General features: G+C 42.1%; 3 protein-coding genes across 4 annotated transcripts; 2 read left to right on the top strand and 1 right to left on the bottom strand.

Moving 5' to 3' along the window:
* Positions 1-1,959: 1,959 nt before the first annotated feature.
* LOC307032528 (glycerol-3-phosphate dehydrogenase 1-like protein) lies at positions 1,960-8,439 on the bottom strand. The gene is made up of 8 exons (XM_079670569.1): positions 8,286-8,439; positions 7,214-7,391; positions 6,409-6,549; positions 5,711-5,849; positions 3,979-4,091; positions 3,664-3,897; positions 2,546-2,652; positions 1,960-2,454 (listed from the first exon to the last, which is right to left on the bottom strand). The coding sequence occupies exons 1-8, from the start codon at positions 8,324-8,326 to the stop codon at positions 2,358-2,360; spliced, it is 1,050 nt and encodes a 349-aa protein (XP_079526695.1). The 5' UTR covers positions 8,327-8,439; the 3' UTR covers positions 1,960-2,357.
* Positions 8,440-9,014: 575 nt separating this feature from the next.
* LOC307032526 (oxysterol-binding protein-related protein 11-like) lies at positions 9,015-34,392 on the top strand. Its single transcript, XM_079670565.1, has 13 exons — positions 9,015-9,533; positions 9,837-9,905; positions 10,183-10,358; positions 10,566-10,645; positions 11,246-11,431; positions 13,487-13,685; positions 14,427-14,569; positions 15,276-15,416; positions 16,502-16,943; positions 18,718-18,904; positions 18,976-19,158; positions 22,272-22,425; positions 31,545-34,392. The coding sequence occupies exons 1-13, from the start codon at positions 9,418-9,420 to the stop codon at positions 31,599-31,601; spliced, it is 2,133 nt and encodes a 710-aa protein (XP_079526691.1). The 5' UTR covers positions 9,015-9,417; the 3' UTR covers positions 31,602-34,392.
* Positions 34,393-42,033: 7,641 nt separating this feature from the next.
* LOC307034120 (uncharacterized protein) lies at positions 42,034-44,421 on the top strand. Of its 2 annotated transcripts, XM_079672870.1 has the most exons (3): positions 42,034-42,120; positions 42,650-42,767; positions 42,939-44,421. In XM_079672870.1, the coding sequence occupies exons 1-3, from the start codon at positions 42,041-42,043 to the stop codon at positions 43,515-43,517; spliced, it is 777 nt and encodes a 258-aa protein (XP_079528996.1). In that variant the 5' UTR covers positions 42,034-42,040; the 3' UTR covers positions 43,518-44,421. The 2 variants fall into 2 exon arrangements, with proteins under 2 accessions (XP_079528996.1, XP_079528995.1); XM_079672869.1 differs by lacking the exon at positions 42,034-42,120 and having other exon boundaries at positions 42,133-42,767; positions 42,939-44,340.
* The last annotated feature ends 27,668 nt before the right edge of the window (positions 44,422-72,089 follow it).

Raw genomic sequence — 72,089 nt, forward strand, 5'->3', positions numbered from 1 at the left:
ACGAGAGTTAGAACGACGTCTCTTCTCGATGTTCCCGCGATCTTCCCGCGTCCCGCCCACCCCGACCCTTTCCGATTACAGCCGAGCCGCTCCGATTACAACGAGAGTTAGAACGAGAACGTGACGTCATATTTACATTAGACGGATCCTTTCTAGCCATAACCCCTTTGTAGCCATAACCACAGTAAGGGGAATACTTACTTCCGGGTGTACAATTCTCCGTTATCCAATGGGAATGGACGCTCACATTGCCTTTAAGGGCAGCCGACACAAACGAATGCCGTGCTTCCATGAGCGTCAAATCCCGCAGCAGATGGGAATACATTGCAATCAGTTGAAAGCTATTTGCGTCCCTTTATGAAGCTGAAGGAGCCTAGGAGCGTCACAACTGCACGCCACGGGACCCTGACCAAACGTCGCTCCTGGACGATTATGGAGTGAGAGTGTGTTGGAAAGACTGGTATCAAGTTTCCATAACAAAGAATTGCAAGGCGAAGAAAGTATAACTTTTTACACGCATGGCAAAAAGAACACTGAAAAAACTGAAACGTTGTATTGGGTTAGGTATATAATAACAGAGGTGGCAAAAGTACACACATACTTTACTTAAGGAGAAGTACAGATACTCGTGTTTAAAAATACTCTGGTAAAAGTAGAAGTATTGACTAAACTTATTTACTCAAGTGAAAGTAAAAAATATGGGTTTCGAAATGTATTTAAGTAAAAAGTTTTCATTGGTCCCTCTTCTTTAGAGAAGATCAGGAAATGATGGATTCACGGATCGTGTTCAAATTAATAGGCACGCAATGACTCTAAATAATAATGATCACGCCACCAAACACACATTAAAACTAAAGTAACCAGCCTGTTTGGAAAATGTAAGAAGTTGAAAGTACAGGTGTTAAAAATGTAAGAAGTCAAAGTAAAAAGTCGTCAGAAAAATAAGTAGTGGAGTAACGTACTGATACCAGAAACATGTACTTAAGTACAGTATCAAAGTATCTGTACTAACTACACTACTTCCCACCTCTGTATAATAATATTAAGTTGAATCTATATATATATATAGCTTCACTGTAGTGCAGCTTTAAGGTAATGAAGAAGATCTATGCTGTTTTGTGATTACCCTTCACTGTCCTAAGGGTCTCACACTGAAAAACTTAGTGTGTGTGTGTGTGTGTGTGTGTGTGTGTGTGTGTGTGGGGGGGGGGGGGGGGCAGAGTCGGGGGGTACCGACATACAAGTTACCGTGGCGATTAAGCTCCTCTTTCGATGGGCTGTCTCTTTGAAACAGAAGATCTGGGATTGTGTCAAACCACCACAAGGCTCTCGGCTCGATCAAAACCACCGATGACAGTTTGCTGTTCGGAGATGAGAATCTGCAAAGGACAACGACCTGTGGACCCCCGTTGTCCCATGGGAACTCGTGGAAGGCCCCTTCTCCTAAAACTGGTGCCTCCTCCATCACCCCCCCCCCCCTCCCCCTCATTGAACCCTTTGATGTCCTGGGAAAGTAAAGCATCACATGAAGAAGGAACTTAATGTCCATGTTTGAAATATACTTTTGATTTGAACTCAGAGTGTGATAAGAAAGATTCAGACATACAGGCAGATAGAGGCAGACACTATCAAAGGTTTCACCGTCTGACCTGTAACTTGGTTTTGATGGAAGACAAAGACGCCGTTTGTTCTTTAATCTGCTTTCTCATACCGAGTTACTGAGGTCCCTCGTGGGAATCAGCTTCAGAACGACTGTGATCTAACACACAACTCAATCACAGAGCTGCAAAAACAGGGGTAGTTCTGGGTAAAGGTTCCCATTTAGTCTGGACACACTGGAAATACAATGAGAGCATCTTCTTTATCCAATAATGCAGAGCACTTGTGAGACAAAACATTTAATTTGACAACGTGTCACAGCTGGACCAATGTTGGTTCTGAAATGACAACAGCTTGCAATTTCTCCCAAATTCATTTTTATTGAGAAAACAACTCCAAATGGTTACAGAAAACATCTATACCCTGAGATTCAATTTGTAAACTAACTGTTATGTAGTGAAAAGTTAGTATACAAAATCCTGATTTTGTTTTTGGTTAGAACCGATAGTGTAGTGGTCAGCCTTCAAAAAGGAGCTCTGTATTTCATTACCTGACACTTCCAGCCACATGAATAACTGAAAACATTTTATAAAATGACATTCAAATGTGATTTTTAAGCTTTAAAATTGTCCAACAATAAAAAAATGTTTTCAAAAAGTGCCATTGGTTGTATTCCCTTGCTCTATTGTGCATTTCATTGGATGAATCTCTTCCGCCCTCCAGTGGTTTTGAGTTGCTATTGCAGTTGTGCTGACCCATCACATGTGTTCTGGATGGTTCTGCAGACAGGTGATGAACTCTTTCACCTCTTTGCCCTCAAAGCAGATCAGGTACACTGCAGAGAACAATGGAAACCTGTAGAAGAAAAACACACATTAAGCCTAGGCATCATTTTATAGGACGTAAAGGCTATGCGACAGTTTTTAAAGAAGTCAAATGGACTCACTTGTCAACCATGTCCTTCTTCTTTAGGACCTTGTAGACCTCGGCAGATGTTTGCGGGCCCTGAAGTTTCTGCCCGTTCAGCATTTCTGCCTCCAGCTCAACAATAGACTGTAGAAAAAGACGTGAGTTTTAATGTTTTTTCCTTATAATATCATATATATAATAGCATATATCGTATGCTGTTGTTAGAATCATAATCAGAAACAGGTTTATTACCAGGTACACGTAAGAGGAATTTGACTTGATGTCAGGATGTATACATACAAGTAAAACAAAACTGTAGAACACAGATAGAAAACTATTTTAAGAAAACTATGATAACATTAAAAAAGAATACAAAATATAGCAGAATTGACATAGAACTAGAATGGAGTAAAATATGTGCAGTAATAATAAAAAAAACTGATATTGTGTACATTGTGTGCATTAATGTAATGGAGTACACCAAGCTTTTGGGCTACATCCAGTATTTGAGTGTATACAAGTAGATCAAGACAAGAGATCTCACCCATTATAACATACTTAAATACTATACATACAGTATTATACATTTAAAATAACTGATGCAACTTTAACTGATTGCACCTATTTTCAAGCATTCCTAGTGGGACTAACTGAATTAATAATAATAATAATCTTTATTTGTATAGCACCTTTCAAACAACAAGTGCAGTTCAAGGTGCTTCACATAGACATTTCACAGAAAATTGATATCACTCAGAATTAAGATACCAGAAAAATACATAAAAACAAACAAAAAACAGCATAGAGTAGACATAAAAAATATCTTTAGATTAAAGGTACAATGATGACATTTTGCATTAAAAGGAGGATAGTGCAAATTCAACACACAATCAGGTGACAGGTTAAAATGAAAGTGCAGCAGAGAGCAGGAGTTTGCTTCCTAAAATGCTAAATATTACAAATGTGTTTTTTTTAAAGACTTCCACCGAGCTGGCTTCCCTGATGTCTACAGGTATTTTGTTCCATAGCTTTGGGGCATAGTTAATGAAAGCTGCCTTAAATTGAACAAATTGATCTTTTTCTGAAATGGTGAATACAGTTACCAGCCTATAATGGTGTCCAGTTTTCTGGAGTTCTTAAAGTAATGGGACTGACCTTGGACGTGCGGACAAAGGCCTCCGCCACTTTGCGGTTCCGTCCCCCGTAGCAGGTGGTGATGAGGTCGGCCACGCCGCAGCTTTCCAGGAAAGTGTCGGAGCTCACCGGGCCTTTGCAGAAGATCTCTGCGAAGGCCACCATCTCCATCAGACCCAGCCGGATCACCGCCGCCTTGGTATTGTCGCCGAAACCCAGCCCGTCGCAAAATCCAGCTCCTACTGCCACGATATTCTGCAAGATTTTTGGATTAACACGTTAAGAGAGGATAACAAATGTGGAACCTCTTTTAATAATAAGGAATATCTACCTTACCTTCAGAGCTCCACACAGCTCCACTGTGTCACTCGCCTTCACCACAGTGATGCGGAAGTTGGGAGTCTGAAGCAGCTCTTTGAAGATGTGGCCGTTTGCTTCATTTCTTGCCCCTGCGTTAAAAAGTGTATCAAAAGGAGGAACACAATGAGAAGAAAGAACACTCATTATGCAAAATCCACTTTTTCATGTCTCTTCTACATCAACATGTGTCCCCTCCAGTGTTGGGCAAGTTGCTTTTAAAAAGTAACTAGTAATAGTTATAGTTACTGCTCTCAAAAAGTAACTTGTTACTTTATTAGTAACTAAATTATAAAAGTAACTAGTAACAAGTTACTTTACTTTAAAAATAATAACAATCAAAATACAAGTTTTTGTGTTGTTTTTTGCTGACTAGTTCTGTGAAGGCAACAGACTTGACCGTTGCGATGGGCAGCATGTCCTCAACAACATACCTCGCAATCAATCTGTTTAGTTGACTCTGAGTGACATGGCGATTTGAAAGAATCGTTTTTTGGCTGTTCAGATGGTATTGCTCCATCTCCATTGCCGGTGGTTGAGACTGTGGGGTCTTTGGCGACTAGTTTTATAGCCCCATGTACATTACTTAGGTGCTTCAGGAGATTGGCATTGCTGTTATTCGTTGTGGACAATGCTTTCTGTCCTGCACACAGTTTACATTTGACCGTAATATTTGTTGCGTCCTTTATCCCCACAAATTGAAAATAGTGGTTATATTTCCAAGTTGCAAATGCGCTGCTGCTCTCACTGATACTTGCCTCTGCCATTGTCTGTGTGTGTGCTGGTGGTGGGCGTTGCCGTGTGTGTGTGTGTTAGCATTAGCAAGTGTTCGTGTGGGTGTGTATTTTCCCCATAAGGCAAGACCCGCCCAACTCTGTCTCTGATTGGCTTACCCTGAAATGTTACCCCGCGTTAACCAATCATCACTCCTCTCTGGTTACTTTCACTTTTCCATGGTGCTGTGAGAGAACATCGCTGTATTCGCCTGTAAGTTACATCCGCAGGGAGATTCGGTTCAGTTCCATCACATAATGTAACGCAGTAACGCACCCATTTAAATCACAGTAACTATAACGGCGTTACTTAATGGGAATAGGTAACTAGTAATGCTATTAGTTACCGCAAAAAGTAGATGCGTTACAGTAACGCGTTAGTCTCAACACTGGTCCCCTCTGTGTAAAGAGATTCTGAAAGCTTCAGGAAAAAAGACCACCTCTCTTTTTGTCCTGATCCATTTATATAAAAATCTGTCTGAAAATGAGTTGATCAGATTTTGGCCACTTTATGATGTCATAACGATTTTTTGGATTGTATAACCATTAGCCAATCATCAACCAAGGTAACCCCCACCCCACCTTATCACCTGAATCTCATCCTAGAGCACCATTGTGTTCTTTTTAACCAAATATCTCTCAGAGGGACGTGGGGAGGGGCTCCTTATTTTTCATCTAAAGTAACAGACAGAGAATCAGCACTTTTGAAACAGGGCTGAAACAGAGGGGATTATGGGATGCTGTAATGATTTGATTGGTATTTCAAGCCAAACACTTCAGAGACATGTTTGTATATATCTAAGACCTATAATATATTGAAGAAAAACAGTATAATAGGGGACCTTTAAACAGGGAAGTAACGCTGTATTTTTCTCCTTATCTGACCACCACACATCATCCAGGCCGATCTTTTTGGCAGCTGAATAGACAAAACGTACCGATGGTGGTTTCACAGAACTTCTCATCTGCGACCTCGCTGGCTATGTTGGCCCCCATAAGGACGCTGACCTCTATCTCCAGTTTCTCTCGGATGATGTCAGAGATGAGCTTAAGTCCATCTGGTCCCTCATCGATACCCTGGGAGACAATAACCAATTAGAAACGGCTTTGGTTAACTTTCAATTCTTTGGGTTAACTTTCAATTCTCACTGGTGTCATTGTCCATGTGTTACTGTATTTTTTCTGTTTTGCTTTTATTTGACATTTTTAAATTGTTTTATTTTAACCTATTTTAATTTCTTGTCAGCTTTACTTCAAGGGAATTCCATTAGGGTCACTGCTGATGTTTTATCTTGTTCTCTATTTATTTGTATGTTGTTGTAATGTTTTCTTCTTGTTCTGTAAAGCACTGCTTTGTGCATGAAAGGTGTTAATCAAATAAAGTGTATTATTATTATTATTATTATTATTATTATTTAGAAACAGCTTCTGTCCTTGACTTAGTGTCATAAACTCTGTCCTGGAAAGGGTTTAAGTTATGGATACTTTAGGGTTTGATTGCGATAAATCAGTGCGTTGCTCAACTTCTACATCCCATGATGTCGTGGCCACAAAAACAATAAGTCAGCTGACACTATTTCCCTGTTTCGATTTTTTTTTTATGTGAGGAAATCTGACATGAAGAAGTGGATCTTACTTTGATGAGCGATATCCCGATGGTTCCCTCCGAGATGTGGGGTTTGATCTGATCACACAGCTTGCTGATGAACTGGTGAGGGATTACAAAGATCAGGATCTTCGCTCCTTTGACGGCTTCTGAGATGTCTGGAACAGCGACCTAGCAAGGAAATAAATCATCCCTTAATAGTGTCAGATCATTGAGTATCAACAACGTAGACTCACCTTATTCAAGTCTGGCTTTGCTATTTTTTTTCGTTAATAAATGTATTTTATACCAGATTGGTCCCTTGAATGGCACCGTCTTGGGTCCCATATCATTTTCTCGTTATACTAACTATTATTTATACATTTCACAGCAAAAGAAAACTGGTTAAAAACATCCATAATGATAACAAAAATATAAAATAGTTCTTTATAAGAATGAAATACAAAACTGATTTAGAAATACGACGAGAAGAATTTGTACAAAAAAAACATACTCTTATCGGCCCCTTGGAAAATATCCATATGACGCCACAAATAAACCACACACACACAACAGTAAACGCAAGATACACAACACCATAAAGAAAGCCTAATAAACAGATCAATAACTATTCTCTTTTGAAAAGATGCCTTTGCTCACCCTGCTTCTCTCTCACAGGTCAAATCTATGTGAAACTCAAGGAAACTCTTACAGTTTGCAACAATGACAAAGAAATAAACGTGATAACATGCATATGGGTCGGACTTAAGTAATCTTATACAATCCAAGTATGTTTCAAGACTGCAGTGAATTGATTATCCGTAGATACTGCTGTTCCCTAAATTGGAGAACTTACCACATTCCTGGGCAGCGTGTGACCTGGTAGATATTTGACATTTTGGTGATCGGTATTAATGATCTCTGTTAGCTTCCTCCCATCGATCATCTCTTCATAAACCCACATGTTCACCATTGGGTCGAACCGGTTGGAGGCTTTGACATTATGCCCGATTATTTTGGCAATGGAAGAGCCCCTGGAGGGAGTTAAGGACAAAAGTAGACAATTAGGGGAAAACTATAGAATTAACCGGAGAAAAAGGTCTCATTCAATTCAAACTACACTTTTACTGCGTCAAACACTTTTGAAATTCAGGTCAGAAAGTAAACATTTCCCATAAATATAAGGGATGTGATTTGCAATAAATGAATAGAGGACAAAAAAACACGTTAGTTTCAACAAATAAATGTATAATAGTAATACATATATATTTAAATAAAACTGTAAATACAATAACATAAGGATGCATTAATTTAAAAAAATCAAACAATTTAAAATACATTTTCTTAAAACAGAGATTAGCACTTCCTATTTTATAACCATGCAGACAACACCTACTTAAATTAATGAAGGTTGTGCATTTTTCTATTGTTAACCTTTTTATTTCAACATATCTTTATTTCAGTTTTATTTAAAGTATTTATTTATCAGATCCTGTATTTATGAATGCATTTCTTTATTAAGTCATGCAGTCCTCCCTATTGAACACATGCGCACTTAAAAAAGGCGAAATAAAATGGCGTCACGTGTGCATTTAGGGCTAAAACTTTGATCAAGTATCTAAAGGTGATTATGTGTCAGGCAGCAGACAGAATAATCGTATCTGAGCTAACATGGAGCAGCTTGTAGCTTTATCCTGGAGGGCGGCAAGAAGATGCTGTCTGCAGACTGGATCATCAACAGCTGGATTTTAACTTTCGCATTTTTATTGAGATGTATAAAAGCGTAATACATTAGACTTAGGCGTTTTGATGCTATTGCTCTGAATCTGCTAAATATTCATCCGAGTTCAGTTACGCGATTGCTAGCAGTACATTCAATGAATGGTATATCTGTGGAAGAGGCATTTAATATACAGATGTTAATTTACCAGTTTCCAGATCCCACGATGCACACTTTCTTTGCAGGCATTATTGCGAAAATGCGAATCCTATTGCTGGTTGAAGCGATGCTTTTGTTTATTCCTGGTATAATAACTTCCTCATACGCCCTGCTATAAATGTCTATCACCCCTCCCCCACCTCACCACGGCTACACCTCTTTTTCCCTCACAACCATAATACCATATAATGCAAACTAACAGTTATAGCTATTTTAACGCTTTATTCTTAATTTTTCCACGTTATAGTTCAGCCTACCTAAGCATGCATTATATGGATGCAGTAAGTGTATAAAGGACAACCTAACGTAGCCTATATTCATAATGCATCTTGATGTTTTTACCGGTCATTTATTATTAAGTATTAGTAATGACTGGACATATGGGAACCTGCCCATCACATCTCCAATTACACTTCCGGTCAAGCTACCTTTCAAAACGGCGTTTATTGATTTATTAAACATATGTAAAACTACTACCTAAGTTATGCTGAGGAAGAACATTTTATAGTATTATAACCATTCTCCTGCAACTAGTTAACTCCTCAAATCACTCATTTAATTGGTCGGAAACCAAAGTAATACAATTGAAGGAAATTATATATATTTTTGTACTGAAATCTCTGAGTTAATATCCTTTTATTTATTTGCTCGTTTTTAAATTTAATTTATGATGTAATTGTCCTTCAATATTCTCATGATATACTCTTCTTGAGTCTTAAATAACTGTTGCACTTGTATGCGCTGTTTTTGTTTACCTGAATGTTTTGTACTCTTGTCAATAAAGAAAAAAAATCGATACACGGAAGCTCGCGCTGTAGTCACATGACTGCTTTCCTGCCAGGCAGTAAATATCAGGCGAGCTAGCATACACAGGCTCACTGACTACTCCCTGAATTAGCGCAATTGAAAATGTTTTATCTTTCGTTTTTCAACTTACCCAGTTAACAGCGTCTGTCGGGTGTGTGGAGGTGTTAATAAGCGATGAACTGGCTGTTTGTGTTATAAGGTTTTACTTAATTCAATCTGTAGTGACTTAGTGTAGCTAGCTTAGCTAGCTTCCCAGGTTAGCTTAACGCTACAAGCTGAGTTAGCGTCTGAAGGGGGCTTCGTTGCTTGTGATTATGCAAGGGGAAACTACGGCTATACGAATTACGGAAAATGAAGGAAAGCTGGATGTATTACCCCAGAGCAGGACCCCAAGCTCCGGGAGAGCAAGTGCCAAAAGCTGGCAGTATAGGTGGGTGTCTGTTTATCCTGTCATACCTTCTGATTTAAGGCGTATTTTCTATCGAGCAAGTTTGTAATAATACACAATGTTCAGTTAATTATCATGTGTTTTCACTTTGCAATGTGGGGCCGATTTGCTCTTAAATTAATGATTAGGAATTAAATGTGCTTTCTAATCTGACAGGTAGCAGTGAAATCAGATTGCCCTTTGAGCAAACCTGTCAACGCTGTGTGATTAATGTGTGCATGCACCTATGGGTGTGTCCAAGTATCTGAAGTGTCCATTGTCTCCTTTTTGCTTGATAACCTCCAGTGACCACATGGAGAATATCGATGGCTACTTGATGAAATACACCAACCTTGTAACAGGGTGGCAATACAGGTGAGTTTTATATCTGTTTTAATATGACACCAAACTAAACAGTATGTTGTCCCAAGAATAAGAAGACACAACCACTTTCAGCCAAATTCCTTCCTGTAATCCAATCCGCCAATCTGGATGTACGTGGACTGAAATTGTCTTTGTGTACCAGTTGTACAGTTTTTCATGCATACAAGTGTATCTGAAAGTATTTAATAGAGAAAACAAGCAAAAATCATTGATGTTGACAAAACTGCATTGTTTCACTACTGAAATAGCGTTAAAATCACAAATGCAGGTTCTTCGTCTTAAACAATGAGGTGGGCTTGCTGGAGTACTTTGTCAATGAGCAGTCAAGACCCCAGAAGCCCCGGGGTATGCTCCCCCTGGCAGGGGCCGTCATCTCCCCCAGCGATGAGGACTCGCATACCTTCACCGTCAACGCCATCAGCGGGGAGCAGTACAAACTCAGGGGTGGGTACCTAATGCACATTTAACTGTCTTATGTCTGATCGTTGCTAATTATTTTACGTCTTACTGTCATCACCATCCATCATACAGTATTGATCTGGATGTTTTCCATTAGCTGCTCCTAGATGCAGAAGCACGCTGAAATTGATGCTGAGTAAGATGCATCGCAGAGTAACGTTAACATGGTTTGGCTTTTTGTGTGTCTCTCAGCCACCGATGCCAAAGAGAGACAGCATTGGGTGAGCCGTCTGCAGATCTGCACCCAGCACCACACAGAGGCCATGGGGAAGGTAAGATCGTGTGCAAATAATAAAAGAGGAGGCACACAAATACATGTAGATTGTATTTAAATGACTGGGGACTGTATTTAGAATAGATGTCAGTCAATACAACAGTGTATAATATCAATTTAAGGTTTGGATAAACATAACAATTTCAGGATGTGAGCTGGACATTCTTCAGTTTCATGTTTTACTTCCTCAAATGCAATGAAGCAATTGAGCAAAGCGAGATATACAAAAAGAACTAACCCTAAAATGCAATTGGTGTGTGTCAGCACAGTAATAACTCATTTTGAGATATATTGATCTACCATTAAACGTGAAACTTTCTCCGGTATTTCTAAATCCAACGGGCCAATCAAATGGCTCAATCCAATCAAAGATGCATACATTATTGCCAACCTGGTTTGAAAGCGAATATCTCATCCTTTGGTCTCCTGATTCCAGTAGGTGTTTTGGGAATGTCTATCACAGGCAAACCAATCAGAGCCGTAGGGCTAAATTACACTAGAACTAAAAACACAGAATTCTTTAAGCAGTGGTTAGAAATATTCAGGAGCTGAATGAATTTGGTTTTAAATGATCAGATGAACAATTTGCCTTGCACAGACTAACCCCCCGCCCAAGTCCCGGAGCTACTCTATGGCGTCTCAGGGCAGCGGCAGCTCACCGATGTCCGTGCGGCGGCCCAGCCAAAACCCCGCGTTGTTGTTCAGCTGGCAGGCCACCAAGGGCTCGTCGCTGTACTCCAGCAAGAGGTCTCTGCTGCCGGACCACCTGATGGAGGCCCGAGAGGTACTGCTGCCACACTCAGTCTCCTACTACTGTTAACATTTAATATTAATAATATCATCCTAAATCTGCGATTATTTCGAGTTGTAATCACAATGTTAATTTCATTAAAGTATCTAACATTTGAATCTATTTGATATGAAATGTCTATTCTATGCTAATTTTATGTTTCTCTTTACTGGTAACTTTATTCTATGTGATGTCAATTATCCAATCCTTCCAATCCAACTTTATTTATATAGCACATTTAAAAAAAAAAAAGAGTTGACCAAGTGCTGTACATCAATACATATATAAAAAAGCAGCATAAATACATTTAGACAAAACCGATAGGACAAAAATAAACTAATATAAAAGCACGAGACAATAAAACCATACTTATAGCCACAGACTGAAAACCCTCATATACGATGTAAAAACATTTTAAAACACAACAAAATAGAAAACCCCAATTTAGAAAACACAGACTGATACCTCTTATACGTGGTCTCCAAAAGCATGGGAGAACAAGTAGGTTTTTAAACGAGATTTAAAAACAGGCAAAGTGGGAGCAAGTCTGATCAATTATCTGTGTCAATTCTCTACTGCAAGGCACTTTGGACTCTTGTATGAAAAGTGCTATACAAATAAAGCTTATTATGCTTTGAGACATCAGGACCAGCACATAAACTGTATTTTTGCTAAATGTATCACACATATGCTTTTCAACTATGTGCTTCATGTTTACTTTGCTTCCAAACGTTGAATATCAGTTTCCTTGACTACCAATCATTTGTATCATATTCGTCCCTGAAACATATCAATACATCCATATTCCTCCCATGGTCGACAAGATATTTAGTGGTTAATTTAAACTAATTACAGTAGGATTTAGTTGCTTCAGATGTATTTAGTGTCTCTCGTGTTCCCTTTGACCCATTTGTATGATGGTCATTGTCCACAAGAGGGTGCTGTTGTTTCTAATAATAATTTTTAGTTAGAGGAAAAAAGAAGATGTGTAAGGGGACATTGGCACAAGTTTTTAATTTTAAAGTGCACAGATTAAAAAAGGAAAACAATTTTTAAAAGTACCTGCACAGATATATTATATATATATATATATATATATATATATATATATATATATGTATCAGGGTTTCCGTTAGCCGGTAATTACCGGTTTTTAGCTGGTAAAATGTATTAAAAACCGGTAAATTCAAAACCTGCCGGTCAAAATGTCTGGTAATAATTAAGGGTGCTCCGATCGATCGGCCGCCGGTCATTATCGGCCAATATTCACTCTTAATAGTTTGATCTGTGCTCTCTATAAAGGCCAATCAGCAGAGCTGGATCTGATCGATATGGACATAAACGTGAGTAAACCCTAACCGGACGCGAGAGAGAGATCAGATCAGCTGCTGAGTCAGACCGAGTCACCCAGCTCTGCATGATCACCTGAAGCTCCGCCCACTGTTTAGCGCGCTGCATGAGAAACTGATGGGCTGTCAGGAGAGAGAGGGAGGGAGAGAGGAAAAGAGAGGATCCGTTTCTCCCGTGTTATTATTCAAAGTCAATTTAAACTTTTGAATAATGTACTTTATCTACTACAAGTAGTTTGTTTGAATGTAATAATGATGTTGTTTGTTGTTTGTGGAATCATTTATTGAAAAATGAATCAGAATTTTTCGATCTATTACGATTTATAAACTGAAGCAATATAAAAATGAGCCCCATGAACTGAGTTTAAACATCGGCATATCCGGTCATAGTCCGGTAATTACCTGCTAACGGAAACTCTGCTACACAACTCTTATTAATATTATTGAAACATGACCGGTAAGCTTCAAATTTGTCCGGTAAAATTAATTCTGTCCGGACATTTGACCGGCGAGAAAAAATCCTAGCGGAAAGTCTGATATATATATATATATATATATATATATATATATATATATATATATATATATATATATATATATATAGCCCCATGAACTGAGTTTAAACATCGGCATCGGCATATATATATATATATATATATTCACCCTGAATAACTAAACAACCCTCATCATCCGCCTCCAGATGATGACCCAGGCGCAGGGCCAGCACAGAGATGTGATCCAGACCATCGAGGGTCTGCCTGCGACCCCCGGGTTCTCACCTCTAGACCAGGATCTGCTGATGCTCAAGGCCACCTCCATGGCGACCATGAACTGCCTCAACGAGTGCCTGCACATCCTGCACCTGCAGCAGGTGGCCAGACTGAGAGGCTCCCTGGGAGGTGAGTGGAGGGGGAGTGGGAGGAGGGGGGTTATACATTGTGTGATGGTTCTGTTCCTGTTTTGTCTTTGAATCCATCATTGAGAACAACGTAATGTATGCATAGCAAGAGTGTTTCTGCTATTTCACCAAGCAGAAGTGTCTCTTTCTTCCAAATAAAGCTGCCCCTGTGCTGCCTGACGACAAATCTTAGCCTTGAACATGCAGCCCTGCTTCCAATCTAACAGTTTGCCAGACAGTGGAATTATTTTGCATTATTGATAGGGAGCTGTACCTATTCTTACCACCTGTCTCGGAGGTAATGAGATCTCAGATGGTTAAAACGTCTATCGGCAACACTTTGTTGACAGAAAACAGTTCTTTATCTGTTTCATATTCAAAAACATACATTCTAGGGTATTGTTTTGCTGAAGTATCAACACTTTCCAGATTTTAAAATGAGGCAAATGGTCTGGTTGTAGCCAATCAGAGGCAAGGGATGTTTCCATGGTAGGGGCCGAAAGTACCTGATACCTGGCCTGTCGGGGGGGGGGTTAGGTTACACCCTGTTGGTGTAGGGCTGCCGCTTAAGGAAGAGCCATCTGTCCAGTCAGCAGCCAGGCATCCAGGCAGCCGTGGGGTGTTTATGTGGCGATTGTAGAGCTACGCCTGTGTGCCAGTGTCAGGGAGACTTGCAAAGGGAGGGGGGGGGGGATAGCACCACGAGTACCACGAGTACCTCTAAAACGGCCTCCCATGTCAGGACCCACCATCGAGTGGCTGGAGCCCAAGCTGCCCGACATCCTGAAGAACGGCAGCTCTCTGGACAGCTTCACCGCGGGGGAGGGCCAGCTGGAGGGGGGCGGCCTGGAGCTCAGCAGCCCAGACTCCTGCAGCTTCTCTGGGGTAAGGACATGACACCCTCTCCCCTAAGAAGTTGAACTGACTTCAGTTATTTCCCCTTTAGGCTTTCTGAGTTTTTTTAAAGGTGTCCTATCATGTCTTTTATACATAAATGTGTCCCCGGTGTGTCACGGAACTCACAAAGTGTCAGAAAATAAAACCCTCTCTCTTTTCCTTCGTACCCAAATCTCTAAAAACGGGGAGTACAACGGAGCTGATCCAGATTTGCTGCCGATATGACGTAATATCTGAAATGTGGGCGGGCTTTACGCCCACGGCCCTATCAGAAACGTTGCTATCAGAAACAATGCCCGACGTGTTTTGGACCTAATATTGTCTTTGTTTACATTAGCAAGCATCGCTAACACTCAGAGCTAACCTTTACTGGAGAGAGCATGTGTCAAAAAGCAGGGGGAAAAAGAAGAAAGGAACTCACCTTGTGGTAAACACGCAAGATACAAAGCATTTGAGCTTCATACTGTTTCAGAGATAATCCTTGATGTGTATTTTGAGCAAAACACATCATAGACATGTTTTTCATATTTGTATATATCTGAGACCCATAATATATGCCTAAAAATAGCATGATAGGAGATCTTTAAGTGACGTCTCCCATGTCATAAACACACTAACTTATTATCAACCTCTGCTGAGACATTCGTGTAGGTTGTTGCTTCAATCAAACCCCCCCCCCCCTTCTGTGTCTCAGGAACAGGAGGACATTGACGCAGAGGATGAGGCGGAGGACTCTTTCACGGATAAGGAGGAGGACCTGGGTGCTGTGGAGGAGGAGCGCAGCGTCATCCTACACCTGCTGTCCCAGCTGAAGCTTGGCATGGACCTCACAAGGGTAGGTCCAGTTCCATGTAGCTCCGAGAGGCTAAACAACCCCCCTTCCAACACATCTTGACAAAACAAGACTAATGGGATATGTTATCATGTTTTATATGGTATAACAGATAGTAAGTGACATTTCTATAGACTAGTCCAGAAAAATAATGTTGGTTACGCCCTACTATTTAGCTGAAGTCAGTTAAAATGTAAAGCTTCAAAAAGCATTTAGTTTATCTGAATTCGTTGTAGCAAAATGTAGGTTCGTAGTAGCCCAAAATAAATACATTCAAGTCATGTTTGTGTTTCAATATTCTGATACTTTGATTTGTAATGACCTGTCAGGCTGAAGTAAGCACTTCCTGCTTTGTAATTACTGCTCCTGGACACTCTGACACTCTATCTTCCAGGGTCGGTTTGTTCTAGTATTTGGATAGCCTCCTCTTGGGTTTCAGATTTATCGCAGTTATCTGGTGAAATCATGGCTCAGGTGGACATCTAGCAGACGCTGTGACCTCAGGGTCATGTCGAGTGTACGTCAGCCGCTCAATTTACCCATGGTGAATGATCTGATAACGCACCAAATGGAAAAGAAAATAGCATCCAAGCACTACCTAAGATTTACGAAGACAACCAGGGGAAAATAGCGTTGGCAAGGAATCCTGTTAACAGACAGAGATGCAAGCATGTTGACATTAAGTATCATTTTCTGAGGTCAACTGTGGAAGAGGGAGAAACAAGTTTGGTTTATTGTCCAACTAACCAGATGGTGGCAGATGTGATGACAACCAGCACCAAAGTTTATGTTTGGAGAGTAATCATTTCTGTAAGGTAGAGAACCTTATCATATTTTTTTGTTTAAAGACCACAAATGTGATATCAAGTGCGGGTGTTAACATTCATCTAGATGTGGTATCAATTTGAGTTTTGTTGTGCATGGCTGACAGCCAATAACATGTAAGGTTAAAGTGCATGTATAAATAAAGCCACGCCTCCAATGTGAGGGTCCGTTGAACGAAGTACTGCTGTCTCAGACGCCATATTTTCCTCTGCTACACTTGATTGTTTTATCGGGTGCTAACAAATACATTTCTCTCCTCCCAGGTGGTCCTCCCCACCTTCATCCTGGAGAAGCGCTCTCTCCTGGAGATGTACGCTGACTTCATGTCCCACCCTGACCTGTTTGTGACCATCACCGACGGCAACAGCCCGGAGGACCGCATGGTGCGCTTCGTAGAGTATTACCTCACCTCCTTCCACGAGGGCCGCAAGGGGGCCATCGCCAAGAAGCCCTACAACCCCATCATCGGGGAGAGCTTCCACTGTTCCTGGAGGGTCCCCAGGGAGCCCTCACAGGGGGGGGCCGACCCCGCCACCCCTCAGGAACCCTACCAAGTGCGCTTTGTGGCTGAGCAGGTGTCCCACCACCCCCCTGTGTCTGGCTTCTACGCTGAGTGCCAGGAGAGGCGGATGTGTGTGAACACGCACGTGTGGACAAAGAGCAAGTTCATGGGGATGTCCATCGGGGTGTCCATGATAGGGGAAGGTAAGCCAGCACTATCTCATGAGATCACCCAGAAATAAAGAGCCTGGCTCACATTCTATGGATGTGCTCGACTAGTCAAATAAAGTTTGTACCCTCGCCAGAAGTCAAATAAATACTAGTCTTTAAAGGCCCAGTGAAGTGCATGTTTTTGCACCAAAATGAAATGGCAGTTTCATTCCTTACATATCATTGTGCCTGTTCATGGCTAAAATAATTTTTAATAATTCATAATTAATGAATTAATGAATTATTAATTTTGCCGTCTGAGCCTAACAGAAGTTGCAGACGATAGTGGCTGTGACGTCACAAGATGTACCCAGTTGCGATTGTAAACATGGCGGAGACTCTGGAAAGTGATACTAGTGTGAGAGAAATTATTGATTTGGACAGCTTTTCGGACAGGATAGATGAGGAAAGTGATCAATCTGGTGCACTTTGAGGGCAACATTAAGAGATTTACGGATACAGCTCTCAACACTCATATGAAACATATATTTCAATAATCAAAAAACATTGGAAGGATTTCTTAACCTATTTTATACAACTAATATTACATAGATGGAAATATTTGTTTACATAGATGACCAAACCCACTGAGATAACTTAGGCTACAGTTTACCTCCCTGAGCTGACGTTATCTCTCTCAGTCCCACAGGAGAGCACTCTCCCTCTCCTTATTGTTGAAACAGCTAATCTCCGTTAGCTCCGAGCTAGCACCAGATGCTAACAACAACCCTGTAACTCTGTCAGTCTCTCTTTCTCTCTCTCTCGAATCGACCACTGGCCTTTATTTATCATGATCAATCAAATAATCTACGAAACAATGACACCAGCCAGGCTCACCTTCATCTTTTGGGAACAGAAACATCGCCACTTCGGCAGACTTGACATTACTACAGCCAGCGGCAATGCATCGTTTCCCCTGTGTTTTTCATCCCTCTTTCTTCACTGTCGCCTCCATTGTCAGGTTTTCTCGATTGGAAATCACTTCCAGTCGACTCCGACACACTTTCCAGGAAAATACTAGCTCAAAAACGTTGAGAAATTCGACTTTGAAAAAGAGAAAAAACGAACGGTGGTGAATGTAAACAGTGCAGCGGCGTCCATCTCGTGACGTCACGCAGTAGATCGCAAGCCACGCCCACGAAGGCGAAGGTCGACTGCAGATTTCCCCGGAAAATTCAAAACTCGTCAAATTTGTTGCTATTCCAACATTTTTTAATATGGGTTCCAATGGACAATTTTGGTCATTACTATACGTATTAGCATAACAGATCATGCACAGGTGCACACTTCACTGGGCCTTTAAACTCTTATTAAAAAAACAGCTATTAAATAACTTGATACACTGAAATGCCTTCCTTGTCAAAGAATCTGTCGACTACAATTGTTAATGCTAATTTCAAATGGTGGTTATAATATATTAGGCCTTTCTCCAACTCATATAATTTTGTCAAATAACTGATTTGTTGATTTTATTTTTTGCACAAAGAATCTTTGCAAAAGCACCACTTACTTTCTTGTATTCAACTGAGGTTACTTGGAAATAAGTCAGACAGGCAAAAAAAAACGAATCGACTAAAGAAATAATAGAATTATAAATTAATCTTAAATGTATTCTTCGCTAAGTAATATATGAACCTCAAGAATAAAGTATCCTAACAGATAGGACTCTGGTAGAGATGAATTATGGCCAACAGAATGGATGGTAATGAACAAATTAGTTAAGGAATGAGTTGTTTCTTGATTTAGTTTGTATCTGTTATCCTCCCAGGTTGTCTGTATTTGCTCGAGCACGATGAAGAGTACACCTTCACGCTGCCTTGTGCCTACGCCCGCTCCATCCTCACTGTCCCCTGGGTGGAGCTGGGCGGCAAAGTCAACATCAACTGCGCCAAGTCGGGGTACTCTGCAATCATCACCTTCCAGACCAAACCCTTTTATGGCGGCAAATTACACAAGTGAGTTCCTCCTGGGGTTTCTTCTTACAACTCCTGGTGTCCCTGTGTCTAATTGTCCCGTCTGAACACAGGGTAACGGCGGAGGTGAAGCACAACACCACCAACGCGGTGGTGTGTCGTGTGCAGGGCGAGTGGAACGGAGCTCTGGAGTTCAGCTACACCAGCGGAGAGACCAAGACGCTGGACGTCACCAAGCTGCCCGTCACCAAGAAGAGCGTCCGGCCCGTGGAGAAGCAGGGGCCCACTGAGTCCAGGTCAGAAAAAAGAGGGTGGATTTGTTGCGTTTTAACATTTAAACATAACTAGCAGCTGTTTTAAAGAGTACCTGAGCTCCCTTTATATTACTAGAACAATAATGTCATTGTTAGCTAATGAATGTTTCCATGCCGAACGATGGTAAAGTAAAGTACTGATACCAGAAGAATTTTCTTAAGTACAGCAACAAACTTCCCACCTCTAACAGTAAGAAGTATAAATCCAGACTACAGCTTATTGTGTAAAACACTCAACAGATAGATATCATCATAAAACTCCCCGGGTAAATACGCAAATACAGCAGTAACTTCTAACATTTGTGCTAAACTTTCAGGAACATAAATGCGTGGTTGATGTATCAGAATTAGGGTTTTTCATAGAAGGAACTACAGATTTCCATACATTGGAAAATACTTTTAATAACAGCCAGTGAAAAAAAAAGATTCCATGTAAAAATAGTTATTTAAATGCTTTAAAAATCAGGCTATGAATATGGCCTCTTAAGACTGTAAAATATATATATACATATATACAGGGCTGCACATAACTGGTGCGCAGGTGCGCATGCGCACCTCCGCCAAAAAAGGAGCACCGTGTCATTTGAAAAAAGGTGCATTTGCGTACCAACATTGAGAGAGAGGGAGAGAGAGAAGGGAGAAAAGAGAGGAGAGAGAGAGAGAGAAAGATATTTGGGAGTTGCATATTAACTGAGGGCCGGCCCGTAGCACTGGCGTTATAGATGTTCGCTTAGGGCGCAAGACCTGGGGAGGCACTGCGTTGGCAGTTCTGGGAGGGAAAACACATTTTTGACCGTTGGGGCTCATCCTAATTTTCGGCCTTGATGTAACAATATTCATAATTAAGTCAATGTAACACCCTTTTCACCCCGGTTACACGTTTCATTTGCCCTGTACGATGGGCGCTGTAGGTGATGAAAATGGGGGATGTTGGCTTATCTGGCGCCCGCAGCTCACAGCCAAAATGCGAGTGAGCGAGGGAGAGAGGGAGGGTGCACCGGTACCGGCTCTGTTGTTATTAGAATCTGGTGCTAGCTGCTCTAACGGTTATAAGAAGAAGATGTTTCTACAATAATGTAGAGGGAAAGTCCTCTCTGACTGAGAGGCTGATAACTACAGCTCAGTGAGGTAAAGGACTCTGAGTTTTTAGATAGTTCACTTTAGTCTAAGTCAGTGGTCACCAACCTTTTTAAGCCCAAGATCACCGACCGCGGCCTAGGTGAAAGGCGAGATCTACCTATTGCAGAATTGAGTGCAAAAGACGGCCCAGACAGTGCTTCAAATTTGAGGCCTTTTATATAGGCTAATTACATCTGAATTACTGTTACAATGAAGGCTCCATAATCAGCTCACGGCATATAAGCAGGGGTAAAGTGCTATCGGGGGGCGGAACTCACCTCCTCTAGGGGGTCTTCACCTCCTCTGAAGATTTTTTTTTAAATATTGAAGTTGAAAGCAACAATCTGGTGGACTTTGAGAGCAACATGAAGAGATATATGGATACCTCTATCAGCACCCATATGAAACAGAACTGTAAACAGATTTTCTTTTTCTTTATGGATATTTTACAAATCACTCCCCTTTTAAACTGTATTCTTGTTTTACTGCCATATAGTAGGCTATTTCATACCTGTTTTTTATTTATTCTCTTATTGTTTGTATAACTATAATGATCATATGAAGGTGTGCCGCGGAAATAATCTTTTGAATAATTTGTGACAAAACCTTTCTAATCTAAACACTCAAGAGTCCAGTTTAGCTCACCTGAGCCCCTCAGTCTGACAGGAGAGGACTCTCCTCCAGCTTTTTGTGGAAACAGCTCCTTATGTCCGTTAGTGCAGCTAGCTAACCAGATGCTAACATCACGGTCCCCGCTAGCACTGGTCCCTCTCTCTCCCTCACTCCCTCACTCCCTCTCTCTCTCTCTCTCTCCCTCTCTATCACACTAAATGCGCTATTGCCACACACACACAGAGCCGAGCTTGAATGACACAAGCACACGTGTATTTCCATGCAACTCTCTGATTGGTCTGGTGTCATGCCTCTGTTGCGTTCACTGAACACGGGAAATTACAGTCCTGCCGTCGTCTCTTGTGTCATGATGAGGTTCACGTAAAGCACGGTAAATGTATTATATTATTGAGGTGTCTCAAATATACGTCAATCAAGTGGCACCTGCTAACGGGGTGGTGGATGATAGGTTTACATATAAAAACGTATTTTTCAAACATTATTATTTTAATTTTATTTTTCTTTCTGTTACTTTTTTTTTAACGGTCCGCGATCTACCCGCACCACACTCGCGATCGACCGGTCAATCGCGATCGACTGGTTGGCGACCACTGGTCTAAGTTATCTCAGTGGGTCTCAAACGGTTTGGTCACAATTTATGTAAACACATATTTCCAAGGCACTCCTTTATAATTATTGGTATAAACAGGTTTGCAATCATTTCAATGTATACTATAGGACAGCAACCAAAAATATCCTTTAAAACTGGAGAGATAAAAATGCATAAATAAATGTTAAGGCAAAATAAGATATGAATGAACAACAGAAATAAAATAAGTTACATTCATTTGTTATTGGCTATGGTAGGTTATTGGTTATGTTCACATACTTATTTGATTACATCCACTTGTCTAAGATGACAACAGAGACTTTCGACCCAAAACCAGCTGTTGAATTGTGGATGCAAGCAGCTAATGGCAGACTCAACCAGAGAGAAAGAAGTAGGCCTACATCATCAGCTACCATGTCTGAAAGAGAGGAATGTGTGTTCAGTGCCGTGTGTCTGGCAAATAAAGACCCCCTCAAAAGTTACGGTTTATTTCATTTTAAGGATGAGCACCAAGCAACATCTCCAGGTGCTCCTTTGAGAACCAGGCAAAAAGTTATTTGCACCCCTGTATATATACTTATTACTTGTAATGTATTTCTTACAATAAGATAATTATTTTGTGTGACAACTTTTCTAAAACTTTATGTAACTTTGGTGACAAATCTACAGAAAAAATACATTTTAATTTTTTTATTTTGAACACGTTATGCAAGCACTTTCTTCTCACTCATTTTAACGGTTTCACTGCCTCCAGGCGTCTCTGGCAGCACGTGACAAAGTCTTTAAGGCTGAAGGACATCGAGAATGCCACAGAGCATAAGAGGATCCTGGAGGAGAGGCAGAGGACGGAGGAGAGACACCGCGCTGAGACGGAGACAGCATGGAGGACCAGATACTTTGACAGAGAGGTGAGCAGGAGACACTAAATACATAAATCACCTTCAGCATCATTTCTGTCTCCAACTGGTCAATTGTCCAAGAATCAGCATCACTCAGCGCAGGAAGTTTGGTTATTATTTATGTATTCATCTCCCAAAATAGATTCAGTATTTTCTTCTTTGTCGTCTGCAAATCTGAATTTTTAACTCAACCCCTAAATAAATGATAAGATGAATGACTATTGGATTAAACAATCATGCTAGCTAGCTGCAGAAAATGAAGAGCTTAGGCGATAAGATAAGAAGTACTTTGAAGCAGCATAAAAGGACATGGCATTGTACATTACAAATCAAAAGACTAGGAATAAACACTCCAAAATGTAAACATATTGCTGTTTTGGAGAGTTTTAATATGTATTCTGATAAATGTACTTAAATAAAAATGTAGTCAGTAACCTAATCCAAATAACACAATATAGCTCCCATTACTTTTGCTTAACCTTAAAGTAAAAAGGCTGAAATGTTACCATTATTTTGTGTGTAAAGCAGAAAAAGGAAACACAATCAATTTATTGACACTTTAGCAGACGTTATCACATTGCCCCGGTTTGACCTTTATTATGTTTGCTGGTTTACTAGGAATTGGGTTTTGTTTTTAGGATGCATCTCGCCAAAGAATAATAATAAAAATGAACTTGAAAGGGCTAATCATTGTTACTAATCTAGTCTGCTTTACAAACTAAATGATGTCCAATTACACCCAGTAAAAGCTCCTAATGTAAGAGGCGTTATTCTTTATTTTGAAATGTATTAAACAATTTTAGTCTTATTTTGACTAAATGTATCTGTAATCTGATAACGCCGGGTTACGTATTGTAACCCTTGTTATATTAACACAGGCGGAGCCCTCTACTGGACTCTATTTGTACTACCTTATCATGCAAGCATTCACCTACTGAGATTTCTATAGACGTAGCCGGCCCCGGGGCGGGCCTACCTGAATGCGCGCGCATCTCACTTCCGTATAAAAGGAGGCCTCGCCTCCTGACCATCATCCTACACCACTCTTCAGCGAGCGGTATAGGACAGACAGTGCCCCAGAGTAGAGGGCTGTGTTAATATAACAAGGGTTACAATAAGTAACCTGGCGTTATGTCTCTCACAGGCTCGATGTCGTCCAGCACACCGTTCCACCTCACTGTCCCTGACCGGCTTTAGCAGCCGCTGCGCCTCACTCACCTCCCCCTCGGTTGTGACCGTGGAGAGGTCTGGGCTGCGGCTGACCGAGCACACTCTGCCGCTCACCTCGCAAAAAAGTGTACCCGAAAAACAGTGCTGAGGGCTCCCCCCGTCCGCCTATAGGCAAACAGAGAAAGTCTGCAGCCCTATATGGGTTCACTATGCACCCTCTCTGCTGAGTCCCTAAGGAGCACGGGGAGGGCACAATTAGCCCCCATGTCCACACTCAGACACTGACTCCGTGCAGAGTGTGTACAGACTATAGTCTGGAGGGCTCTCCCCCTCCTGCCCCCAGGCAGGCGGGTGGAGCCCTCCAGCCCTTTAATGGCCCAGGGTCCAGCTCTACATAACATGCTAAAGCGCGCACCGGGCAGAGGAGGTGTAATTTAGCTTCCCTGGCCCCCCCATGGGGTGGAAGACTAAAACCCCCCCAACTGAATAGCCCTCGACCTGAACGCACTCCTTTGGCTCTTGGGCACAAAGGAGGGGTTCGGTCTGAGTGTCGCCCCGCTCCGGTCACCCCGAATCAGAGCTCGGGTGCACCGACAATATTTGGAGTACAAAAACAATCCTGATATCATTAGAAAGCTAGGAATCTCCTCTTTCCAACAGTGTACACAACTCAAAATGTGTCTTCGGGTCAATGCGACTGATTTCGATGGAGCAGGTCACTTTGCATTAAGTAAAATAAAGCAGGCAGACATAAAAGGAACAATATGTAAATTTTAACCCAATCACACCATTCAAATGTATCCATGTAAATTACAGCCAATAAAAAAAGTTTTAGATTTGTTTATTTAGTGGGAATGCTGTTAACAGCATTCCAACTAACTGTTCTTCTACGGACGAAAAGTTTATTATTATTCCGCCGAATTATTTTGCCGCGCTTCTCCTCCCGCATTGAACATCGCAGAAACTCCGTTCAAACATCAAAACGTTCAGCTTGGTCGGGAATCGATGGCTATTACTTCTCATTCATAACTTTCATAATTCCAGAGATACATCCCATAATACATCCCATTTTTAACATTGAAGTCAATGGAGGAAATCTTACGACTTCAACAAATCTTCAAGCGACTTCAACTGCTAACTGTTCATTCATACTTTCACTCAGAAACCTCATTCCAACTTTAAAATGTTACACATCTTTCTTACATTATTCGTTTAAAACAACTTTTAAATCTGATTCTTACTTTTAGAGATATTAAACATTGTTCAGACCTTGTTTTAGAGGTTTTCTTCACATTTTAACATTAACTAGAGTGTGTGATGTCACAGCTAGAGTGGAGGACAGCTTGAAATTCGCATTCATATATTTTTTTTAAACTGCCATAATTCCCAAACCCTACATTCCTGAGACATAATTTATTATGACAAACGTAGGAAAACATCTCGTAGCTTGAAAAATGATAAATAATTAAGCAAAAATAATTAAACAAAGTGCCTCTTGAGGGCACGAAGTGACAAAAACGTTCAACATGTCTCCATTAAAGCCCATTGTAATTTCAGGCAGATATTTCCTCACAGCAGCAGCCGCACACCTTTTAGTTAAACTGCCAAAAAGGCCACATTATTAACCCGAAAGTACACAAAAATTACACTTCAGGTACTCAACTTCCTTGACATGCTTCACGTTTTGAAATTTCACAGATATCTGTTATTGTTCTTCCACAAAACGTTCACATGTAAGAGGTTCATCTCTCATTCAGAACAATGAACCCTTTGAGGTCTAGGCACCTCGTTAGCTCAACTATAAACACCTGTGCAATGGAACACGATGATGTCATCGCTCCAACTGACATGCTCAGAGCAGCAGACTTCAGATAGCAGTGTGCCAACAGTCCAGCTGTGAAGACATCTACGGGACAGTTTTGAGATTTCTTCAAATGCCGTTGCCATGGCAACACAATGCTCGCCTTGAAACACGGTTTTCTCATAACTTAAGTGAAAATACTCCAAACAGCCCAGAACTTCACAGGTTTGGTAACAATGCAACCATCAACGCATATAAGCGTAGTATGAGGTGTCATCAAATGCCGTTGCCATGGCGACGGACCACTCGCCATGAAACACAATGTGGCTGTAAGTCCCATCGACACGGTCCAATTGTCCCCCTATCTTCACTTGTATATCACCGGTCCATTCTCAACAGCTCTACGCCAATTCTGAGATCTCACCATATGCCGTTTCCATGGAAACGCATCCCTCACCATAAAACATGATGTCGCTATAACTCCTATGAAAAGTTTCTAAAAGTGCTCAAACTTCACATGTGTGCTAACAGTCCAGCCGTGAAGACATCTAAGGGACAGTTGAGATTTCTTCAAATGCCGTTGCCATGGTAACACAATGCTCACCATGAAACACGGCTTTCAAAAAACTTCAGTGAAAATACTCCAAACTGCCCAAAACTTCACAGGTTTGGTAACGATGCAGCCATCAATGCATCTAAGCGTATTATGGGTGTCGTCAAATGCCGTTGCCATGGCGACAGATCATTCGCCATCAAGTTAGTTCAGAAGTTTGCAGTTCAAATATTCTGCTGCTTTTTCAAGCCTTTTTACTTTATTTTCTTCTCTCATCACACATTCAAGCCCCCTGTGTTCATGTATAATTTCAATCTAAATTCTTCACTTTCTTCTTACACATTACATTTCAGCATAGCAGTTTAGCGTCACATTTTCAGCATAAAGCATTCCCACTAGCAATTTCTTCAGGAATTGCATTCTCTAGTTTGTTACGTTGTTTACTTTATTTGTTACGTTGTTCTGTGTGTGTCAGCCAGTCCTGAACGGGTCTGATTTTCAAGACCCGCTCCCGCCCCACACCCGCGACGTGCAATACCGAACCCGCCCCGCTACCCGCACATATTGCCAATTAGTTTCGCAACCCGACCCGACCCGTCGGCACAAGATCCACAAACTGACCCGAACCCGCATATCCTATGAGCAGTGAAAACATTCAATTATTAACACGCAGTTAGATATTTGGCTCAAAAAGCGTGGGATGTTGGTTATTTTCTCCATCTAGGATGACACCCAAAGCCTCCCAGACCTCGGATTTCGCTCTTGAGGAAGTGTTATTGAAAAGGCTGTATTCTCCGCTAGAGAGCTTCACCTCAGCCATTTCGAATGTGGCGCGCTCAGCAGCAGATTGATGCGCTGCAGAGGTTATGATTATAAGCGGTCCCGAGGGGGAGAGGTCTGAGGATTTAAAATTAAATTAAATTATATTAAATTAATTCAAATTAAATTATATAATTATTATTTTAATATATTTATTATGCAACACCCGCAACCCGACCCGCATCTTCTTTGTTTTACCAAGAACCGAACCCGGATTTTTTTTGTTGGAAAAAATACCCTACCCGTGAATCACTCTTTTTGCGGGTCACCCGGGCATGAACAGTTGTCTCTGACTGTACGATGGGTATCAGCTGATTATGTTGTCCATGAAGACTTCATAGGAATGTATGACTGTCCTAAGACTGACGCAGAATCAATAACCCATTGATAAATTGCGATGTTAACAACCTCATGATAACCTCATATGTTTTTAACTTAGGATCATACCTGTGTTTAGTCTAGAAAAAGGTAAAGTTGTGTATATTTACAGACTGTTGCAAAAACTAAGAAGCTTATAAACATCAGGTTTAAAACTAAAAGAGCTTTACAAAAAAGTAACACAAGAAAAAGAGGTTTGGAGTTTTATTTGAGTTATTAATTTACATTTTTTGTCAAAGAGATGCTGATTTGAAACCGTTGTTACATACAGTTACGATATTTCCTGTTTCTGCCGGAGAGAGAGGAGTTTGTCCCAAAGCTTGCTGCTGTATTTACTCCCTCCATCTGACAGGAGGGAGCCTCGTGTGTCACTCCACGGAGTTCACTCCGTCACGGAGGGGGAGTGTGTAGGGGTAGGGTGTAGGGCGTGGTTTGGGATTGGGCCATACACACGCCCTTTTTTGGCCCCCCCACTTCTAAAATGAATCCGGCGCGCCTGGTTGCAGTAGAAAATTCCACTGTAGCGCCGCGGCCGCCGCCACTGTGGGCTAAGCCCCGAATGTTTTCAGGTCCAGGCAACGCCCCTGCTCTCTGGTGACCCGTTCAGCCACAAAACCCCCCGTTAAGGGAAGTTTTGCCCATAGAGGGTAGACACAGATAGGGCCGATGTTTTACCGAGGTCCCTGAACGCACCGCCGCTCGCTCTTGTGTGAGCGCGCGCTCCACCATAATGCTGTTTTCACCACTACGGTAAACAGCATTAATCAGAGTCCTTATAGGCGTAGTGTGTTCTACTGAGGTCCCTGAACTATGGGCATAGACATGGCCGGCCCGTAGCACTGGCGTTATAGATGTTCGCCTAGGGCGCCAGACCTGGGGAGGCACTGCGCTGGTAGAAAAACATTTTTGACCGTTGGTGTTCATCCAGATTTTCGGCCTTGATGTAACAACATTCATAATTAAGTAAATGTAACACCTTTTTTTGACCCCGGTTACACTTTTCATTTGTCCTGTACGATGGGCGCTGTAAATTGTGCAAATGGGGGACGTTGGCTTATCTGGCGCCCGCAGCTCACAGCCAAAGTGCGAGTGAGCTTGGGAGCGAATGAGGGAGGGAGAGAGGGAGGGTGCACCGGTACCGGCGCTGTTGTTATTAGAATCTGGTGCTAGCTGCTCTAACGGATATTAGAAGAAGACGTTTCTACAATAATGTGGAGGGAGAGTCCTCTCCAGTCAGACTGAGAGGCTAATAACTACAGCTCAGTGAGGTAAAGGACTCTGAGTGTTTAGATAGTTAACTTTAGTCTAAGTTATCTCAGTGGGTCTCAAACGGTTTGGTCACAATTTATGTAAACAAATATTTCCAAGGCACTCCTTTATAATTATTGGGATAAAACAGGTTTGAAATCATTTCAATGTATACTATAGGACAGTAAACCAAAAATATTGTTTTAAACTGGAGAGATTTAAAAAAATGCACGAATAAATACATGTTAATAGGTCAAATAAGATATGAATGAACAACAAAAATGAAATAAGTTACATTTATTTGTTCTTGGCTATGGTAGGTTATTGGTTATGTTCACATACTTATTTGATTAATAAAATGTAAACCAATCTTTTTCATATGGGTGTTTAGAGTGGTACCCCCTAGATCTAGTAGTAATTCTGCTTAAAGTGCACCAGATTGAAGCATTTTACTTTAAAGGTCATATGTCATGGCCATTTCCACTGATCATAATTCCATTGTTGAGGTATACTTAAATAGAAAAATACTGTGCAATTTTCCAAACTCACATTGGTTTCACATACAGCATCTCTGTAAAGTATGTGTATTCAGCAGTATTCACTTTCTCCACTAAACGGCTCACTGCAGCTTTGTGCCCAGCTTTTCTGTTTTGGAGTTTTATTCGCTACAGGGTGTACTTTGAGGGTTTTGACTCTGCACACCGTTTACATGCAGAAAAACCTTCATAACCCTCAAGGGGACAGGTAATAACCGGAAAAGCATGACATGTGAGCTTTAAAATGTTAAAAAAATCTTCCCGGGGGGGCATACCTCCGGACCCCCCTAGAGGATGTGACGTCCACCCCCCATTCTATTGTGTATTCTTTGGATACTCTATTGATCTTTATCTTTTCTATTGTACGATTCTCTGGCTGGGGCGCCAACTAAAATCTCGCCTAGGGCTACAAATTGTCTAGAGCCGGCCCTGGGCATAGATATGTCTCATAATTATTTGTGTTAACATAAAAATAATTTGTGTAAATATTTGATTTGTAAATGTAAAACACCATCCACAAATGCATTTAAAAGATTTGCAAACTCACAAATAAATTTGCAAGTGTAAAACGGATCTGCAAATACGCTAAATATTTTTGACAGATAAAAAAAAAAAAGATCTGTGAATATCTCTAACATTTACAACTTTCGATCAGGCATTTGTGAATCCATTTTGTATTTGTCGACCAAAAATGCGCTTGCGGATCTCAAATCTCTGCTTGTGGATCTTAAATCTCTGCTCGTGGATCTCACATTTCTGCTTGTGGATCGTCTTTTTACACGCACGGAATTTTGAGACGTATTTTCCGCCGGTCTCGGCTAAAATCTACTCGTGTCACTCGGTTATTTTTCGGATACCAAGTGATGGCCTGCTGATGATGACATTTCCGCATGATTTCAAAGTAAGAGCATGATGGTTTGTTGAAGAAAGAGTTTTCTCTGGGCTGCTTCGCTGCCAGCTGCTCCCCCCGGGATCCGAAAGTGGCGTATAGCCTGTACTTCAACATCAACGAAAGTGCTCGATATATGCTATATTGAACCAATAAACTAACACAAACTAACTGTATCACTATAACATGATGATGATGATGGTGATAAAGAATGCATCTAACGTTCCGCTGTTCATTATAATAAAAAAATAAAACAGAGCATTAAACAAACCATCATGCTGTTACTTTGAAATAATACGGAAATGTCGTCATCAGCAGGCCATCACGTGGTTTCCGAAAATAACCAAGTGACACGAGTAGATTTTAGCCGGCGGAAAATATGTCTCAATATTCCGTGTGTGTAAAAAGACGATCCACAAGCAGAAATGTGAGATCCACGAGCAGAGATTTAAGATCCACAAGCAGAGATTTGAGATCCGCAAGCGCATTTTTGGTCGACAAATACAAAATGGATTCACAAATGCCTGATCGAAAGTTGTAAATGTTAGAGATATTCACAGATCTTTTTTTTATCTGTGAAAATATGTAGCGTATTTGCAGATCCTTTTTACACTTGTACATTTATTTGTGAGTTTGCAAATCTTTTAAATGCATTTGTGGATGGTGTTTTACATTTACAAATCACATATTTACACACACATTATTTTTATGTTCACAGAAATAATTGTGAGACATATCTATGCCCATACTGAACGCACCGCCACGCGCTCTTGTGTGAGTGCGGGCTCCGCCATTATGCAGCCCCCGTCACAAGGCCCGCCACAATACTGTCTCTTTGAAACGGACATTATGGGGAAAAGTGGAATTGTGGAGAGAGATGACTCTTACTCTGGGCTAAATGCAATCGTTTTTACTGAATGCATTTTTCCACACACACATCACTCCAGAACTAGTTTACAAACGTAAACCACCGTTCTCCTGCGGAGGTTCCTGAACGCACCGCGGCCACTCTTATGAGGGCCGCGCGCCCACGTATTAACCCTGTATTTCCCATTCAACGGTGAAATGCATTAATCGGAGCTATTATACCAGGCAAGGTGTGTTTTCTGACAACAGCACGCCAGCGTCTCTTGAACCCGCACAGTACTTTGACAGCACTCGGTTTATTCCATTCACGTGCACACGCCCACCTGCTGGCTCCCTATACTGGGGTTTACAACAGGGGGCTGGGAGTGTAGGACAGTGTTTCTTCCTCTGGGGATGGGCAAGAAGCAGCCACGCTGCGATTCCTCCTTATCCCGTGAGCATGAGATCGATCGAAAAAGCCCTTCCGTAAACACGGGGCATCCAGGGACATCACACGGCAGGCAGCGGCGGCGGCCTGTGATGAAGCCAGGGCACAAAGGACAGGCCCGGGTCTCTACTTCCTGGAGGTATGATAACTCTTTCTTCTTCTTTCAAATGTCAGATAGTTTTCAGTGTCACTTCCGCTCGCTGAAGAGTAAAGGATGATGGTCAGGAGGCGAGGCCTCCTTTTATATGGAAGTGAGATGCGCGTGCATTCAGGTAGGCCCGCCCCGGGGCCGGCTACGTCTATACAAATCTCAGTCGGTGAATGCTTGCATGATAAAGTAGTACCCATAAAGTCCAGTAGAGAGCGGAGCCTGTGAGAGATATAACTTTGTTTCCTGTAACTGGTACATAAATAATAATATATATCTTCTTCTCCTCCAGGGTGAAGGCTGGGTCTACCACAAACCACTTTGGAAAAACTCTGCATTCAAAACCTAGGTTCTTCAGTCTGTATCTTGGATGTTGATATTGTAGATTAAAGAATGTGTGTGAGTGTGTGTGTGTATGAGTGTCTGCACTGACCAACAGATGAATGCAACAGAAGGACAGTAAAGACAGCATGGAAGCTTCTGGATTCTCATGATTTTCAGGACAAGCTCTTCTACTCCTGATCTGCTGTTTTTTTATAATCCAATGTCAATGGAAACATACTCTTGTACAGATAACGTTTCTCTATTTCCAAGGCCTTAACATAGTCTGTTTTCTGCTGGTTCTTTTTATTTTTTCAAGCTTTGGTATCACACTTTAAAAGTACTTCCTTTACTATAACAAGATATCCAACATAACAAAAACTAATTGGAATACTGCCTGGTAAATGTAATGCTGTGAAATGTTGTAATTGAGTGTACTGGAATGTAGAGGAATATTTGATCGCTATTTAAACGTACTTAACATCCACGACTAAATGAGCATTCAGACATTTTTAGGTACTACCTTTGAGAGTTTAACAGTTAAAAGCTTCTTAATCTGGATTGTGGCGTGTAGTATCATTACATTTGATTTACTGTGACTACCAACCCATTAAATGTCATTAAACTGATGCAGTGTTGCGTAATCCACACAATAATGGTACATTTATAAGTTACTCCTGTGCGCAAATAAGAAATGTTAAATGTGAAGTTAGTTCAAACACATCACTAACACTTTTTCAGAGCCTTTTACCCCCAATAACTGTCGAACATACTGAAAACATAAATCACTTTCATTCAGTATATTTTCATGCGCACAATCTAGTCTAGTCCAATAAATAGTCCAGCACTTTTCCTCCAGTCTTTATGCTAAGCTAAGCTACCTGTAGCTTCATATTGAAGGGAGTGGTATCGATATTCTTATCCAACTCTCTGCGAGAATTAAGAAACAGTCTTTCCAACTCCAATTTCCGTCTCTAAGCATTGGGATGTTTAAGACAAGACTAAGAATGCATTTTACAACAGGATCAGGTACTCCATGTGACGAGTAAACTGAGCTTCATGGGTAAAATTGGTTGCCTTTTTATCGTGATTATGATTCAATGAGTTCACACTACAATTTCTTCAATTTGGTTTCAAACTGGTAAAGATGTGCATATAATGATATTGGTATATTGACTAATGCAATGCTTGAATGGCTGACAAATAACCACATTTTAAATAATGATTGATCACATGTGAATGCAACTCAATATTCCTCCCCCCCAATGATTCATCTCTTTCTCCTTGTCTAGTCCTGTGCTTTTGCAGTATGGAATCAGGTTTGTGCCATTAACATCAAGCAAAACTAAGAGTTTAACCTGTTAAACCGGGTACTTTTTTTTTCACGACACTGTGTCTCAGGGGATCTTAATATTTAAGAACCTATTAATGTGTTATACCAGATTAACGGGAATAATCTCAGCTAACTGATGATACAAACCATTTTTACCAAAACATAAGTCTCATAAGAAGCATCTAAATGACCCCTGAGCGAAAAATGCTAACCTATTACTGCACCGATTATCACTCCTAGCTCCCTTATTACTTATCCTTGGTGCACATCCAACACATTGTTTATGATCGCAAGGAGACACAGAATCTAACGGTGCCCACCTCAACACTGAAAGATACAAACTCGCGACGTTATCAACAAAAACGTACATCAAAACATGTGGCGCTAGGTAGCCGACAACGCTAACATGGCTTACCTTCGTCTTTGTCTGGTCGAAACTGGTTTTCAATGGCATTAAAAACGATAAAAAACGATATTTTAGTTAATCCATAGGTTAATATCCAATGTGACTGCGTCCCCTTTGAAATGTTCTGATAATCCATAAGCAATAAAACAGCTTTTCCGCTGCTTTTTATCACAGCAGGGATATTTTTCCCCTCTGCTGCAAGCTAGAATGCGCAGAGACGCCACCTTTTTTTTCTAACATGAGTGTGCGCGGGACAATTTCCTTTGGATTCTATTGGCTCTAACGGTCAAAAAGAGATGTCACATGTCAAAACCGAACAAGGGGGGCTAGAGATGGAAAATCCACCCAAATGGCCCCAGAAGAGGTTTTCTTTTTGCTAAATCTGTCTAAAAAGGTCAAATATCACTTGTTTTGCATCGATCTTGATACAGGGTACTTATTATATGTTGTACTTTGGATTCCTAAAGCTTTTACTCTACTAACCCATCATCCAAGGTTAGCCTAACAGGTTAAGAGAAAAAAAAAAAAAACTCAGTCACGCAAAATAAATGTAATCTGAAAAATAAATCTATAATTTGCAGACAAATAATTTGTGAAATCATCAAAACTATTTTGTCTTTTTTATAACATGTATTTTTGTTTGCAGTTCTCTGCTTGATCTTAATGGCACAAACCTGATTCCATACTATTAGGGCTGTACAATGATTTAAGATATATGTTTGACAAAAAAGGAGAAAAAAAGCCGTAAAAAAAATATTTTATGAGAATGAAGACATATGAGAACAAGTATAGCCTGATAATTGAAAATTTGTTTTTTTCTGGGACATCAAAGCGAAAATGTTAGGTCCGGAATGTCACTAGGCACATTTACTCAAGCAGTTTCACGTGTACTTAATAAAGTAATATTCTTTCATATTTCCATTCTCTGCTGCTTTACTAGTTCTAGATTTCAGAGGGATATAAGAAGATCAAAAGTCATGTCCATGTACAATGAAAGAAGAATAGATAATGGATTTACTGTCTTCAGTCAATACAAAAAAGCCTAAGTAAAAATAAATAAGTACAGCAAACTCACCACAACACCAATCCAGTACAGAGTCTTATTTTATGAATGCAAACAGTCTGCTGTCCTCCACTGTTCACCATCCATCAACAGTCTATTTACAGAGAGAAGATGACAACACAATCTGCTGCTGTTGTTGTTGTTGTGCAACAGACTGAAGACACTTTCTCATTTCACCAATTATCCTCGAGACTTAGTCCTGCCCACAGGACATGCGAGTGGAGGAGCCGAGGAGAGAGGAGGGGAAGCAGCAGGCGGTTAGAGAAATGAGAACTCCTCTCCTCTGAGCGGTCATTTTAAAGAGACGTCCATTAATGATGACAGGAGGCACAGCAGCCCTCTGTCTGATGGACAGATGTGTTCATGACCACTTATATATTTACTTTAATTCATTGACAGTGCGGTATAATGAGGCAATAACAGGCTACAGATGCGGACACACACACACACACACACACACATATATATATATATATATACATATATACAATTTCAGAATCAAACAGAGCACTCTCATAATAACGTAACACTATCAGAGACTGGATATATCCCCTCTCCCCTCTCTGGTCGCTGCAATGAGGAAAATAAATGACGGGCCAAAAGTTTTATTTACAAGTATTAAAAGTAAGCAGAGGACACCGGTAGAGGACCAACTGAGACCTGTCTGTCCGCTGCATCTACGCACACACTGTACCACACACCTACACACTGTACCACACACACACACACACACACACACACACACACACACACACACACACACACACACACACACACACACACACACACACGCACCTACAGCTCCTAAAACATATAATCAGACTACAGCCGTTGTGTATTTTATTATGTGAAGCACTAAAGGGTTTTAGAAAAATATCGACTCTTTGTTCGTAGATATCTACTAAACTAAAGCAAATAAAGAGAGTAGGCCTGTTATACTGAGTGATATACTGTATTATACACACTGCTCTGCTTTCTGCACGGACCTCACAGCTGTTCTCACTGTAAACATCGCATCGCGATGAAAGCAGTTAATAAAATAATATCCAGGGGATGCATGCAGACAGAGCTTTCATTGGCTGAGATAAGTCTGGCCGTGCGTCACGACTCTTTGAAACATCTCTGTTCCCGGAAATGCATCAACGAAAGAGCCGTGGAGGACCCATCAGTGTATCCTCGGTTATAGCTCCTCCAGAGAGCCTCCTCGACGCTCGATCCTCGGTCCTCGGTCCTCGAAGTGCATTTAGAGAAATTAGATGTCCTTCAACATGGCGCGCTGAAATTCATTTCCGGGTCACTACCGGAGGGTCGAGGAGGGGGAATTGATTAAAATAAGAAAGGGCCACTGTGACACCTGTTGGTTTAGGACATTTTATTTAATGGCTTCAGTACGTAGGCCGGCAGGTGCAAACGCGGAACAACGGCCAAAAGCAGATACATTTCCCAAAACACATAAGCCTCATCCCAATACCCCTCCTCGACTCCTCCTTTCCCTCACTCGCGTCCCTTCCTTGCATCTTAGCTCAACCTCCGTAAGATGTGAGCGAGAGACACGAGGAGGTGACGCGAGGACAGAGGAGTCCTCAGGTATTAATTGGGGTGTCCTCGTTCACTCAAACGTCACTCTTAAACGACGTCTGTTAATGATGACATGTGCACAGCTGTATCCCCTCTCATCGGGCTTAACTGAATAACCCTTTAGAACTGGCCCATTTGTTGTTAAATATTTATTTAAATGAATGAATCTTTCTCTTGTTAGTCAAGGAATTCAATTATGCTTGGTCCTGCTTTTGTGTTCCGTTTTGGTGTAAAATGTAGCCTACATTTAAATACAAATATAATTATATATATATATATATAATTATAGCCTTTTATACATAATTATAGCCTTTTAGAAATGAATTGCACATAATAATTCCCACGGAGCTGTGAGCACTTATACATTTATGTTACGCTTTTCCACTCATCTTCCAGTTGTCTGTTTTCCTCTGTTGAAATGGACCAGCTGTGAAGGTGGGGGCGGGGCTTTTATACGCGAGTGGTGAAAACACTTCCGCGTAGTCTGCTCGCGTGTATCCTCCCTTTTGTCTCCTCCCGCCCCCCTCCTCCCTCACCCCTCCTCGACTCCTCCGTGTGCATTTCAGCTATTGGGACGTCCTTCAAAATGGCGTGTCTTGATCGATTTCCGGGTCAAGTCCCTGAGGAGGGGAAGAGAGGAGTCGAGGAGGGGTATTGGGATCATAGATATATATAAACTAGGGCCGGGACTTTAACGCGTTAATTAAGATAATTACACAAAAAGTAACGCGTTAAAAAAATTAACACATTTTAATCGCACTTATTTTTGCACCGCGGAACGTTTCTCACTGGATGAGTTTCAGGGGTACCGATTATACTGGAGCACCAACTAACGTTCATGACTTGAAACAACAACAAACCACAGTGAACAATAGTCGAACGTGAACGAAGAAGCTGATGAGACCGCTTTGGTTGGCCCCGTGGATGGGACATTTTGTTTTAAAAAACGGAGGGATGGAAGCATCGATAAGAGCACGGTTGTTTGCAAATTATGCAAAAAGGAATTTGCATATCACCGCAGCACATTAAGCCTCAAGTATCACCTCAATGCAAAACATATAGCAGCTAGCATGGAAGCTAGCATGGAAGCTAGCGTGGACGTTAGCCCGACTCGGAGTACAAGGACCCACACCCAATTCGCGTTGATCAAACAGTGGCCTATGCAACAGAGAGATTTTATTTTTCATCAGGATATTGGAAGAATAGGAGGGATTGAGGTCAATCACTGGCACTTTTTTATTTTATTTTAAATGGTACACTTTATGTTGAACTATTTATTACGTTGTTGGTGCAACTAGCACTTTATGTTGAACTGTTTATTGTTTTGGCCAAGGTAATTTAGAGAGTTGGACTGAAATTGATTAGATTTTTTAAATCAACTGTTGGTAAATCAACAAAGTCTGTTATGGCCTCTGAAGCAACAGAGAGATGTTTTCTAATAGTCAGGGTTTCCAATGTTCTGAATGTACTTGAAAGTATTGTGTTTTACTTAAGTGTTATAGTTTACAGAAGGTCTACCTGCCTATAGGCTACCTGAATCTCTGAAATGTACTATATTCCTAAATATACTATTGCTACACTTTATGGCAAAAATTGCACTTTTCTGTTGGTCTTGGTTAAGTACCACCTTGAAAAAAATAAACAATGTTTTATTGCTTAAGCTTATGTATTCAGTCATTATTCAATGGTATACTAAAATCCATGTGAAAAAAATTGCTTCTCACTGTTCTCAGGTCAAATATTTATATGTGATTAAAAATGCGATTAATTGCGATTAATTAATTACAAAGCCTGTAATTAATTAGATTAATTGTTTTAATCGAGTCCCGGCCCTAATATAAACACTAGATGGCTCATGGGAGATTTTCCAGTGTAGCTCACCGGCCGCCATCTTGCTACAGTCAACAGCTACTCTGGTACGCGCTATGGTAGCTGTTGTAAGGTGAGTGATCTGCACAAAAATACTCTTAAATCGCTGAAATCTTGACTGATTTACAAACGGTTTGGTTTATTATAAACATTATTAGCATGGCTATGATACAGGATGATTGGACATGTTGAAATTACAGCTTTTATTTGTGTATGTGCCGTGGTTGTATTTATTAGCTGGCTAATAACAAGAGGCTGTGAGTGAGACCTAGGCCCTTTCTCATTTCTCCAACTCCCCTCCTCGACTCCCCTCCTCGACTCCTATCCTCGATACTTAGTCCCGCCCACAGGAGATGCGAGCCGAGGAGCCGAGGAGGAGAACCGAGGAGAGAGGAGGGGAAGCAGCAGGCGGTTAGAGAAATGAGAACTCCTCTCCTCTGCGCAGTCATATTTAAGCGACGTCCGTTAATTATGACGTGGCAACAGCTGCATCAGCTGTGAGTGTTTTGTTAGAGCGCTGTATTTTGTAATCTCTGTTAGATCAACTGAACATTGTTTCCCCACATATTTACTTTCAATTCCATTCGCAACAAGTATGACACGAATGTATGAGTATTTTCGACACATACATCTCTTCTGTATTGGGCAGCACTAAAACATTATTCTAAAAAGTACCCTACAAATAAAGGGAGACATATAGGCTACATGAGGCTTATGTACGTTTCATATATTCACACATGCACACATACAAACACACACAAAAAAAACAATGACTGTCTATACACTATACTATAGGCGATGTTAACCTTTTTAAACTAGTAGGCTAAATGACATGATAAATCATCAACTCACAGCTCTTTCACAAAACACCTGCTAATCCACGTAATTAACGAATCATGAGGGACCTGACAGGCTATATAAGGTCCAGGCACACCTGTGATTTAAATCTCAACAACGAAAAACATATTCAGTGACCACATGAAACAAATTGAGTCATGAAACCCACTGTAGCATGTGCCTTACGGCAGTGGCAAAAACTTCGGAATACAACAATGGATTAATTTGTTATGACAGAATATGTATGTGCAGTTTAGTTTGATGGATAAAGGTATTGACCTGTACATTTTATTCTTCGGGCAGGGCTTCCAGCAGTTGGTCGATAGCCCGGTATTTAGTTCATGTGTGGGTGCCATTGATGGGTGCGACATTAGAATAAAGACCCCGCCCGGACCCAGTGGCCAGGACTACATAAATCGGAAGCTCTTTCCTTCCATACAGCTGCAGGCTGTATGCGATGGGAAGGGTAAATTCCTACAAACATTCGTAGGATTTCCGGGCTCAGTGCACGACACCCGTGTCCTAAAAAACAGTACCTTATACAAAGGGGCTCTGTACCCTCCACCAGGGTACTTTATTGTGGGAGATGGTGGCTATCCATGCATTGTACACCCCATAACGGTCGTAACCCCGTATCGGGAGCCACTACAGGGGAGGGTACAGAGCCGCTTCAACGGCTGCCATGCCAAAGCGCGCAGCATCATTGAGCGCGCTTTTGGGATACTGAAAGGGCGATGGAGGTATCTCCTGTCGAAGGCCTTGGAGGTGAACCACACCTTTCTCCCTGCTGTGGTAACAGCCTGCTGTGTACTGCACAATCTCAGCATTACTGCAGACATGACTGAACTGTTGGAGCAGCTGCAGCAGCGGCAGCAGCAGGAGGGGGTAGAGAGGTCTCCACCTCGTCCTGTGAGGGGGGAGCGAGGTGGACAGGGCCGGAGAGACAGACTGGCAGACCAAATCTCGGCTCCTGACCACAACCCGGTCCAGCTGAACGACCACGATTATTGTTGAGAGGATTTTTATTTATGGCCAGTTTTTTTGTTACCCGTTTGTTTTCTTCACCGAAGAAAAATGCATTTACTGGCCAGATGCATTACTCAGTTCTTTTGTTCGTCCATTTATATGCCTTATTTCCAATTTCACCTTGCTCAAGTTTATTTAGAGCAAAGGACTTTACAGACCCATATCTTTATTACAAATTGTATGTGAAATAGGCCATCACACAATCTCTTGAAAGTGTTACGTTTAGTGTTGACATTGAGTCATGTTCAGTGATAAAATATTGTTATGCTTTGACTGAACTTGAAAAGAAAGAAGAGACATGTGTTAGCAATTTTACTTATGTAGGGTTTGAGCTACATGCAGTAACTTGCCTCAATGTTAATGTATATATTATTTATAATAAAACATCCCTGATATTGCATTTGGATACTTTACACACGGTTGGTTTATGCGCAACGTTGGCTTTTCAGTCAAGTCACAATCATAAAATGTATATTCAGCTTTGTATAAAATAAAGATCTCCTTGTATCTTCAGTAAACATGTGTGTTTCTGTATGTCTAATTGTAAAGAAGGCTTCATGCTTGATGTAACCCTTGTATGGTGTTCGGGTCTGTGGGACCCGTTCATTATTTTTCTAAAGAAAATTGATAATTTATTTTCTCCTTGGCTCTGCATGTCTCCCTTGAAAAAGAGATTAATGATCCCAATGGGATTTCACCTGGATAAATAAAGGATTTTAATTGAATTTTCTGTGAAGAACAGACATCAGAACACATTTTCAGTGACCACCCACTGTACCCCCCCCACACACACACACACACATTTATATTACATACAGGGTGTTCGGGGCCACCAGACCCACGAACGCTGGCTGAATAGCAGAAATATGAACACACCACCAGTTAAGGTCAAACTTAAATATGTTTACTAAATGTTGTATATAAATATATAAATAAAGAATAAATGAACACATCCAAAGTACAGAAAAAAGAAGAAGAAAAAAAGACACTATTCCTTCCTAACAAGTTCCTCGAAGAGCTTGAGGAATTTGGCGGAGGCTTCCTCCGAGGCTGCCTACTGGCGGTTGAAGCGGTCCTCCTCCTTGTCCGCCTCTGCCTCCAGGAACTGTAGCAAAGTGCTTTTTCTTTTTTTTCGGGGAGGGGGACCGGCAGAGGTGGATGGCTCAACACACTCCTGGCTGTCCGAGCCAGACTCTGTGGCCTCCTCATCCTCCACTGTGGCCTGGCTCTGGACAGCCTCAGTGGATGTTGAGCCACTGCCAGAAGCCACGGCAGCAGTGGCCGAGTCCATCAGGGTGGGAGGGTCGATGGATGGCCTCCCACCGATGGCCTAATGCATGGCCGTAAAATACGGATCTATTATGTTCCCAATCCAGGAAAATGTCACTCACTCCCAGGCTTTCTTGGCAGTGTGCCTTCGGCCAGTAAAAAGGTTATCGTTCTCGACCCTCACTTTGATGAGGGTCAGAGTGTCTTGCTCTGTCCCTGTGAAAAGAAAAAGTAAAAGGTGTAGCTTAAAATTGTTGGAAGATTTACAGACTGTAATGAGTGATGGATTCTAGTGTACAACATAGCCCAAACCAAATGATGGTGCTGAATGCTAAACAAAGTTCTGGTTGATTTAACACTCTGCACAAAACAATTAACGTTTGCACTTTTAAACATCATGGCATGCTGTAGCAGGATTGGGTGTAGTTAAAATGTGGATAGAAACATATATGAATATCAGGTGAAATGTCAATAAGGAATGCGGTTAGAGGGCTCTAACTGCATACAGACGGGCGGAGTTGGATCGCGCATTTCACTTCTTAAATAACTAATGCAACGTATCATTGTGAACACTTACATTTGTGCATTGCTCCCGCAATGGCTTTGAAATGATTCCAGCGGTGTGTCACGCCTATTTTATACCCAACGTTCCCGGAAATGCATCCGCTAAGGAGCCGCGAAGGACCGTGGAGGACCCATCAGTGTATCCTCGGTTATAGCTCCTCCAGAGAGCCTCCTCGACGCTCGATCCTCGGTCCTCGGTCCTCGGTCCTCGAAGTGCATTTAGAGAAATGAGATGTCCTTCAACATGGCGCGCTGAAATTCATTTCCGGGTCACTACCGGAGGACAGAGGAGTCGAGGAGTCGAGGAGGGGGATTTGACGAAATGAGAAAGGGCCCTAGTATTACAAAGTTGACCCAGCAACTTTACACCAGTGGGAGAGGCATAACTGCTCTTTATTTTCAACATAACTTAAGTTACACATGATTTCTTCCAAGTGGTTTGGCTTGTTAAAAACATCTTAAATTTTAGATACATTATGATACAGGAAATTGCTGGCTTTGTGTTTACAGAAGTACCTGACTATGCCGGACTTTTGTGCAGCCTACGAATGCTCTAATCGCCGAAGTCTGCAAACAAGAACCTGTGGAATCACCTTTCACGTGTAAGATATGACAATATTATGACTATAATTAGTATAATCGTTAATTACTTAGTGGATGTATGTACATTACAAGTCCTGCTACACAGGATCAGTGGGGCTATGTGAGATAATAGTATTGCAAGATTGATGTTGACCCAGCCTCTTTAGAATATGTTGCTACCATTTCTTTACACAATTATTTAATGTTTCTTTATGACACCTTTTTTATAACTCTTAGTGTGGTTGTCTTATTCTTAAAGTATACATTACATACATACATACATACATACATACATACATACATACATACATACATACATACATACAATTACCCCAAAAATATGATAATTTCGGTGTGTATTTTTGTCCTTACCCTTAATGTTAAAGGAAAGAAGGGAGGACAATGTTGACAATAATTTATATATCTGGCTACCTTTCTGATGTTTTTATGGTTTCCCAAAACCGGAGAGGAGGAGTCAGTGGGAAGTTGCAGTGGGAAGTTGCAGTGGGAAGTTGCCCTAAGAAGGGACGGTTTTGTTTCCTGTGGCAGGACACTGCTCTGCAGTGATCACATCAGGAGTGAGGACTTTGACAGGACGGGGCAGACTGTCCGGCTTAAAGATGGTGTTGTGCCAACAGTATTCAATTTCCCAGCTCATCTTCAAAGGGTATGTGTATCATTGGCCAACAAGAATTCAAGGTGTATAAGATTGATATATAAATATGTGATTAAATGTCACACTTAAGTTTTTCTTTCTGAAAGTTTAGGAATAAATAATCTGTTGTGTATTACAGCACATTTTAAACACTCAAAATGTCTTTAATTATGTTTATTTTAGCCGGAAGCAACAAGAAGCACAACCACTTCAAGAAGAGCGGAAGATGAACCTCATCCTAATGTTGTGAGTATTCTGAATGTGGCCAAGACCAGAGAGATGGTCATTGATTTCAGGAGGGTGAGGATGTCTCCTCTACCCCTGTGCATTCTGGGAGAAGATGTGGCTGTTGTGGAGGACTACAAATACCTGGGAGTGCACTTAGACAATGGGCTGAACTGGAGGATCAACACTGACGCTGTGTACAAGAAGGGGATGAGCAGACTCTATTTTCTGAGGAAGCTGAGATCCTTCCACGTGTGCAGCAAGATGCTGGAGATCTTCTACCAGTCTGTTGTTGCCAGTGCACTCTTCTTTGCTTCGGTCTGCTGGGGGGGCAGCATCAGAGCCGGTGACACCAGCAGAATCAATAAACTGATCCGGGAAGCTGGGTCTGTCATCGGCATCAAGCTGGACCCCTTTGAAGCTGTGGTGGAGAGGAGGACACTGAACAGGCTGTTGTCCATCATGGATAACCCCACCCATCCTCTCCACCTGCAGCTGGATGGTCAACGGAGGTTGAACCAGACCCTTTCTTTGTAGACTAAAATGTCGGGTATCTCTTGGGTCCGTTTGGTGTTTTTTCTTTTCTGTTGCTTCAGCATATCAAACTTTGTATCTCTCTACCTCCTTTGCCTTTTTCTGCACTTTGCAGCCCTGATACGCAGCAGTTTGTTCCCCACATATGTCTATGTTTGCTCAGTCTGTCTAATAAACCCATAAAATGGTTGTGAAAGAATACCAAAGCTGAGGCTGGACGATGATTGATTGTTGGTGTGCCCTGTGTCACCGTGTTTCTTATTGGTTTTGTGTTATACTGTATTTTATTGTGTGCAGCTGGTCCTTATCTCCAAGACAAATTTAAAACAAAACAACCTTGAACCTTGAAGCCCCATCTCTCCCCACCTGCCCCTGCTTCCTACATCCCCTCCACACCACACCAAGTTGTTCTTCTTAATAATAATAATAATACATTTATTTTGGGGGCCGCCTTTCATAACACCCAAGGACACCTTACAGGGCATAGGGGCAATATAGGGAACAATTAAAACTGTGGATTTAGTGAGATATCAGCCGGGGTAAGACAAGACAAACAACAGTAAATGGACTACAGAAGGACACAAAAGGACACAGGGTACAGTTTATATTATTCTTGGGTTTTTTTCGACTACAAGAACTCAGCGCACCGTGCTATGAAGTGGTAACGTATTTCAAAGGTTCTGGATTTGTTTACAAATCTAGAAACTAAATACAAAACTAGGACGATATGAAGATCTGATGTCAAATATAATTGTGATAAATGAGACAGAACTGGCCTGTCTGTGAGCTCATTCTATGTTGGTTTGGTTCTTCTGATAAAGGTGTGAATATCTAAATAATATATGCCATATGCTATTGTCATTAGTGGTGTCCGTGTTCTTCAAGCTAAGGCATTGCTAAATTAACAACTCTTGGCTTACAGAGTGGTAACATGAGACCGATTTTTATATATAAAATATAAATATATTTAAATTTTATAATTTATTTTAAATATTAACAATATAATAAAATTAATGGAAATATATACACCGGCAAAATATTTAAGAATCCCCCCAGACCCCCCTGCTGGGGTTGGGTTTTAAGCATGTGTGCCTTTTTAAATAGTTCAGCTTTGATTTCATCATCTCATTAAACCTTTTTGAAAAGCATACTTCAGTTCTGTGAAGGGATATAAGGGATATATGCACTTTACTTCACTTTTATTAATATTGTATGCTGAAAAGCATATATTACAGCACGTTTTTTTTGTTGAATAGATTTCAGTGCTTTAAAATGTTGGGTCGCGTTGTATTGACCAAGTAAAAAGTGGGTCCCGAGGCCTGACCAGTTGAGAACCACTGATCTAGTATTTATATATATCTATGCCCCCTATGTACTAAACACTATACGATCACGGCCACTGTAGTTACTTAAAAAGGGGTCATGCAGATTTGAAGTGGCATTTTGAAGGCAAGTACACATACAACGGGGTTACCCAGATTTGAACTGGGGACCTCTTGATCTGCAGTCTAATGCTCTGCCACTGAGGTATAACCCGTATGACAGAAAGAGTTCAGACACGTACTGATAGGCTGGGCATTACTGTAAAGCTCAAATGACCAGAAGTCAAAATCCCACGTAGGCTAAAAACGAAATATTTCACATTCGCTTGGTTTCATGTTGAAGGGCCATAATAGTGTTGTTCCTCGTTTCAAATGTTCATTGACTTTGATGGACTGTTTGTTGAGAAGTACTGTTGGAAATGTTGAAATCCCATTGACCCATCATTATGTCGATCCCTCATTCCAGGTGTACTTTGACAGACAGTTTTTTGAGAAGAACATTAGGAAATGAGGAACAACTGATTTACTAAAGTGAGACGAGCTAGCCAGGAGTCAAACCTGGAATCTTCTGATCCATAGTGAGACGCGTTATCCATTGCCCCAGGACATAGCTTGTTAGTCTATGTTTGATAACCCTGAAGTAGCCGAAATATACCCTGCGAGCCGATTTCGAATCCCACTCAATCCCTTTATGTCAGAACATGCATAAATGTAAAGGTGGAGCTTATTTATTATTTTACCACACTTTTGGGTAGGTTGTGTATAAAATCAATGGATCATTTAAGTTCTTCACCATAATCATTCGTGATTCATTGTCTGTTTATATTATTGTACTTTGTAACAGAATCTAAATCTTCAAAGTAACTCAGGTTATCAAATCAATGAGGTTCAGAGTCAAATCTTGTAGTGAAATGTAGTGAAGTATTAAGGAGCATGCAAGGAAGTACATCATTGTACAGTACTTCTATAGATGTACTTAATATAGAATAGTACTTAGAATATAAGTAATATGACAAATATGTATGAGGATTATTGTTATGTTGTGCATTTATTATTATAATTACAACTTTTAATAAATGTATTAAAACTTAAGAACAAAGTATTAAGTAAATATAACAATAATGAAAGTGAAATATGATGATGAAATATTCAAAACAGAAACATCCATACTTGTTTTATATGTATTTATATATTTAAAACAACAGTAATAATAGCAACAACAATTCTTACAATATGTTTAGTAAAGTGTAAAATAAAACTATACAATAAAAACAGTGCAAAATATAACAAAGTGAACAAGTTGCACCGGCTCACAACATTTGGTGATTTAAGGTGCATCCCCTCTCTTTTTTCCCATACCCTCTTTGCTCCAGCACAGCCCTCTGGAGCGATTCTGATTCTTTACAGTACCAATTGCCAAAGTACTGTAAGTGGGCTGGTGGCTTCCTGTCTTTGTTGCAGTTTTTGCAAATGATGGCGTCTGTCTTTTTGACATATTTTCTTTTGCCTGATCCAGATTGCTCCCTCTCCTCTTGTCTTTCCCTGTACTGCTGTGTGGTGTACGGCACTCTACTCTGACCGGATGTTAGCGCCTGAGTAGCTGATGGCAATGGCATGTTGAGAAGCATCATCTGAGAACTTCCAGGCACAACCTGTGAGGGTCCAGGCACTTGAGGAAGCTGCACAGATGGTACCATGTATGGTGTTGAGAAGGGTGGAGTCGGTGCAAGGAAGGGAAGAGCATAGTATGGAGGTGGTGGTGGGACCTGGGAGATGGCCACTGGTTGGGGTCTCTTCTGGAGCTTTGCCTCACCAGCAGTGTTTGGTGGCAGAACAAAGGTGTGAGGCTCAGCCAAATTGCCACAAGAAGCTTCTCAGGTCCTGCCATGGGAGCGTCAGGAGCGGGGATACCCTGCTTCAGGACCTGCTGTTCCTGAGACCTGCAACGCCTGCTGAACCTGCGGAAACATGAAACAATCAATATTAATGAACAAAATTGAATATTTGTAATGAAAAAGAGTTGGTATTATTTTGAACAGTAAATCATTTTATTGGGTAAGTATTACAGAGTAAGTATACATGTCTTGCAGTATATGCAGTAGCTTATTTACTCACCATTGTGTGACGGTTGCAACATTCACTTCTGGGAGCTGGATGGTGGTCTCAGTCATCACCTTGGGGTGGAAAGCTGGTCTTCTTTTTGGCAGTGCCCTCCCTTCACACTGGAGCCAGTTTGTGCATAGAACTTCTTGACCTTTGTTGCTTCCAAAGTGTCTGTCAAGTTGAGAATACCGTTCCGTTTTCGAAAGCGTGGTTCCATCTAGAGAATAAGAAAATAGTCATATTTAAAAAAACTGAGAAATATGTAATTTATAATAAATATTTCATAAACAAGCTGTAAAATATTACATATTTAGTTGGGTCTAGAACCTCAATTCCGTGACCATTCTTCTGCTAAGATGTTTTGACACTTGATTTGACATCATTGGACCTTTTATAAAAAATATAGACCCAAGGTCCCTCCCAAAAATCCCGGCAATTTTTGCTAGAGGGCCAAATCCAAGATGGCTGCTCGCGCCATCTTAATTTTTTTACTTTTGAACCAGAGCGCCTAGAGTCATGTGTAAATGCACTTTTTGGGGTAAGTCGACCACAAGGATTCCATTTCTGACATCAGTTTGGCGCTATGACATCGTTCGGACCCACAAATCCAAGATGGCCGCCACCCGGTCGAGAAATTACACACGTTTTGAGTACTGATCGACTTATAAGCAAATAATCTGCATATTAATATTTTACCATGAAATAAGAATGTATGACAAGATATACAACTACTTAACCTTCAAATAAAATACTTTTATTAGCTGTAACTTGACTAGTTAGCAAATGAGAACACTTCAAACAACATGTAATAACGCAAAAATGCTGCCTCGAGAAATGGCAAGTTTTGAACAATAACACAAATGAAACACAATTCTGCTTTTTTTTTTATTTATCAATATGACACTGAGAGTCCGTATCAGTCTGAATCAGAGCACCCTGCCTCGCTACATTCTGAATCCTCCGATTCCGATGAATCGCCTCTCTGGACAGCAGCAACTCGATTTTCGTCATCATCATCGCTCTCATCTTCCTCATCTTCCTGTCCCTCTTCAGTTGGCCTTGGTGCAGGTAGATGCATCGGGAGTGCGGGTCGCGTGTGACGTACAGGGCGACAGCAACCACCAACCAGCTCCCAACCATGTCCGATTGGTGAGGGATGGTGCTTTAGCGATGGATGGCGCACCAGATATGCCAGGTAGTTGGCACGGAGGCAATGTTGACGCAAGCTGTCGGCATCCGGAGGGAGACGGATGAAGGATTTCTTTTTGATGGTCCTCCATTTAGCAGCACGGGCCTCAGCCATGGTTTTGCTCTTGTTGTCACCGTAGATGATGCTACGTGTGAAGGCAAAGAGCTGCTCCAGCACCTCCTCTGTCAGGGCAAGGTTATCTCCACATCGCGAGAGCTGTTGTCGGGCAACAGGGCTCTTCGCCACCTGGTCATACACAGACTTCTTACCTTTGCCTTAAAAGCCTGAGTTTGCATCACAGCCTGTCATACAATGCAGCTGCACAATACAGTCGGCCATCATGTCAGTTGTCATGTCACAGCAGCGTACCGTTTCCTGCTTCCTCTTGATACAGAGCATACCTGGCAGCTGCTGTGAGATAAGTGCTGCCGCAACATATACATCAGTATCAGTGGCATCGATGACAACTGGACCACTGTAGCCTGACTCGCGCAAAACTACATAGGTGGAGAACAGGACAGTGTCAGCCTCAGACTGGTCAAAGCTGTAGTTCTGCATCGGTTGTTGGGTTGATAAGTTGGTACAGTGGGAGCCGACAGAGTAGACAATCTCCACATCAACACTCTGTGCAAGATCGGTCAGGTAGCTGCATATCATTTTCTGCAGCCGCCCCTTGTTGCTGGAGCTACACAGCAGCGTCTTGAACATTCTGGCAGTGGGGAATGCGTCACCCAATTTCATGTAGGTGTTGGGCACATGTGTGTTTCCCTGTACCCTCAGGTCTCGCTCGTCATCCTTCGTCGAGTATGCTGTGTCGTACGGGTCGTTCACACATATGATACGGTGAGCATTATGATGGCGTGCACGGATAATAGATGATAGCTTGTGGACATAGTCCGACCACTTGTATGGGTTGCCATCTTGCGTCCGCCGATCCTCTGCTGATGGAGTTGCCATCCTCCAGATCATGCCCATGTCCACAAGAGCGATGTATGATTCCTGCAGATCTACAGATTCCAGAGAGAGCTTCTGCACGAGCATGCTCTTCTGTGTCTTTCTGAAGGTGCCGTTGGAGTTAAATAATGGCACACACTCCTCGACAATACGATGTTCGAGCAACTCGGGGAGGTTCACAAGTTGACTGCCCTCAACCAGGTTTATCATTGCCTTGAAGGCGCTTCGCTCCATTTCTGCAGCTTTCGCCTTGAGTTCATCTGATGGCTTCTCCTTGCTTAACGCCTTCGCAAACGTCAATCGTTTGCACAGAGGGACGGGTGCATGAAGAGAGGTATTCTTATTGAATACCCGTTCTTCCAAAAAGTGGGTCAATTTCTTCTCCCCTGCGGCATGGGCTGAGTTGAAGTCTGCAACGAGCTCATCAGAGGCGGGCATGGCCGACTGCAAGGTACGGAGGGTGGTTGAGGCCGTATCGAACGGGAAGGTGTCAAATTCATGCATGCATTCAACCAGGTCTTGCACACACTGCTCATCTTCTCGCATCCGTTTGGGGCCGCATTCCGTGTGCTTCCTCTTTGTCTTTTTTCGGTTTGCAAGGGCATTGTGAGCTGCCCGGATCTGGGCCACATTGTTCACATTTCTGGAGTGCACCAGCAGCTGCTTCTCATTCTGTAGGATAGAGAGCCAACCAGACTTCATTTTGCTACCCTTGTTCATGGTGCATTCGATCCACATGTCCCAGGCCATGTTGGAATAGGGGTTGCCTGTGATGGACTGGGTGAAGTCAGTACGAAGGAACGCAACCTGATCTGCAGGGAGAGCTGTCAACATCGCCCAAAAGTCTGGCAGCCACTTCCCATATCTATTGTTGTCGTAAGCTACCATCCATGGCAGCATCGCACGCAGAGAGCTTACATACTCATCCCAGTTGCATATATGGACCGCATGTACATTCTGCATGAGCGCGTCTGTCATGGACAGGAAATCCCTCCAGTAGTTTGCCATGTCACTGGCCTCAACGTGGGTGAACATGTTGGTGACAAGGCTCTTGAGGTCAGCATCATTCTCTAGTGCCACATGAGCATCAGCGCGGGATTCCTCGGATTGACTCGTATCTCTCAGAATGTCAAGGTTCTCCCTCGTCTCATCAGCCAGGTCGGGCCCGAGGTTCTCCTTCATCAGCTGACACATAAGGGCCTCGTACATGAGTCGCAAGCAGCGTAGCCCCCTCTTATAATGTTTGCCTTTCAGTGCACGATCGACGGAGCCATCGGCAATAACTCCAGCCGCGACAAGTACTTCACCTAGTTCACTACCTTTGTACCGCTTGTAGATGGCACTCATCATCACACACTGTGTATGGAAGGGACCAAGAAAAGGTACAATGGCACTGAATTTGCTTGGGTTTTCGGCCTTGAGCAGGGTGATGAGGACATACACGGGATGATCTCCAACTAAGAAGGCAAAGGGCATGTGCTTAGTTGCGATGATGGTAACCAGCTTGTCCATGACGTCCTTCACAACTGACTTGTCGGGCGGTTGATTGTAAGATGTATGAAAATAAGCCTTGCTTTTGTCCTGCCACATATTCAATCCAGCGTGAAACCCGTTGTACGAAGGGATATTCTGTTCGGCTGCAACAGGGCGGTCACCATTCACATCAGCAGCACGTGCAAGGGCATGAATAATGCTTCGCTGGCGCTGAGGCTCAGTACTCGATGAGACAGTAGTAGGCTTAGGACGGATCGGAGGCTCGCCACGCTTGACGGTCCTATATGGCATAACCGTTTGCATCTCAGAGGCCTTCTCAGTCAGCACGTCCGAGACAGTCTTGGCATGTTTGATCCGCGGTTGCTCATCCTGGGTGTTTGCCTCATGCTTATGTACAAGACGTTCTTCGCGTTGCAGAAACATCCAATTACAGCGGTGTGAAGTACCTCCTCCTGTCAATGTATCGTTCCGAAAATCGTCATTGTCGATGATACTGATGCTTGGTTCCCCTTCAGCGATCTCTGCCGGACAGACCGAGCACCGCTCAAGGTCATGCATTGTCCAAACATCACGTAGCAGAAGCACGTTCGGGTAACTGATCCCCATGCCCAGGTTGTAGTACGAATCAACAAGCTCCTTGCTATGAGTCAATCCGTGAAGGGTGACGGTGGCATTGATGGCGGTAGTGGTGGGTCGCTTTATAATGTACTGTGTGATGAGAGAGGTGAGAGAAAGTGTGCTTGGAGACAGATCTACCCCATGCTTCCCCTGCAAAGCCGATAGCAACTGCAAAACGAGAGGCGGGAGTTCCTCCTCCTCCTCTAGCTCCTCGACTCGTGGAGGCCATGGGACGAGTTTGATGGACTTGACATCATCTCTGAGCCGCGCAGCCACATTTTGCACCAGTTGCTCACTGCTGACACCAATAGAGGAGATCGCTGCTTCAACATATGAACCGCTCCCAGACGTGTCATAGACTAGGTCGCTCTGGTTTCTCTGAGGGCGAGAGTGGAAGCCGATCTTGTCCTTAAACTCCCGGGTCAGGATATCTTTGATGTAGGATGACTTGACTCCAGATGTTGGGAATCCATACCGAGAAACGATAGAGCTGTAATCTCTGAGGAGGCTCTGCAGTGACCTTAGTTCATGTTCATCAAAGATAACTGTTCTGATGTTATCAAAGAAAATTGTCTGAGCTTCACGGAGAGTGACATTGTGCATGTGGGGAAGTTTGTCATCTTCACTCATTCTCTGGTAGTTACGAACATATTTAAACCAGCATTTGTGATGATATCTGATCTCAAGTGCATACGGCTGATCAGCTGCATAATTGATCAGACAAGTTGATTCTGTCGCGCATTAGTTCATCTTCCAGAGCCACCGTATGGCTCTTGAACGCTGCCCATGCATGATCGTACGAAATCAGGACCAACTTTGATTCTGGATGTTTTGCCGACTCCGTCTTACAACACCACACACATTTATTTTTATCGTGTATCAGCCCTAGACTAGATCGCAGCCGCTTGAAAGATGGAGTTGCAGCTGTGGAACTAATGTCAGACGTAGACGAAGACTGAGCTTGGCATTCATCGACAACTCGTTTTTTCTGTCTGTTGTTGGCCTGTTCCAGTTTTGTGGCATTGCATAAGGTCAACCTACATGTATCATGGACACAGTGTCCGACGGGACCTGTATCCCAGTCGATGGATGTATGGACGTCTCCGAACTTGTCAAGACCGCTCCATAACTCTGTATTGTTCTTTAGAGTGTCCCATTTTTCAATTGAGGTAATGGCATCGGTGGCTTTGCTGCAAACCCTTCCACACTGCAGGATACACGGAATGTTGGACATTGTCACAAGCTATGATCCATATCGTGCGGCATACTCATGAATCCCTATAAGAAATACAAGTAGGCCTACGTATTAGATATTGATATGGGGGCAGATAAGAAATTAAGAATAATTTCCATTTGTTAAATGTAGCTATTATTTAGTTAGTAAGCATTTGGACAGCCTGACAGGTCTGATTCAACTAATCAAGAGCTATGACTATCTTATTAGAACAGTTGAATCAGGTGTGTTAGTTCTGGGTTGGAACGAAAACATTCAACAGGACTGGAGTTGAGAACCACTGAGCTAGTTAGCTAACGTTAGCGCACATTATGACAGGGTTGAATTTGGCAAATTTTTGACTCGGATAGTCAATCTGCTTTCTGAGGTAAACTTAACGTGTAGCTCGCTACACCAAAACTAACATTGTTATTATTACTAATATTTCTATTTCATGACACAACAAAAATAGCCTTATGACAGTTTCTACTGAATGGTAATAACAAACGCTGGCTAGCTAAAGTTGGCTTGGCTAACTAGCAAGATTACATGATCCATTCGCTAATGTTGACAATACAATCAAAATGGCATAGCCTACCTTTCAACTTGGCACGTTTCTCTTCTTCTTCTTTTCTTCTGTTTTTATACTGCGCCCCGATGGCTTTTGCCTCTTCACAGTTCTCTAACGTTAGTCTTTCTTTCCTCAACGCTCAATTTTAAAAACACTTGACAGATACCCATCAATGCACAGCGCTCTAGCATGTTCTGACTGTGAACACTTAAAGCTGAGGCTCTTAGACCGACCGACCATTTTAGATTTTTGGCTCATTTTCCCTTATGTTAGTCTAACACTACTTCCGGTAGTGTACGCTGGCGCGACTAGCTGCCGCTGCTCTCCGGTTGCCTTTTTTATTGTTTTTACGATTCTCTGTATAGCTTGCAGCAGATCACCTATCTGTGGCGAACGGGATACTGGTGGTCTCTACTCTGGGCTACTGTCAAAACAATCTAGACTGTTCAAATTTAGCGTGTTGGCGTTCTACTCACCTGAGTTACCTGGCCACTGCTACTGCTGTTCGGTGAACGTACATCTGCCCGTGCATCATGTGGATCTACAAACTCGCTGTGAGCTCTGTGCTCCTGTGGACTATCCTGTCCATAGTGATTTATCCAGCGTCATCTCTGATCCAATATATGAGCACGGAGCTCCTCCAGTTTCGATTCCTCCGGCTTGATCCCCCGCCTGTACTGCACTACTTCCCGGACATCGCCCGCCGTCCTCATCGGAGGTACATCCATCGCGGAGCCGGACGAAGTGTCCATATCGATGACTCCACTGCTATCAACTCCATCTGGTCTTCCACCCGCCGTCGCCCTCGGAGAACCATCCGTAGGAAGGTGGATCACAGCTCGTTAACTCGCCTGGCTAGGTCGGTTAACGTTGGCTTCTCCAACCAGCAGTCCGACGTCAAATTTGGCTTATTTAACATCCGCTCCCTCACTGGCAAGGGATTACTTCTACAGGACCTCCTCCGTGACTGCAAGTATGACTTCCTTTGTCTAACGGAGACATGGCAACATCCTGATGATTATTCTCAGTTAAACGAGTCAATTCCCCCTGGGTTTGTTTACACCTGTCAACCCCGTCTCACCGGCAGAGGAGGCGGTCTCGCGATATTACACCGCGAGACTTGGAAGGTCTCAGCTGTCACCGTGCCAGTGTCTCGCTCATTCGAGTCCGTGGCTATACAACTAAATGGACCTACTCCAACTATTTTAGTCATTATATACCGCCCACCCAAACCTAACAAGGACTTCACTGATGAATTCACCACACTTCTCACTCACATTTGTTCACTCTCAACCAATATCATTCTGTTAGGTGATGCTAATATTCATTTGGACAAAATTAATCTTTCTCTCACTAAGGACTTCATCTCATGCCTGGACAGCTTTGGTCTTCAACAACATGTTGACTTCCCTACTCATTCGAAAGGTCATATTCTGGACATAGTCTGTTGTGCTGGTGTCACTCCCCTAAACTGTTCTGCTGTCTGTCTCCCCATCTCTGACCACATGCTCATTTAATTTAATTTAAGTCTGTCACTGTCCAAAATCAAACTGTCACGCACTATGTCCTTCCGTAATATCAAAAACATCAATGTAACCGACCTCACAACTGGTATTGACTGTTTTCCCACCATCACCCCCCCATGTACCCCGGAACAGCTGGTTCTCTTGTATAACAATGGTCTCCAGACTCTGTTAAATTCACTTGCCCCCCTCAAATCCCGGACTGTTTCATTCCCCCACTCTGCTCCCTGGTTCACCCCCCACCTACGTCAGCTGAAAGCCGAAGGTCGTCAGCTGAAGAGGCTTTTCAGCAAAACCGGACTCACCATACACAAACAAATGTACCATACCCACATCCTCATATACAAAGATGCCCTCTCCTCAGCCAAATCCCAATATTTTACAGCAAAAATTACTGCTGGTGCTGGAAACACCAGGGCCCTGCACTCAGTGGTCAACAAATCACTCCGCCCCCCTGATTCCCTCCCCCCACACTTTTACTCCACTGACCACTGCAACTCCCTGATGTCATTTTTTAACACAAAAATAGACACCATTCACCAGCAACTGACCCCTCACACGTCCAGTTGTCCACCTCCTTTTGTCCCCCACCCCCCCCTCTCTCTACCTCTCTCCTGCTTCGAACTCCCCTCTGCTGCGGATTTATCCAAAATCATCCGGAATTCCAAGCCATCCACCTGCCAACTTGACCCCCTCCCATACTCCCTGGTTATAGCCTCCCTCCCCTCACTGCTGCCCCTGATAACTGCCATTATTCACTCCTCCCTCACCTCTGGTTCTGTCCCCTCAGCCCTCAAAACTGCAGCTGTCACACCGTTATTAAAGAAACCTGGTCTAGATCCTAACATCTTCAACAACCTCCGCCCCATCTCCAACCTACCTTTTCTCGCTAAAATACTAGAAAAAGCAGTGGCATCACAGATTCAGACACACCTCACCAACAATAACCTTTATGAACAGTTCCAGTCCGGTTTTCGCCCCCGTCACAGTACAGAAACAGCCCTCATTAAAATCACAAACGACCTCCTGATAGCAGCTGACTCTGGACAATTATCCATCCTCATCCTCCTTGATTTAAGTGCAGCCTTTGACACCATTTCCCACTCCACCCTCCTTGACCGACTTACATCCATTGGCTTATCTGACACACCCCTAGACTGGTTTCACTCATATCTCTCCGGCCGTACTCAGTTCATTCAGTTAAAATCATTCACATCCCATCCCTCCCTCATCTCCTCCGGTGTCCCCCAGGGCTCTGTCCTTGGCCCCATCCTCTTCATCATCTACCTCCTCCCCCTTGGACAGATTTTCCGTAAACATAACATCAATTTCCACTGCTATGCGGACGACACCCAGCTATACGTCTCCTCCAAACCCTCTTCCACCTTCCCACCCCCCTCCCTCTGTACCTGTTTACAGGAAATCAAATCCTGGTTCACCTCAAATTTCCTAAAACTCAACAGTGATAAAACTGAGGTAGTCCTCATTGGTTCAAAACTCACACTCACCAAGCAACCCAGTTTTACTCTCACCATCGACAACTCCCCGGTTTCCCCCTGCCCTCAGGTCAAGAGTCTGGGTGTCGTCCTCGACAGCACCCTCTCCTTCCACACCCATATCAACAACACCATCCGGTCTGCCTATTTTCATCTCAGAAACATCAACCGCCTCCGCCCCTCACTCACTCCCCACAGTGCCGCTATCCTGGTCCACTCTCTCGTCACCTCCCGCTTGGACTATTGCAATTCCCTTCTCTATGGTCTCCCCCACAAACACCTACACAAACTCCAACTGGTCCAAAACGCTGCTGCCCGTATCATCACCAGAACCCCTGTCATCAGTCACATCACCCCTGTACTAAACCAACTCCACTGGCTTCCCATTAAACACCGCATTGACTACAAGATCCTCTCTCATACTTTCAAAGCCATTCATAACCTCGCCCCCCCATACCTGTCTGACCTTGTCCATGTCAACATTCCCACCCGGTCTCTTAGGTCTGCCTCCTCCATCACTCTCAAAGTTTTCCCAGCCCGTCTCTCCACCATGGGGTCAAGAGCCTTCAGCCGCTCTGCCCCTCACCTCTGGAACTCCCTCCCCCCTGATATTAGAAACATGGACACTATCACCACTTTCCAAACTCACCTCAAAACCCACCTGTTCAGGCAAGCGTATGGCTGACCTGTGCTGCAAGCTGTATGTTTTTAGTAGTTATGTTTTTAAACTGTGTTTTGCTTTTAACTATGTTTGTAAAAATTGTTTTTAACCTTGTTGTACGGCGACCTTGAGTGCCTTGAAAGGCGCCTTATAAAATAAATGCATTATTATTATTATTATTATTATTATGTTAGATTATTATTATTATTTTTTAAATAATGGTTGCAGATATAGAGCCAAAACTGCGCCAAGCAAACTTTTTATTTTTTAATTTTTTATTTGTGGCGCCCCCCTCTGGGTGGCGCTCTAGGCAAACGCCTATATCGCCTGTAGGAAGCTCCGCCCCCATATATAGTACATATATATACTTCAGTTTATAACAGTGAGTGCTTGTTCTACTGCCGTGACCGGTACCTCGTGATCCTGCATGTTCCCGTTCAAAACGTGTATATTTTCTCGACCGGATGGTGGCCATCTTGGATTTGTGGGTCCGAACGATGTCATCGCACCAAACTGATGTCAGAAATTGAATCCTTGTGGCCGACTTACCCCAAAAAGTGCATTTACACATGACTCTAGGCGCTCTGGTTCAAAAGTTAATTTTTTAAGATGGCGCGAGCAGCCATCTTGGATTTGGCCCTCTAGCAAAAATTGCCGGGATTTTTGGGAGGGACCTTGGGTCTATATTTTTTATAAAAGGTCCAATGATGTCAAATCAAGTGTCAAAACATCTTAGCAGAAGAATGGTCACGGAATTGAGGTTCTAGACCCAACTATGAGGAGTGACGAAAATGACTGACAACACGCCTGGCAGCATCTGTGGTCTTGGTGATTTCTGGTAAGTGCAACCCTGCTTTTATTGCTAGTTGAATGGTGTGTCCGGCGCATCCAAGGTGGTGGGGAAACTGCTCGCAGAGCTCCATTGCCAGGTTCATGCTGCTTGCATTGTCATGAATAGTGCAAAACACAACTAAGTCCCACTCCTCAATTGTTTCTTTGAGCCTCTGGGCTATATTCACAGCGGTGTGTCTCTCTGGCATGATAGTGGTTCGCAGCACTCTGGATTTTAACTGACAGGTGTCTGTGATGTAGTGGGCAGTTATGGTGATGTATGGATCCATGGTGCAAGATGTCCACAGATCAGTGGTTAGTGAGACACTTCTTTATTTTATCTCGTTGGCAATCCTCGCTTTCACAGTGTTGTACTGATGCATGATGTTGCTCCAAAGTGTAGCATGTGACGGGATCTTATAGCCTGGCTCGAAAAACTTCATAATGTCCCTGAAGCCTTCTCCGGAAAGGGCAGAAAGTGGTCGTAAATCCTTGACGACAAAGTTGATAAGCAAGTCTGTTATCTGCTGTCTTCTTTTGTCCGTAACGGGGCGCTTGGAAAAATCAATAATGCTCATCTGTCTCTGTACAGTGCTGACGGCAGTCCGTTGCTCACTGGTGCTAGCATTACTGCTAGTGCTAGCTGTCGGCAGCGGGTGTTTCATTTTAAGATGGTTGCGCATAGCAGATGTATTTTTGTTATACTTCAGTACAGCTGTACACAACTGACACTTCACTGTGGAGTTGGTTATATCTTCGTTGAAGTACTGCCATACATATGAATGTCGGACGTTTTTTGGAGCATTTTGCAGTACATCGTTTACCTCCATTTTGTTCACGACTAGTCGAGTAGGGCCTACAGCGCAGACTAGTGGTAAAGGTAGTCGACTAGTCGATTAATTGGTGAAACCCCTACCGTGCGCAGCAGCTAACCTGGCTGCGAGCCTTCGCTCAGGTTACATTTACACACGGCGCGGCTGAAGCCCGCTAGCACTATTAGCACTATTAGCACTAGGAGTATCGCTAGCACCGTTTTAGATTCAATGAGTGTCTCGGTTGCAAATGCTTCATTAAGTTGCTTGTGTCACCCCCTTTACAAGCAACTAATTGAGTACATGGATTGCACCTTGCACTATCGCCACTACATTTTTTAAAAGTGCACCCAGACCTTGGATCACTTCGCTCTGTCCGCCATGCCTGCGGGAGTCTCACAACAATAATAAGAGCGCTGTTGAGAGAGATGAGGAGTGGCATTTACAGTCATAGATATATACAGTGGTCAATCAGAGGGGTCTCAAACCGGATACATCACACGGGATGAGGGTTCCCAACCAACCAGAATGGTTTAAAGTAAAACTAAGGAAGTAGACGTAACAGATATACCGATAGCAGCACCGTTTGTCCAGAGGCTTAACGGGATATACCGATACCGTCCAATCAGGTACCGGTATTGACTTAGTACCGGTTCTCGGTACTGTTGGAGATTTGGAGGATGTTGAAAACCAACCTCGTCTCCGCGTGTCGTTTGCTAAGCTGGGTGAATTCGTAAAAAAGGAAGGGATTAAGAAACACCAGAATACAAGTTAAACAATAATCTTGCTTTAATGATAAACAGTAACGATACAAAATACAAATACAAAGAAATCACGAAGCACTCTGCAGAGTACTCCGGGCTCAGGTTCTACCCCCCGTGTGAGACAGGTCTCAGGAACGGCCGGTGAAAAACAAGAGCGCGAACCAAAGGAAAACACAGTCTTTCATACTAAAACACAGGAGGAGGTGTGTGCCTGCTTTCCCCCAGAGGTCATCTTATTGGCAGAGACCAACACATGGCCTGTCGCACCCAATCAGTGCGACACAGCAGCTTGTAGCCAGCACACACACATCCCCTTTTTATGGCCCTTTGTCCCTGAGTCCATCTTCCCGCCTCCTGACTGCCACACACAAGTTAAAAGTATGTTTTAAGATATAGTTGTTATAGTTGGCTAAATATACGTAATACATGTTAATTACTTTCATATCAATAACAACGAGGAACACATTACCTATGCTCTTAAGCAGTATTAGAGATGCTTTTCAAATAGTCAAACTTCTCACAGGCTTCATATAGCCCTTCCATTTGTTTGAGCTATTGTTCACATCTTTACTTCAAATAAAAGGTTTCACATTGTATATTTCCAGCTTCCTTTACACATACTGCTATTATTAACACAAAGTAACTAACCACACACCTCTATTGAAAACAAGTCGATTCCCCTGACAATTGACCTGCTGAACCTCTTCGGAATGTGTCCCTCCCCCACCTCTCTCGTCCCTGTCATAAAAACTGCTTCCATTTCATATAGAGTAATAAAAGATGTTTAAGCTAATTTCTCCACAATGTTTGTAGCCATTTAGTACCCACACATGAAAGAATAAGAACAGAGGTATAGTTGACCAATAATCATGTAGCATTTATATTTACTTCAATGAAAACACATACACATCTGCTACAAGATTGTGTCACGCACCCCCTTCTTTTACGAGGGAAGCATTCCAGAGCCTTGGCCTGATTCCCAAATAAGGATGTCCCCTACTCCCATCTCTCTCTAAACACACAGAATTCACCTCAATATATTGGGGGAGGAAAGGATACTTTGTCCCTTCAAATTTAACACACATGAATATATATAAGGTGACATTAAAATGAATATACCAGATTTAACTTTCCTGCCATAACACGTTACTTTAATCCTTCAAATAATTCAAATAATCCTTCAATTCCCCCTTTTTGGTCTCGCATTAACGAGACCAACACACATAAGACATTTGAAACAAACTACTGTCATTCTTTGATACTGTGTCTGTCCCCCTTCATTAAACCTTTGAGAACAGAAAACAACCTCCAATGACAGTGAAGAAACTATCAGAGTGAGAGCCTGAGTGCCAGACGGCAGCATCCTTGCGTGTTGTTGAATCATCAGGGCCCCCCCCCTCAGCGGAATACGCCAACAAGGGCAGCTGATAGGGAGGGGGAGATGCGGTCTTTCCTTCAAAGGTGGAACTGATGAATCTGATCAGAGAGAAGTAGACTCCTCTGCTGCCTCGAGAAGTCCCCCAGCCCGCTGACGCCTCCTTCCAAGTCGTCTGCTGTAGGGATGTCCGCGAGGTCCTTCTCCTCCAGTCCGCTGATGCCTGCTTCCAAGTCGTCTGCTGTAGGGATGTCCGCGTCGACGATAGCCAGGTCCATCCTGATGTCCTCCAAGGTCCTAGCCGGAGTGTTCCTCGCCGCACACTGGCTCCAGTAGTACCAGATGTCCCCCTTTGCTCCTCGGCGGACGGCATGAGATGTCCTCTGGGTCACTCTGTAGAGGCCGGAGAACCTGGGGTTGAGTCACGTAGGCCTGACGAACTCCGCTGTGTCGGCCTCCTGCTCCTCGGGTCCCCCTTTTGGCGTCAGCAACCTGTGTGGAGAAATCTGATACCCACCCCTCAAGTCTACGCTCAGCGCTTCTGGGCCCTCAGGTGTTTGACCCACCACTGGTAGGCCACTTCAGAATTCTAATACTTGGCCTGTGTCAACAAAATAAACCCCAACATCTTCAGGTGAACTAAATAACATATCTCAATAGCTCTGAATTCCTGACAAGCATCTGTGTTATTATAAATGAAATCCTTGAGATCCCATTTAAAATCTAAATATAATATGAACTGCTAATGTTTCTGGTAATGGAACAAACTAATGTTATGGATTAAAAACAACTAAAATCATGATACTGACAAAGTGAATAATTTCCAGGCGAGACTGCTTCTACCTGTCACTGCTTGGATATTATCAAGCTGAAAAATGAATACAGAAATCCAACATACTGTCATCAAATGTCTTTCCATTATGAATTTAAATTAAATGTACATCCCCATAATGATCTAAACAGTCTATGGCTTTTACTTCTTTACCAGGCTAGTTACAAGATGTTGTCTAAATTAAATTCTATCTCATTACATTACTATGTTTTAACTTAGCTGTAATATGTTCTTTCTACCCTTCAAACCTCAGTTACTTTAATACCTGTTGAAATATTACCAAATTGTTTTCATTATCACAGTTCACCTTCTCATTCTCATTCTGGAATTACATCTCTCTCAGTAGCCCCTCGGCCACTGATTCTGCATCTGTGTTACCTGTTATAACTCAATCAATATTAGAAACATGTTAACATTCATCAAACAGTATCTTATCCCCAGATATGGAGCAGGTTAAATCTAAAACTGTCAATCAATGGTCAGATTGAACATCTGAGTTGGGGCGGCAGGTTTCTTCCAGTCCCTAAATGAAAATATCCCACACTCCCCCTTTTTACACATGTAAACATGTGTAATAAAATCCTGTATGGGAAGAAAACCTTCAGGTAACCAGTGGTTATAAGAAAATACCAAACATCATTCACAAAAGTACATCCATCATTTTTCACAGTAAACACTCCAGGGAAAATAAGTGTTCATTTCCAGCTGGCAGTCCTAAAAGAAACAGAATCTTTAGATTTTAGTTTGAGTTTTACATTTGCAAACCGCCAACTCCTGTGGGAATTAGAAACGGGTCACATGTGCATTTTTCCAAATGCGTGGAATTGTAGGAAACCTGTGTTTCCCATGGAGCTCCAAAATAATGTATTAGTCCAAAGACATGCTCGGTTAGTTATTGTTTTAGAATCATGCAGTTACACTGATCACATGCAGAAATTCCTCCACACTCACACTGTCAGGTTGTAAAGTCAAGTTTGGTCAGCCCCAGAGTCAGTCATTGATAGTGCTGTTCTCAAGTCACACTGTCAGTCAGGGTCAAAGGTCATTTGGTCTCAGTTTCATTGGCCATGTGTCGTGCTCTGCAGAGACTTTGATATTTCAGCATAGGCCAGTATCCTTTGTCTACAAAAATCAGTCATATATGGAGCGCCATCATTTATCAATTCACGATTACCACCTTAAGTCAGATATCTCTAACTTGTCATCGGGACGGCTGCTTCCCACATTTCCTGAAACTTGGTACAAAACTCACTTCATAATAGTACTACTACTACTGCAATTTATTTACAACTAAGTAGTATTAAAATGTCTAAGAAATCTAATTCAGAAACTTGTGTACATAACTATTATCTTAAGTCAAAACATTACTAGGATCTGTGTAGCTCTGCATTTCATAGCTCATTATACTAATGTATCTTCAATTCTGGTCTACTTAAAAACAATGTTAAACTCTTTAGCAGTGTGTGGAACCTTGGGTGTCCGAACATGCAACCATCACCCTTTACTTTACCAAGGATTAAAAACTGTTTCCATCCTAAAGCCCTCCTATGGTAATAACTATGCCACAATGGTGAAATCAATATTGTAACAAATGAGATCACTACTTTATTCACACATGAATAAAAATCTCTTGAAGAATAATTTATTAATATGATGGAAAGATTGAAGAATATGGTTCTACACTGTGCTACTCCAAAACACCCCCTGCTTAAAGTGTAGTGCATATTTCCCTCATGTCTCCCCCTTTAACCCTCAGTGTGTTTTTAGGATGATTTTCTCATTTTACATTAATAGTTTCCTCTTTACTGCTATTTTGAATTTACCAATCGATTAATTCATGGTTAATACCTCTTTTTATCTTTACTTATTTATCAAGTCAATTCAAGTTCTTTAAATGTGGTGTCTTCTATGCGCGTTTTGTGAATAAGTGTGTTTATGTGTAAACTCACTCATTCCCGTTCTCCTTTTCTCCTCCCCTGGTTGTCTCAAGCCGTGACCCCGACCTCCTCACTTCTAATCGACTATGCCAACTCCTCTGATTCTGTCTTCTCTTCAGTCCATCAGCTCTTGAATCCATCCGCTGTAACTGTTTTAGGCAGCCTTTGGCCCAGTCACATCTGCAGCCCACATCATGCCACTGTTCTTTGCACTGCTTTGCATTTCATCTCCCCTTTACAGCCTCTCTGCTGCTTCATGGAGGGCGGATTCTGCTCTCATGTCCCCCACTCTGCTCCTGTGCCAAATCTCGTGACTCAGCTTCATGCCCTGTCTGAGGGACTGATGAGAGTATTTCTGTATGTCAGCAAGCGGTTTGGTTCTGGATGCCTCAGGTGGAGACGGTTCAGCTCCGGTTCTCTGTCTGTTTGATGGAGAAGGAGGAGCCTCCTTTTGGGTTGGGTCTTTTGTCTGCTTGGAGGGACGGGGTCGTAGCCTGTCTAACTCAGAGGGGGAGTCCAGGTCCCGGGACGCATTATCCATAAGAAATCTAGCACACTGAGATTGAATCAATCCAACCCTTTCCACTCTGTCTCTTTCTAATCATACTATATGTCTTAGTTGCTAAATGCCATCTAAACAACACCATTAATGTCTACTAATGATATTACAAAAACTCCCTCTATAAATTGTTTCATCCATTGCTACATATGTACCCAACCTGACTCTTTCAGGAAACCATTTTCTTCCATAAATTGAAATACCTGTTTCAAGCATTACATATTTCACACACTACGAAAGAACATCTCCATACTTTCTCCAATATTTTAAATCCCACTGTTACTTAGAACAATAGTAAACCTGCAGAGCACACTGATCAGATCACAGTAATATACTTTGACTCAAGTGTAGGCCCATGTCTACTTTCCATTTTACTTATTACTTTTGGTGAATATTTATTTATATTGTCTAAATACCTTGTCTATGATGTGCAAAAAGTTAGAGTATAAAAATGTGTTTTTCTTAATGTATTTACACTCCACGGATTCTTGAGTTTACTCATCTCCTAGTGTTGTCGTTCCTAAAAATGTTAGCAAACACAAAACTCCCACTACAACATTTATAGATAAATTGATCTAGCAAAATGAACTCTTTTCTAATTCAAAATGTGACAAAAGAACAATGATTTGTCTTTCACAAGATGGTGGTCTAACAGAATGACTCTTGACCTCATGGGGTCAAATAGATTTAGCCATGAGGCGGCTGACTTTAAAATGAACTGGGACAAAGAAACCACATGCATGTGGGTACATTATAGTCTAGAAATATAACACAAAACAACACTACTTAAAAATAATAACAATTCAAATGACTTCTGGTGAAAAGCATGAAGAACAAAACAACTTAATCTACTCTCAATGTTCATGTACACCATCACTGTGTATTTAATCAGTAGTTACCGGTTGTATCCTTAATCAAACTATTTCACCATCTTCACTTATTTTAGGTTACTCATTCAACAATATGACATTCTCCCGAATAGTAGTTAACTTTATATAACTTTTACTCTCTATATTTTAGCAACAACCTTACTTTTCTCTCTCTCTCTGTCTACTCTCCAAAACATCTCATTTCTCCTGACCACAAGTTTCTCATAAATCACCCCTTTGTGTAACCGTGTGAGATGGCTGGAGTAAAACCTCGTGCAGGACCTCTGTCATGCTTAAACATTAACAGATTCCCTCTGACGAACTTACAAAAATCTTCTCTTTACTTTCTACTCTTTTGTTCCTGTATTTAATATAATTTTCCCCTTGGAATATAATTAAGTACAATCCTTAGTTAATGACAAATACCATGAAATTCACAACGCAATGCAACGGTATCAATCAGTTCTCAAAGACTATATTTAAATAGCAGCAAATCATTGTTTCTTATTTATTTCAATATATCTTCCACTTCAAATCACACCTTGATCTGTTAATTTTCTATGTGTTTCACTCCAACTTCAGATCACTAGAGAAAAAAGCAAGCAGACACACTCCGGGCTGCTGCTGCTGCTCTCGAGAGGAAAAAGGGTGGGGGGAACTCTCACAGACAAATACTGACACCCCCTTCTCTCTCCCCTGCTGTAGCTCTCAGCCTCTCCTTTGGAAAAGGGGGGCTTCTTTCAACAATTAACAATTCTTCTATCCTTTTATTCAATTTTTTTTTTGCTTGAACCCACTGTCCTCGTAAGCTCTTAACTCACGCTCCTCTCGTTAAAATTTTCCCTTCATTATGACTTCGTATCTATTCATCTGACTTAGGCTGTTTCTGTTACCAGTCAATATTCACAGACTTCATATCTATTGATCTGACTTACTGTCCTTGTTACCAGTAAATATTCACAGATTCAACCCCCACAGAACAAAGGATTAATGAGGTCCGGTCACTTCAAAATTGCTTTTTGAAGGTTGCGTTACTCTCCTTTGGATTTTACTTATAACTCAACTTCGATTCCTATGAACCTAAGAATTGTTATTCAGATTCGTCTCCTGGATGCCGTCTGAAAACGGTCACTGGACGTCCCCCAACGAGTCTTCAGCCGTCTCCTTTCTGAAAAAAGTACGGGGCCTTTCACCTTCGTCTTACATACCTCGTTGATTCACTTTTATGTTATATAACTTTCCTACCTATCTAAAATATGTATTTGTATATTCCACCGCAACAACTATGACACCGGAATATGTCTCTGACAACTCTAAAATTTAGTTTAGCCAATTACAGACCTTCGATAGAAACAGGCTTGTCTGCTCACCTTTCAATTGAAGGATCCTCGTTTTAGTTGTCAGAGATTATTCTAGGCCTCTTCTCCGGACCATTCGTCCGCTTGCCGCTGGTGGTCTCTTCCCCGAAAACACCCCACTCAGACACGTCGGGTCACCACTTGTTGGAGATTTGGAGGATGTTGAAAACCAACCTCGTCTCCGCGTGTCGTTTTATAAGCTGGGTGAATTCGGGAAAATAAAGGGATTAAGAAACACCAGAATACAAGTTAAACAATAATCCTGCTTTTAATGATATACAGTAACGATACAAAATACAAATACAAAGAAATCACGAAGTACTCTGCAGAGTACTCCGGGCTCAGGTTCTACCCCCCGTGTGAGACAGGTCTCAGGAACGGCCGGTGAAAAACAAGAGCGCGAACCAAAGGAAAACACAGTCTTTCATACTAAAACACAGGAGGAGGTGTGTGCCTGCTTTCCCCCAGAGGTCATCTTATTGGCAGAGACCAACACATGGCCTGTCGCACCCAATCAGTGCGACACAGCAGCTTGTAGCCAGCACACACACATCCCCTTTTTATGGCCCTTTGTCCCTGAGTCCATCTTCCCGCCTCCTGACTGCCACACACAAGTTAAAAGTATGTTTTAAGATATAGTTGTTATAGTTGGCTAAATATACGTAATACATGTTAATTACTTTCATATCAATAACAACGAGGAACACATTACCTATGCTCTTAAGCAGTATTAGAGATGCTTTTCAAATAGTCAAACTTCTCACAGGCTTCATATAGCCCTTCCATTTGTTTGAGCTATTGTTCACATCTTTACTTCAAATAAAAGGTTTCACATTGTATATTTCCAGCTTCCTTTACACATACTGCTATTATTAACACAAAGTAACTAACCACACACCTCTATTGAAAACAAGTCGATTCCCCTGACAATTGACCTGCTGAACCTCTTCGGAATGTGTCCCTCCCCCACCTCTCTCGTCCCTGTCATAAAAACTGCTTCCATTTCATATAGAGTAATAAAAGATGTTTAAGCTAATTTCTCCACAATGTTTGTAGCCATTTAGTACCCACACATGAAAGAATAAGAACAGAGGTATAGTTGACCAATAATCATGTAGCATTTATATTTACTTCAATGAAAACACATACACATCTGCTACAAGATTGTGTCACGCACCCCCTTCTTTTACGAGGGAAGCATTCCAGAGCCTTGGCCTGATTCCCAAATAAGGATGTCCCCTTCTCCCATCTCTCTCTAAACACACAGAATTCACCTTAATATATTGGGGGAGGAAAGGATACTTTGTCCCTTCAAATTTAACACACATGAATATATATAAGGTGACATTAAAATGAATATACCAGATTTAACTTTCCTGCCATAACACGTTACTTTAATCCTTCAAATAATTCAAATAATCCTTCAGTACCCATCCCTAGTCAGAGTCATTATCATACTTTTTTCTGGTTTCTTGAACGTTTCAAGGCATCTAGCTTGTAATTTATGCAAATCAGAATGCTAGTTGAAGCAGAAAACATCCCTGGGTGGGCTTGAACCACCAACCTTTCAGTTAACAGCCAAACTCGCTGACCAATTGCGCCACAGAGACACCTGCTCCATTAACTTGAGGGTGTTTAGCCTAAATATTCAAGCCCCACCCACTCACGTTTGCTATTCACTTCTTAAAGCCGGGGGTCAATAGCATGGCCATCATAGAAGATATTTCAAGCACCTTTGATTCTATATTTCATGATAAGCTCTGTATCCGTAAAGAAGGTATACATTCCAGTGGTCCTCCCTTACATGGATTTGATGTCTAGCATTTAACTAGAGTTTTCAAATTCCAAAGAGTCAGCACCTATAACAACCCACAAAACATCTTTACTGGTACGCCCCAAAGAGCTAAAGAGTAGTGTTTCTGACTTTATCTGATTCCCAGGGAAACCATCTATGCGTCTTGTAGACAAAGCTGAGTCGTGTGTCTCTCGGCTCCTAGGATGGAAACACCCTGTCATCATAGATTGTGTATCTGACTCTGAGAAAGTCCAGGCAAGATTCTTTATCCACCCAGTAGCTTTACACTCTCGTTGTCTGCAAGGGCTGATTCCAAACAACAGAGGATGCATTTGCTGGGAATCGGAACCATGCTTTCCACGTGGCTGACGAGGATTCTACCACTCAACTGCCCACGCTCACATGACATCGTAACTACCACTATTCTGGCAGGGTCAACAATATATCTTTGCTGGTACACCCCAAATACCTGTGTGTCTTGCTGTATCATGGTCCATGGGAAATCGTACACGTATCTAGAAGATAGAGCCGACTCTGTGTGCCTGTGCTCCCATGATGGAAACAGGTAACCATCACAAGTTGGCAATCCAACCCTAGTTGAGTCCAGGCAAAATGATATATTAACTCATACTCGCTTCCTTTCAATATGAGTTCCACATGGTGTCAATACAGGCTCACAGGATGAGAAAAACCTGTCATCTCAGACTTCAAATGTGAGGTAACTAAACAGTTGCCCCGTGTGAGGGTCGAACTCACGGCCTTCAGATTATGAGACTGACGCGCTGCCTACTGTGCCAACGAGGCATAAAATCTGCGTCAACTCAACCAGCAAACTGTAAATGTTCTTTTATTTAAATCAACAGAAATGAATGGTTGTCCTACATGAAAACATGCATTGTATTCCTTCAAAAATATATAACTCTAGACTGGTGGCTGTATGCCACTGTCCTCTAGTGAAGCTGCAGGTCACGTCCATGTTTGTGAAGGATGGAAACAGCCTAAAACCACAGTTTTTCTGACTCTACAGAAATCCAGGTAAAGACTTAAAGATTAAAGTTAATTTGTTTGTTCTAAACTGTTTAAAGTAAACATGTATTATTTTGAACTGTTTTGAAGTAAACATGTATTATTGGGGACTGTTTTCAAGTAATCCTATATAACCTTCTCACTCACACTCACTGCCTAGATACCAGCACACACACATATTCTTTTCAGCACACACACATATTCTTTTCAAGGTCCTTTCTGGGCACCAATATATCTGTGTACAATGTTTGATTGTCTGGGAAAGAATAGTTTGTGTGAAATATTCCTTGGGAAAGTAAAGGAGTGAATTCATGTGCAAGATAAAATAATGACTCTGTCCTTGGGTAGTTTCGAAGCTCTCACGCTCTGTTCAGAAGTAAAATACATTTTTCCCAGAACTCTGATTCGCTTAGGAGTGAAATCGACTGCCTCCAAATCTGTCTATGTATACTGATGTTTATTCATTTATTCATACTGATAGGCTGGGCATTACTGTAAAGCTCAAATGACCAGAAGTCAAAAGCCCACGTTGGCTAAAAACGAAATACTTCATATTCGCTTAGTTTCATGTTGAATGGCCATAATAGTGTTGTTCCTCGTTTCAAATGTTCATTGACTTTGACGGACAGTTTTTTGAGAAGTACATTAGGAAATGTGGAAAAATTGATTTACTAAAGTGAGACGAGCTAGCCAGGAGTCGAACCTGGAATCTTCGGATGCGTCAGACGCATTATCCATTGTGCCACTAACCCTTTTTTTTGTTTTTGTAGCAGCTTGTAAACTGTAGAAAATGAACTAAAAATGCAGTAGGTAGGTTGAAGCAAAAACATAAAAGCAGACTAGAACTGCTGCCGTGACCCGGATTCGAACCGGGGTTGCTGCGGCCACAACGCAGAGTACTAACCACTATATGATCACGGCCACTGTAGTTCTCACAGTACTGCAAACATACCATTCTGAAGACAAGTACACTTACAAAGGGGTCTCCCAGATTTGAACTGGCATTTTGAAGGCAAGTACACATACAACGTGGTTACCCAGATTTGAACTGGGGACCTCTTGATCTGCAGTCTAATGCTCTACCACTGAGCTATACCGCCTATGACAGAAAGAGTTCAGACACGTACTGATAGGCTGGGCATTACTGTAAAGCTCAAATGACCAGAAGTCAAAAGCCCACGTAGGCTAAAAACGAAATATTTCACATTCGCTTGGTTTCATGTTGAAGGGCCATAATAGTGTTGTTCCTCGTTTCAAATGTTCATTGACTTTGATGGACTGTTTTGTTGAGAAGTACTGTTGGAAATGTTGAAAGCCCATTTACCCATCATTATGTTGGTCCCTCATTCCAGGTGTACTTTGACGGACAGTATTTTGAGAAGAACATTCGGAAATGAGGAACAAGTTATTTACTAAAGTGAGAAGAGCTAGCCAGGAGTCGAACCTGGAGTCTTCTGATTCGTAGTCAGACGCGTTATCCATTGCGCCACTAACCCTTTTTTTTGGCTTTTGTAGCAGCTTTTAATCTGTAGAAAATGAACAAAAAATGAACAAAAAATGCAGTAGGTAGGTTGAAGCAAACCCATAAAAGCAGACTAGAACTGCTGCCGTGACCCGGATTCGAACCGGGGTTGCTGCGGCCACAACGCAGAGTACTAACCACTATACGATCACGGCCACTGTAGTTCTCACAGTACTGCAAACATACCATTCTGAAGACAAGTACACTTACAAAGGGGTCTCCCAGATTTGAACTGGCATTTTGAAGGCAAGTACACATACAACGGGGTTATCCAGATTTGAACTGGGGACCTCTTGATCTGCAGTCTAATGCTCTACCACTGAGCTATACCGCCTATGACAGAAGGAGTTCAGACACGTACTGATAGGCTGGGCATTACTGTAAAGCTCAAATGACCAGAAGTCAAAAGCCCACGTAGGCTAAAAACGAAATATTTCACATTCGCTTGGTTTCATGTTGAAGGGCCATAATAGTGTTGTTCCTCGTTTCAAATGTTCATTGACTTTGATGGACTGTTTTGTTGAGAAGTACTGTTGGAAATGTTGAAAGCCCATTTACCCATCATTATGTTGATCCCTCATTCCAGGTGTACTTTGACGGACAGTATTTTGAGAAGTACATTAGGAAATGAGGAACAAGTTATTTACTAAATTGAGACGAGCTAGCCAGGAGTAGAACCTGGAGTCTTCTGATTCGTAGTCAGACGCGTTATCCATTGCCCAACTAACCCCTTTTTTTGGCTTTTGTAGCAGCTTTTAAACTGTAGAAAATGAACAAAAAATGCAGTAGGTAGGTTGAAGCAAAAACATAAAAGCAGACTAGAACTGCTGCCGTGACCCGGATTCGAACCGGGGTTGCTGCGGCCACAACGCAGAGTACTAACCACTATACGATCACAGCCACTGTAGTTCTCACAGTACTGCAAACATACCATTCTGAAGACAAGTACACTTACAAAGGGGTCTCCCAGATTTGAACTGGCATTTTGAAGGCAAGTACACATACAACAGGGTTACCCAGATTTGAACTGGGGATCTCTTGATCTGCAGTCTAATGCTCTACCACTGAGCTATACCGCCTATGACAGAAAGAGTTCAGACACGTACTGATAGGCTGGGCATTACTGTAAAGCTCAAATGACCAGAAGTCAAAAGCCCACGTAGGCTAAAAACGAAATATTTCACATTCGCTTGGTTTCATGTTGAAGGGCCATAATAGTGTTGTTCCTCGTTTCAAATGTTCATTGACTTTGATGGACTGTTTTGTTGAGAAGTACTGTTGGAAATGTTGAAAGCCCATTTACCCATCATTATGTTTATCCCTCATTCCAGGTGTACTTTGACGGACAGTATTTTGAGAAGTACATTAGGAAATGAGGAACAAGTTATTTACTAAAGTGGGACGAGCTAGCCAGGAGTAGAACCTGGAGTCTTCTGATTCGTAGTCAGACGCGTTATCCATTGCCCAACTAACCCCTTCTTTTGGCTTTTGTAGCAGCTTTTAAACTGTAGAAAATGAACAAAAAATGCAGTAGGTAGGTTGAAGCAAAAACATAAAAGCAGACTGGAACTGCTGCCGTGACCCGGATTCGAACCGGGGTTGCTGCGGCCACAACGCAGAGTACTAACCACTATACGATCACGGCCACTGTAGTTCTCACAGTACTGCAAACATACCATTCTGAAGACAAGTACACTTACAAAGGGGTCTCCCAGATTTGAACTGGCATTTTGAAGGCAAGTACACATACA

Source organism: Notothenia rossii (genome assembly GCF_949606895.1).
Source record: "Notothenia rossii genome assembly, chromosome: 3".
NCBI classification, from domain to species: Eukaryota; Metazoa; Chordata; class Actinopteri; order Perciformes; family Nototheniidae; genus Notothenia; species Notothenia rossii.

Excerpts from the sequence above, each read along its gene's own strand:
- LOC307032528 (XM_079670569.1), bottom strand. The coding sequence starts at position 8,326 with ATGCCTGCAAAGAAAGTGTGCATCGTGGGATCTGGAAACTG. Across the intron at positions 4,092-5,710 it reads GTTCTGTGAAACCACCATCG|GGGCAAGAAATGAAGCAAAC; the intron begins GTACGTTTTGTC and ends TTTTTAACGCAG. Across the intron at positions 2,455-2,545 it reads AAGAAGGACATGGTTGACAA|GTTTCCATTGTTCTCTGCAG; the intron begins GTGAGTCCATTT and ends TTTCTTCTACAG.
- LOC307032526 (XM_079670565.1), top strand. The coding sequence starts at position 9,418 with ATGCAAGGGGAAACTACGGCTATACGAATTACGGAAAATGAAGGAAAG. Across the intron at positions 15,417-16,501 it reads TTGGCATGGACCTCACAAGG|GTGGTCCTCCCCACCTTCAT; the intron begins GTAGGTCCAGTT and ends CTCTCCTCCCAG. Across the intron at positions 19,159-22,271 it reads CAGGGGCCCACTGAGTCCAG|GCGTCTCTGGCAGCACGTGA; the intron begins GTCAGAAAAAAG and ends CACTGCCTCCAG.
- LOC307034120 (XM_079672869.1), top strand. The coding sequence starts at position 42,540 with ATGTTTTTATGGTTTCCCAAAACCGGAGAGGAGGAGTCAGTGGGAAGT. Across the intron at positions 42,768-42,938 it reads TCCCAGCTCATCTTCAAAGG|CCGGAAGCAACAAGAAGCAC; the intron begins GTATGTGTATCA and ends TGTTTATTTTAG.